We start from the raw sequence: 69,480 nt of genomic DNA on the forward strand, positions 1-69,480 counted from the left end.
CTTTGAAATGGGGGCACGTGTAGTGGTGAGATCTATTTAGTGAAAAATGCATGTGTTGGCTTTATTGGTGACATGCAATGGTAGCATGACACGCGATAGGCAACAATATTGTTATTTGATGGCACAGACGTGCAACATTGTTTGATTAAGCAGTGCCAGCGGATCAGAGAATGTTGCCTTTGACATATTTGGTTAAGGACCTCTCGGCTTGCAGGATGGCTTTCCACGCATAGCGGTTGGATGCACGAGAGTGTGTGTAGGTTAGGGTTAATTCTTCCAAGAATCATATTAGGTGATTCCAAACGAGTATGGTGACTCGGGGCTAGACGAGTGAATGCCTAGGTGTTGGCAAATGAGTCTGCATGGTGCTCTTCGCTATGGTGTCCAATCATCAACTAGTCTTCGGACTGAGAGTCGTAAGGTCTTGTTTATTTAGTAGTGAAGTTTTGTTGTGGCATGTGCATGGAGTCACAATACGCTCCATGGCACGCAAGGCTAAGGCAAGTTTGTGTCCTTTTTTAAAGTAATAGCTAGTATGAGACGGCTATGAAGTAAGTGGCATGGACTACATAGAATACACATTTGAAAATGCGCTTGATTAACTTCCGCTAAGCAGTTGCGCACGAGGTAGTGCGCAGAGCCAATGAAAATGATTCGGTACATGAAAAAGTGTTGGTACATGGCCTTTGGCCGTTAGGCTGACAAGATTGAGCAGTTTGGCACATCATGAATTTGTGAAACATTCTATGACCCGTGACGAATCAGTTGCAAGTGAGCAACTGAAAGGCTTGCGGCGGTAAGGAAGGACCATCGCGCCACACTAACTTATTGAAGAAGTAGGCCCGTGACAAAGGCAGTCTTTTGTCTTTTTTGGCTATGGTGTGTGTATGTGTGTGTTTTATTATTATTTTTTATGGGGCTGCCTGAGAGCCCGTTCAACCAAAGCTTGTAAACAAGTCAAATGAACCGAATAGGGTAGTATGTTCGAGCTCAACTCATTTATTAATGGATTAAGCTCGTCACTCGGCTTCCCTTCATGTTTAGCTAAGTCAAGATCGAGCTCAATTCAGTCATCCCTGAATGAAACAAGTCAAACAAGAGCTCGCTCGTGTAAAAACATTCAATGCAATATATATAGAGAGAGTAGATCATAGGTGCTTGAACATTAGGTGCTTGTGATACATATACATGCTTGATGGATTTTTTTGCTCTTTTTATATTTTTTTTTTGCAGTTTCAACCCCATAAATGTGTTGGGCATGATTGATTTAGTAGGAATCTACACCTGAATCATGTGTTTTTTATGAAAAAAATGATATTTGGAGCCCCAAAAATTTACAAAGATTTTGAACCGTTGATTTTTAACCTTATAAAAACCTACCTATATGTCAAAATTGAACGCTTCAACAGTTGATTCCTATAAAATCAAGTACATAGATCACATGGTCAGAATTTAAAAATAAAACAAAAATACTTAAAAAACTCATCAAGCATGTATCACAAGAGTGAATGGGCTTCTCATAGAACAGGAGTCGGACGTGCCTTGAATGTTCGATTTGGTGAGATTTGGGGCCCTGGGTAAAAAAAAGGTAATTAGCACAGTTACAATTGTCGTGACTTATCTCACGTGAATCAGCGGCGGAGAAACATCCACTAACACGCTTTTAGTGTCCACTGTTACGAGCTTTTATATATATATATATATATATATATATATATATATATATATATATATATATATATATATATATATATATTACTTAATAGTTCATATTTTATATGCATCCTTCTTCTTGTATATAGTTATATATTCTTTTTTTTATATATTGTACATAATATATATAATCTAAATGAGCTCTCTCAAGCCTAGCCGAGACGAACACGGGTCAGTTTGAGACATGATGTGAGGTTTTGAAACTCGAAACTGGTAGACTTTGTGTTGTAGTTGTGCCTGTTTGCATGCACACACATTATATATATATATATATATATATATATATATATATATATATATATATATATATATATATATATATATTGACTACTAATGAAGGTAAGAAACTAATTATCTAGAAATTATAAGTACAAGTTGTATTGACTCAATCTAACTGCATAGATGTTCAGCATGTTTGCAGAGGATCAAGCCTTGGATCTGATGTAAAAATGTAATCTTTTGAGTTATAAAATTTTGACATGTTGTAAGTTGTTGATTTTTTAACTCCTTAAAAAAACCTAATTATTTATTATAATCACACGATTCAAAACAAGTTTTCTACTAAACAAACCATGTAAATCACATCCGTAACATTTGATCAACAAAAAAAAAAATTGAAAAATTATAAAGAAAACAGTGGTTTCTGCTCATTAGTTTCTTAATACACGCTCATTTAAGCAAAACGAACAACTCGTGGCTCAACTCACCAATTATACAAATCGATCATAAATGAATTTGTGACGAACTAAACCGACCCGAATCACGAGCCTACTTCGTTTGTTTACCGGCCCAGGAGCCCACCCTCCCCCTCGTAGCTGCCACACGTCCTGGTGCTTAGGCAGTTAGGCTCACCCTCCTAACAGATTGGCTATGGCGATAACTATAAAATCTCGATATTATCAAAATATCGACAATGTTTGTTACATGAGACTGGATCCAGACCCGAACCCACCAGGCTCCTTCCTGCCCTACTGACCGAACCGAGTACCTTGTCCAAGATATACCATCATACCCGCCCCCTGTCCCTTGTCATCCTTCCCACTGTTCCCTCCATCCATCCTCTGAACTCTGAAGCGTGGCGGCCTCATCACTCATGGGCTTACTGGTAAAAGAGAAAACCCCTAATCTCTTCCTCCCCCCCCGAACCCCTTCTCCCATTATTCCCCCACTCTAAAACCCTAACCCCAATTCTTCTTCTCCTTCTCCCTTTTTCTTGCTTTGAGCGATGTGGCTTTCCAGTGAGAACAGATTTTTGATATCCCTTCGTTGGCTTTGCAGGACAATCTGAAGCCGCGGAAGAAGTATCCGGATGATCCTGTGCCGGATTTCTGGACGGAAACCTGGGACTCCGTCGCCCGACTCTGTCGGTTCGATGATTCCAGCAATCTCTCTGTTCGTATTCCTCCTCTCTGGTTTTCGACTCTGTTTGATTTTCTGTTTCTCTTCGATTTCGTTGTTCGTCTCTCTCTCTCTCTCTCTCTCTCTCTCTCTCTCTCTCTCTCTCTCTCTCTCTCTCTCTCTCTCTCTCTCTCTCTCTCTTTATGGGGGTTGTTTGCTTGAAGGTGGAGAGTTTCTGAATTGGGGAATTATTTAAGAGTTGGGTATGAACGATTCAATGTAGTACATATGTGGGAATAGAGTCGACAACGATGCTTTTGGAGTTCGATTGTGAGCGAATAGTACGGATTCTTTGCTTTTGTCACCCTTTGTGGTAGTTCTCCCTGTGATGTAGGTGATTCAATTGTATCTGTTTCTCAATCATAACTCTTTCACCACACGCTTCGTGCATTGTATTCATAGCGTTTGCAGTTTTTTTTGTTAGCATTTTCTCTTTGTCTTAGCGAAACATAGTTGGTTTGTGATAGGCCTAATCTGCTTATGTACATTTATACTTTCATCACTGGTTTCACACATGTCACTTACGAACTCATCTACTGGTGGGTGCCAAACTTACTGTGTATTCTCAACATTGAAGTCAATTGAAGAGTGTATTGATGCATAGAATTTGCAATTCTATGTCTAATAATTTTACTAGTAATAATCTTACTGTATCTCTTTGTAACATCTACACTTTTATTGTTTAGATATTCTCAACCATAATGCTGCCTTGTTTTCAAAGTTGCGCTTCAAGTTCTCAGCAAATTGTTGAAAGTAAATCGACTAAGAGTTATGTTTTAACATTCACTTGTTTCCAAGTTTCCAAGAAGATCTCCTTTTTCATACTTTTTGTTATTCCCTCATGGAAAATTGAACATTTGGTAATAGTCTTCATAAGATCTGTTTAATCATGTGGATGAGTTATGGAAATTTTGAAGCAGCATATGCACATTTCATTTGTTTGGGATTTTGCCTGAAACGTATGAGCCTTGTGTAGGTGACGGTCATTGATGATTCCAGGCCAATGGTTCATCGGATGGTCGAGTCATTCGTAAATAAGTTTTTTCCCTCTGGATACCCATACAGGTCTCTTCAATTATTAATATCATTGTTTGCTAAGCATGAATTGGTTGAACCTATGGGATTTATCTGGAAACAAGGAATATTTTCTACTGGCTTTCACTATTTAATTTGTATGTGCAGTGTGAGTGAGGGGTATTTGACATACACTAAATTTCGAGCACTGCAACATTTTTCTAGTGCAACACTCTCTGTTCTGTCAACTCAGGTGTGACTGTCACTTTCAATTTTCACATATTTATTTATTTTCTTCATGCCCCTTTATGCAACATCAAGGATAGGTTCGTTTAATTTCCCCATAAATCTCTATTATTTGAGAAATTCTATGTAATGGTCATAAGGGGTTTCCCTTTCTTCTGCTCAAAAGAGAACATGTTTCTTCTCATGGGAAAGTATTTATTTGTTTGTCCTACCATTGTGGATTCAATGTGGAGCTTTTTTGCGGTTCAATGTTCTTATAGCTATGCAGTCACTATTGTTTGCTGCAGGATTGCGACCTACTCCAGCACAGGCTACAGCAGTTAGCTGGGTAAGAACTGAAACTCAATTCAGTTCACGATGTCTACCTGCATGCACACTCATGCATTGTGGTGATGGTACTTCTGCAAGTGTCTTTATTTGGTCTGCTTAATGTTTTCCCAGGTTTTGAAGGATGGAATGCAACATATTGGGAAACTCATATGTAGCAACATGGGTGCAAGAATGGATTCTGAACCAAAACGGTGGAGGATACTTGGTTTGTGTCTGTCTGTTCATTGGAAAATATGCAATTATTTTCACAGCAAGGGGTTCAGTCTTTTCACTAATGTAAAGTGGATGCCTTTTCTGATTCTCCTTGCAGCTGATGTCCTCTACGATCTTGGGACTGGATTGGAAGTTATTTCTCCCTTATTCCCACATCTTTTTCTTGAAATGGCTGGACTTGGAAATTTTGCAAAGGCACGCGTGCATGCATCCATTATTTCAGTTTCTTTATTGATTACTTCTGAAATAAGTCTCTTGTATTCCCTTATTGGTCTTGTTATTTTATTCTTTTGTATGAATAATTTCTCTTGCATTGCCAATTGAACCTAACAGGGGATGGCAGTTGTTGCAGCAAGAGCCACAAGGCTACCAATATATTCTTCCTTTGCTAAAGAAAACAATCTTAGTGACCTCTTCGCTAAAGGAGAGGCCATCTCCACGCTGTTTAATGTAGTGGGGCTGGGCGTTGGCATTCAATTATCATCTACAGTTTGTGCATCAACACAAGGGAAGGTAAGTTTTTTGTAAAACCAAATGACTTCTTTTCTGCAATGATTACTTCATGAAATGTCTATTATCTGTCAGATTGAAGTTAGTAATATTCGATTTACCGATGTGAATAGACCCTGAAAAGCATTTTATGACTTTGTCTTTTGTTTTATCTGGGTAATGGAGAACCTGGCCCAAGGGATATTGGGTAGCTATAATTTGGGTTGTCAAGCTTGAGGTAACGGGGTTACCCTCAACTGGAAAAATGCAAAATTGACAAATTGATGGTTCCAACAATGATTAAAAGTTGCACAAAATTAGAAATGTAGTTGAACTACTCAAAAAGGTGCAAAAAATCCGTACTCTGTAACGGAAGAGGGTGTTGACCATATAGAGTAGGATAAGGATGTCATGGTTGTTAAACTCATTAGAGGCTTGGCACTGTATGCATGAGTGATGCTCCACTGGTGTGAGGTTGGACATGGGTTGAAAATTGGGGACTTAGGTAGAGTTATTGATTTGTGCATTGTTAGCCTTTGATGAGCCATGATAAGGCTTCAATCTAGGTTGGTGGTTGGGTGTCATGGCTGTTGCAATGGATTGAAGCAGGTTCTTTTTTAATAAGATTTACATATATGCTATGTAACCGGGACACTCGTGTCAACACTGTTATTGATTTGTGCATTGTTAGCCTTTGATGAGCCATGATAAGGCTTCAATCTAGGTTGGTGGTTGGGTGGCATGGCTGTTGCAATGGATTAAAGCAGGTTCTTTTTTAATAAGATTTACATATATGCTATGTAACCGGGACATGACACTTAGGGTGCCGTACCCGTGTCGACATGCACGGGTACTGGTACTTGGACACGGCTGTGTCCTATATTATATTATATTATATATTTTCAATATATAATATATATTTTAGATATATAATATATATTCAGTATATATTTTAGATATATACTATATATTTTTAGTATATATTTAGTTGTGTCCCCGTACCCACATTTTTTGGAATTGCTATGTTGTACCCTCCATACCCGCACACCTGCACCCGTACCCGTGCTCAGGTGACATAGCATATATATGTATGCATTTATCTATTTGTCTATTTATTACTGGGTTGGTCTGGCTTGCTGCCTATACATTTTCATGCAGATGCAGGCCATTTGTTGCACAAGTTGGGTTGCTATCAACCGTATTTTTCAAAGTCTGGCATAGAGTGTAATGAAAATAGCGGAAGCACCAATAATCCAAAGATCTCTGTAAAAGAGTCAAACAAAGAGCCAAGAACACAAGCACGTAAAGTGCACAAATAACCCACTAAGGGGTGAAGTGCCTAAAAGGTATTATTGAAGAGAGAGACAAAGTGGGCTGCAAAGCCTTATTCTTACAAGATCAAGAGCTCCTCTATTTATAGAGGAGGCAACATATTAGAGAGGGACCACAAAGGGGCACCCTTCTAGTCGTTGGGAGCCCCAACGGTCATAAATGTGACCGTTGGGCGCCCAACGACTAGATGGGTGGGGCCCCTTAGTGGTCTAATTACAATAAAACAAAAAAGGAAAAAAGGAAAAATAAAAAGATAAAAAAGAAAGAAAACCTAAAAACAAAAAGTACAAGGTAATTTACCAAAATACCCCTAACGGGTATTTGGATGAACATGAAAAATGATATATATATATATATATTAACATAGAGTAACCAAACAAGGGTGCATGTAACAGTACATGCTGATCTTGCAACATATATCCTTTCCTTATATTGTGAGCTTGGTCTGTGATTGCCAAGGTGCAAATATGTATCAACGACAGCACTATAGCACGGTCATCTATCATGGGGAGTGAATGTCTGGCCCAAGATTGCCAGAGAGGGAGGTAAAATCAAGTAGTAGTGCACTAAGTGCAGGAAGTTGAAGCAAGAGCCAAGGGGTTTTAACCTATTTTAAGTAGGAAGTGAGATGTGATTAGTGAGCATTTAAGAAATAAATAAAGAAGATTTTTAGAATTCATAAGTACAAAAGAGTTAGCGTCATCATGCTAGATGATACTACTATTACATTTAAGATTTAGTAGCTAAACTTTTTGTAATTAACATAAGGTAATTGTTAAATAATATTCATGGGATCTGAAAATAATCTTCTTAGTTTCGTGACTATATGATTATAAAAGTAGTCTATTATAAAACAATCTGGCGCGAATGTCTTAAATCCAAGTAAGAAACATTGTTTATTAATAACCCTCTTAAACCCTGTGTAAATGTTCTTATAACAAAAAAAAATGAACTCTTTTGTATTTTTTAAATGAATAACCAAAAAAACTTTGATTTTAATTAAAATGAAAAATATTTTGTATCTGAAAAGAATTATAGGAGAATGTATTATAATTTATAATGTATTCCTCAATTCAACGAAAATATGTCAACTATGGTTCCCCTCTTATAGAAATCACATTTCTTTAATTTGGGCATAAGTGTTGTTTCCTAATGGGTGTGTAAGTATCGGTTAAAAAATCTGATTTTAATGTAAGTGTGCTTCATGACATGGAAACCAAGTTTTGGGTGTACCAAACTTTCTACTTCCGAAATAGCTTCCCAATAAGTGATCTTTTGAAAATAGATAAGAATTTTGAATAAACATGATCTAGCCTAAAGCAACTGTAGTTGAGCTGGCTGTGGCATGATCCTTGGCCTTAAAAAGCTATGAAGTACTTGCAGGTATTAAAATGTCCTCACTTGTGAGGTGCTATATTGGAAGCATGGTGTGTAGCAGCTGTGGGCATACAGGTGGGTGCTGCAACAGAACCAAGAACCAACTTGGGATCAATATTGGCACAGCCTGAGTGAATCTACTTGCCAACCACATGAATCATAAAGGTTCCTTGCCTTCGTAGAAGTTGATTAGTTTGGAGTTCAGTTATTGTCGGAACAGTTTGATTTGTGGACAAATCTTAGAAAATGCATACGTGAATGTCAACAACATTTGGAACCTCACTTGTCCAGGACAGAAAAGATTTTAAGATGCCAATCGTCTTGGCATGCCTACTGTTGGATGATTAAAAGAGCTGCTAATATTTTTATATATGTGAGCTATTTCAGAAATATTTTAGAACTCTATTATTCTGGTTTCATCTAAAGCCAACTCTTATTGTCTCTTTTCTCTTGCTGGCCTGCAGCTGGTAGTTGCTCCTTTGCTTTCCATTGTGCATATTTATAGTGTTGCTGAAGAAATGCGTGCTGCTCCAGTTAACACACTCAATCCACAGAGGACAGCTATGATCGTGGCTGAATTTGTAAAGGTATTCAACCTAAACATGAATATACTATGGTTAGAGACTTGGGCCCCTGATTCAGCCCAAGTTTAGGTCAGCCTTTAAGGTTTGGACAGGCTCAGGCAATCCAATCTTCCCACTTTAGCAAATGACATCCTTGAGTCCACTGACCTGAACATTATGCAGGTCAGTATGGATCAATTATTTTAGCACTCAGTTTAACGAGAAACTAATCCATCAATGTTCTCCAATTCAATTGCTACAGATTGGACACATATCAAGCCCTGCGGACTTAAGGTACAAAGAAGACCTCATCTTTCCTGAACGAGTCATCAAAGAAGCGGGGAATGTGAAAGTGGGACGGCGGTTACGGGAGGTTGTCAAGAAGCCTTCAAGACTTTGTGAGTTCAGAGAAAGATTTCCCACGGAAAAGTTCTTGATAGATTGTGGAAACAAGTGGACAGACATGATTTTAGAGCACAGTGCCACTGGTGAAGATGCACTGAGAGGGTGGTTGGTAGCTGCTTACGCTGCTGGAGGGAGAGAGAACCCTGAAGGTAGAGCCAGCAAGGAGACCTTATCCGAAGCCTATGTGAAAATGAACGAAGTCTTCCCTTCCTTCATAAATGCACTGCAGGAAAAAGGTTGGCACACTGATCGATTCCTGGACGGAACAGGGAGCCGGTTTGCTTGGAAATCTCCTGCTGTTTCTGTAGCCGTTGCTACACCTAGTGGCTAAGCCTAAAGATCACTTTTCTTTATGCTTGCTTGTCTAGGCATGCTGGAGGTTTGCTGGGAAAGCTTGTAAGGCTATGCATCTCCGGTTGATGAACTTTGCCAATAGGGCATAAGGCTTAGAGCCTCCTTTAAGCACATTCATCATGCTGCCCTGCTACTTGTATCTTGCTGTATGTTATCACTCTTGGGCTGTACTGTGAGATATACTTTGGGAGTGATGTGTATCTTTCAGACCATTTATCTCTCAACCCGTCCCAGACCCTTTTAGAGAACATATTTGTATGTGTTTTTTTGTTTAACCTAAACCCATAGATCTCTGCGCTTTATTTAGTAGAAATCATGTATTAGTTTAAGCAATTTTGGTGTTTAGATGTGTTTTTAAGCTCAATTAAAAAATCAACAGTATATGTTGCACTAAAAACTTGATTAGCTAAAACTAGAAATAAAAAATTTGTTAAATTGATTTTATCCAAAGCATGGTTTTTAGTAAATAAGGAATGATAAACATTGTGCCCACTAAATCAGGTCCCGTTTGCCGTGCCATAACAAGAGCCCACTTATGTTGACGAGTTGGCCTTGACCTTGGCTCATCCCAATGCCATTATGCCTCTGAATAGATGGAGTGGAGGAGCATGTGACAGGGATACTTCAATTCACTCTCCTGTCGTATCCCTTTATTCTAAAAAAGAACTTTAAAAGAAAAATAAACATATCTCGTGTCCATGAGACATAAGATGGGTGCCGTGACCCTTAAGTTCAAACGGTGCCCACCCTCATCACCTAAACGGTGGTGGCCACTTATAGACCAGGTGGGACTTTCGCGTGATTTTAAAAGCTAACCATGAAACTTTCAGTGGGTGCCCTTGTTCTCGTCTTTATCTCATGACAATTCGCGACAAATACAATATTCCACAATTCCATAATCGCTTGTGCAAATTTTTCATGACCCACCTTCGAGGATTCCACTGAAGTGCACATTTATCGTAGGTTTTCAACAGTCACAATTGATCTCTCTCTCTCTCTCTCTCTCTCTCTCTCTCTCTCTCTTGGTACGGTTCTTTGATCCACAACCATTCAATGATTTCAAGCCGAAAATGAAAATGCAAGGACAGCCTTTTCTTTTGGGTGGGATGATATGTGGGGAAGAAACGTAGTGCCAAAAGAAGCATTGGTTGGCAATGAAAAATCGATCCAACTACAAACAATTCTATTTTGGTGGCTGCCACAAATTTACAAGTCATGGCATGTGCAGCAAGAAAGGGCAGCAACAGTTTGCCCCTTTGTCAGCCCCAAGGGCTTTGGCATAGTGGGAGGGGTGGTCAGGGTTTCCATTTCCATGGAGGTCAGCCCCTTACATATAAGAAGTGGCAGGGGCATTATGTCCCTTTCTCGTTCTAAAGCAAGGCGACTCCTTAGGGGCAGGGGGTGCACCATGGGTTTACACTGCCGGGAAAGTGAACGTAAGTGCGGCAGACTTAGCCTGCATGACTAGGTCTCTAATTCCAAGGGTGGTTTCTCTGTTCCTCATGAAAAAAAATAGTTTGATGCCTTTTGTGAGTGTTCCCTTGTGACCTACTTTGTACAGTTGTGTCTAAAGTTTGTTTTGCTTTGGTTGAATCATGATGTAAGTGTTGAGTCACTTGTAACTTTCTTCGGGCTACCCTTGCACTTTGGTTCAGGTTGATCAATACCCTGAAGAGTTAGCTCGTAAATCTGAACTGTAATGAACCTGCACGCAAAATTGTGAATGAATGCAAATGCGTTGAGTTTTTTTTTTGTTCACCCTCATTGTGATTACTTTCAAGTGATTGCAATTTCTCTTCCTCTCTCTTTTTTCGCTCACTTGCACTATGAGTTATCTAAGCTTCTGCAAGCGGCAAGCGAGTGACCTTAAGGCTTGTGACGGTAAGGAAGGATCGCTGCGCTACATTGGCCTATTGAAGAAATAGGTCAGTAACAAGTGGTACTAGAGTCCGTTCTCGAGCTGGAGAAAAAATTTGAAGTCGGCGTCGAGAGACTTGCCGACAGACCGTGATTTGTGAGCAAGACTTTGTGGCACCCCAATACAACTTATGTAGCATCAAAGGTAAGGCAGTTGTCGAAGTCGAGGAGATAGGTTCAACTCGAGGCCATGAGCAGATGGCTGAGACTGTCAATAGACTGGTGACTGATGTGACTTCACATGAGAAAGCAATTTCATGCACATTTGAGTCGTTTAGAGGACTGGACGACAAGGTGATGAGCCTGTGAGAGTAGGTGAACTTGCTGATGGGACAGGTTACTTCGCTGAATACGACAGTGACCGCCCTGCAGACTGAAGTAGGGGAGCTTCAGTTGAATAATCGCACTTTACATCGAACAATGACCCTAAATGGCAAAAATTGTGATAGATCATCAAAAATAGATGTGATGAGGCCAACGAAGTTCAATGGTTTAAGAGATAGCAAGGTTATAGAGAACTTTCTGTTTCAGGTGGAAGACTGCTTGGATATTCATAACGTATTGACCGAGGACCTCAAGATGAAGGCTGCATCAGCTCTGCTCGACGGAGATGGTATAGCCTAGTGGAGAAGGAAACACAGCGACATGAGAAGAGAGCATTACATAATTGATACTTTTAAAGCCTTCAAAACTAAGCTACAAAACTACTTTATGTCGAGGAATGTACAACGTCAAGCTTATCGGATGGTGTCAGAATTAAAGCACATTGGAACCTTGATAGACTACATCAGGACATTTCAGAAGCTCATGCTGGACGTATCCAATATTTCAGATGAAGACAAACTCAATTGGTTTATTATGGGACTACAATCGTGGGTGGTATAAGTTTTTGAAATAGATTTTTAAAAGATATTTTTTATTAAAACGGTTTATGCAAGCCAGACACCACTTACTAAAAATTGTCTCGCACGAGTGGTGGAGTCTGGGTCGATCTCAAAGAATGAGAGAAACACTTGTCTGGGTCGATCTCAAAGAATAAGAGAAACACTTTGTATTCCACAAAAAACTAATTTACTCTTTATTACCTTAAAAATAAAAAAAATAATTAACTAAGAGTGTGTCCCTCTGTGGAGGGATTAAACAAATAACAATAATAAAGTGGCCTTATTACAAACCCAATGAATTAAATAAATAAAATAAATCCTAAGTTAAAAAGAAAAGAAGGGTCTTCAATGATTGAGCTTCTAATCCCTTTTTATCTTCATTGCTTCCCTCTTTGCTTCAAGACCACTAATACTTTATTCTAAGATAAATGTTTTGGGCTTTTTTTTTTTTTGAGGGCTCCCTAAAGGGCTCAAAGAGACCTTTTGAGGGTTTACCCCATGATTAACCGCTTCTTTGCAAAACAGAATCATAAAACATGACAAAACAAAGAAAAACTAGATAGAAAATCAATGTTAATTCAAAGAAAAAATCATAAAAATAAGAATCTAACTATTAAAAACAAACTAACTACATGTAACAAATATGAACTAATATGTAACAAACTAAATCACTAAATAATAAAATAGCAAAACAAAATAACAAACAATCAAGAAACTAATTTATGCAACTAATAACAATCTAACTAAGAAATCAAGAAAATAAGCTAGCCGAAAATCAAGAAGGGAATTAAAACTAATATGAATGACTAACTAATTAACTAATTTAACATTAATAAATAACAAGACTAACAAGAACTAACTAACAAGGATGTTAACTAACAAATGATGATAACTAAATTGCAAGAATCACTAAAAAAACTAGCTATTAAACGAAATATAAGATTAATAACTAACTAACAAACAAATGTCAAATAACAAAACATGTTGTACGAAATTCAAAATTGAACTAATCTAATTAACAAACTTGGAAATAATATAATAACTAACCTAAGCTATTTAATCTAATTAATAACAATGAATAAAAGGGCAAAAAACAAGAATCGACTATTATTATTTAATGACTAACCTAATTCTAAATTGCAGATTGAAATAAAAACTAAAGAAACTTAACATGAATTAAACAAAATTGTGGCTGACTAAATAAATTACAAACTGAATTTAACCTACAACTTGATCATTAACATCAACTACACTAATTAAATAAAACTCGATAATTGAAAGAAAGCATAACTTGACTAAAAAAAATATTTTAATCTAATCTAAGCAATGAATTAAAACCTTTTAAGCTTAAACAAAATAATTATCTAATTGATAAAAGATGATATAAATTAAATCTAATTTATTCAGCTAAATGAAAATAAGCAAAAAAGAATGAAAATACTCATCTATTTTCTATCAATTTTTCCTAATCTAACAAATAATCTAACAAAAACTAATTTATCACTAATAAAGGATCAAGTTCATGCATGGAACGGTCAATAACTAACCTAATACTGAATTTAGATAAATAAAAATCAGATCTACTTGACACAAATAAGAAAAAGACTATGAAAAAATGCGAAAACCCTAATCAACTAATTGATTGATCTAGTTAATACTGAATATTAAAAACATGATATGGACTAAATCTAACCTAGATCTAACATAAACTAAATTAAAACTCACGGAGATATCAGAAAACGTTATGCTAAATCTACCAATTCAAATAAAGTAATATTATTCTATGCGAAAATCAAGAAAATCAGCTAAACTAAATTAAGCTTTTTTATTTTTTTATTTTTTAATTTTTAATTTTTAATTTTTAATTTTTTTAATTTTTATTTTTTTTTTATTTTTTATTTTTTTTATTTTAGATGATAAAACTAAAACTAATCTAATCTAGATGAAATGAATATACAATGATATGATGAACTACATGCAGAAACTAAAACTCTGAAACTATGGAGAGAAGAAATGTACCTTCCGATCCACTTTTTATGGAGGGTTGAGAATAAGAAAGTGGTCTTACCTTCGAGTTGCACGTATCTCCTTCAAGAGGGGGTAAGAATAACTTGTGCCAGAGAAAGGTTAGAAGCGAGACAAAAATGGGGGAGAAAGAAAGAAATCGAGGGAGAACCGATTGGGAACGAGAAGGTGGGGGAAGAGAAGAGAAGAGAAGAGGGAGAAGAAACTTGTGTTTTCTAAAGAGGCAAAAACATGGGTTGCAGTTGAAATAATATTGGTGTCCTTGGACGATTTTTGAATAATTTTGGGTCTGGAGTTTCTTCACGACCAAAATAGAGTTTAATTCATTGATGATCATGGGGTCAAACTCTTCGCACACAGTGCAGTGCCTTACTCTTAAAGGCAAGACTTCAATGCTATCTACTATGCAACTGAAGAAGGGTGCCAAGCAAGGAGAGCAGTCATTTCTAGTTATCATGTGCACCAAAGAAGGGAAGGTGGAAGTAGCAGTGATGCCAACCCTTGTCTCACTGTTGGCGGAGTTTCAAGGAGTGATGCCCCCAGAACTGCCAAAGCATCTGTCACCGAGATGCGAGGTCGACCACAAGATAAAGTTGACCCCGGGAGTAAAACCCTCTGCCATGGTTCCTTATCGCATGGGACCGACTGAATTGAAAGAGTTGTGCAAGCAGCTGAACGAGATGTTAGAAGTAGGCATCGTTCATCCTTCGAAAGCACCCTTTAGCGCCTCTATGCTCTTTCAGGTAAAACATGATGGTTTCAAAAGGCTATGTGTGGATTACCATGCATTTAACAAGGTCACAATGAAAAATAAGTATATGTTGCTATTGATAGCAGACTTGTTCAATCAGCTAGATAGTGCCTTTATCTTTTCAAAGCTAGATCTGCGATTGAGTTACTATCAAGTGAGGATTGCTGATGGTGATGATCCCAAGACAACTTGTCTCACTCGCTATGGTGCCTACAAATTCTTGGTAATGCCATTAAGGTTGACTAATGCTCCGGCCACGTTCACGACATTGATGAACAAGATCTTCTACCCCTACTGTTATCATCGCAAAATTGTTCCCCTCCCTTGCGAGAGAGAAACGAATTTGCGAGTCAAACTCGACCAAAGTTTTGAAAATGATTTTGAAAATTTACTCGCCTCCGTTTTGAAAATTTGCGGGAAAATTCCGTAGAATGGGATCCGCCTGTCGGTACGAGGTTCAACCGTTCCTGGCGCCTTTACCAGGGGTAATTAAACCAAGGACCAATTATGTGCTTTAACTCGACTCAAATATCTAAATTATGCTCTATTTTTCCTAGAATGCACAAAGAATCAGGCTTGTGCTATGGAATTTTAAAAAATGCAAGTTTGAAAAAAATATGATGTTTGCTTTGGAAAATTGAAATATGCTGGAAAAATGATTGGAAGAGTACTTGAAATTGGGATTCCTGGGAAAATCATTGAAGTTCATTGAAAATCAGAAATTTGCATTGGAAAGTGATTTCTCAGGAAAACTTGAACTTTGGAAAATCGATTTTGAAATTTGGAATTGCTTTTCTGAGAAAATGGATTTGAGAATTCTGAGAAAATCAAGAAATTCATTGGAAAATGACTTTTGAAATGGAAAATGAATTCTCAAGAAAACTGGAAAATATGAGAAAATAAATTTCTAAAAACTTGGGATTTTGAAATTTGAGAATTTGAAATCATAGGAAAATCTTGATTTGAACTTGGGAAATGCTTTGAAATGTCATTTGAAAACTTAGGATTTTGAGAAAATCAGATCCTGAGAAAGACTTGGAAATTCTTGAGAAAATTGAATTTTCTGAAATTGAAATTGGAAAATGAGTTTGAAATAATGCAATTTGAATGATATGAATGAATGAATATGAATTTGAAAGGGGAATTTCATTGAGAAATTGGGAAATCCTTTTGAAACTTTGAAAAATGCAGTGCATTTTTGAAGTTAGCCTAAGAGTGTAGGCTGAATGTGGCTGATATAAAGATCATAAATCTTGGTTTTCTTCGTATTCTGACTATGGCCATAAATACGAATCCCACCGAGTTTATAAACTCCATAAGAGCTTGTGCACATGCCATTCGTGTAAACCATAGTGAATTTGAAATAATGTGCATGAATCATACATCACATATTAAAATTTTGCAGAAATTAAACTATATGCAATGCAGCCCTATTCTAAGCAGAAATGTAACTCTTATTCCAAATTATTACATTTGATGTTACATTGAATTGAAATAAAAAGAAAAATAAAATCTAAGTCTTCTTCTTGAATGTTCCTGCAAAACTAGAAAACAAGGTTAGCACAAAAATGTGGGTTTTTCTGAATTTATCCGAAAATATGGGAAATTATCGGATATTATTCAGATATAAACCCCAAATCATACCCCATTTGATATAAACATGATAAATAATGAATAAATTTTGAAAATAAACTTGAAAATTCGAGATTGGGGTCAAAATGACCAAAATACCCCTGATGACCTTGAAATCAGGGTTTTCTGAAAGAATTTTTATAAATTTTGGAATTTTGAAAATCAAATGAAATAAATCAAACATAATATGATAAAACATGATGATATGCATGAAAATTTATGAAATTAGAAATTGAAATTTCGAAATTATGGTCAAAATGACCAAAATACCCCCGATAACAAGACTATGGCCTTGAAACCAGGGTTTTCTGAAATAAATTTTGCAAAATTGAAAAATATGAAATGCAAAGGAGATTGAAATTAACCCTAATACGATTCTACATGCTTATGTACATGATAAAAACCCTAAAATGGCGAAAATATAACAAAATATTGAATTTAACCTGATTTTCGCTTGATTTTCGCTTCTGAATTTAAAGATAAACTAACACATGGAGCAAATGAACTTGGAATTAAACCAAATTTGGCATGGACACCCAAAATAACCCTAAAAACAGAATGGAGCTCGAAAATCTAATTTTTTTGTATTTTTAGACATAGAAATTTAAGTAAAAACCCTAAATTTTATGATTTTTGCCTAAAATATTGATTCTAAAGGGGATTTAGGATATCAAACTTCCATAAAAATTTCCCAAATTTTATGCGGTGACAGAGGACAGTAAGGCAAGGATTTTTGCCTTTTACACTTTCTGTTTTTGACCTATGGTCGGAGCTGTACCACTCCGACAAGTCGGATCGGAATCCGGCGACTCGAGTAAATGAAGGAAACAGACAGGTTTTGGTAGAAAATATGGGGAAAATAGCATACAAATGGGAAAATGGCTGAAATTGTGGGAACATGTCCCTGACAAACTGAGGAAAATTTTCTATTTTTACAGAATTGGGATTTGGATTACAGTTTGGAAAAGGGAATGCTGTTATCAGAGATCTAAATCTCTGGAGTTTCTGGACATTGGAATCTGTTAGACAGAAAGAGAAAATCCGGGAAAATTAATGAAACAGATTCAAAAATTCTCAAATTTTGGGAAATGTCAGTAAATTATGTTAGGAACAACTTTCATGTTGAAAGTTTTTGCAGACGAGCTACAGATTTGGCGGACTTGATGCATTAGGGTCTGTCTATACCCTGACAAAGGAAAATCGAGATTTTCCCAGGGGTCTGAGAAATCCGATTTTTTTACAGAGGTCAAAACTAATTGGAAAAATCTCAAAATTTCCAGATCATTAGTAGATTCAATCATGAATCTACTGTGATTTTTAGAAGACGATCCGGATCTCCCACAAGGGTGGTGCCGGAGGTTCTTTTTTTGCTACATGAGAAATTGAAAATTTAGAGAAGCAGAAAACCCGGTTTAGAATTTGATTAGTTTAGAAAGGTTCCGGAACCTGAACAGACCTAAGTTTTTGACAGGACATCGCAGACACCACAATATAACTACCACAAAATTTTTAGAATTTTTGAACGAAAATATATATATGCGGTAACAACTGAATTCTGCATGTGAATCTAAAACCTATGAACTAATCATTAACTATTAATAGAACTAAGCTAAATGACTAGTAAATCAAGGAACAAAACTAAATGCAACATTAAATGTGAAGGAAACATAAGATCTGCATGATGATGATAAGGCATAAAAAAAAAACAAAAAAAAAAAAATTAATAAAATATTAGGGAGGCATGAAGCACTTCATTGATTTTGGCCATTTGAAAAGGGGGACCTAATCCATCGAATTGGATTGATCATCTCGTTCATATGGCCTACACAAGAGCATCCCTATCTTCTATGATTTTAAACTCAAAAACATCTTTCAAATTTGAGTTTTGAATGAACCTTATGTTAGCTTGCTACACGGTTGGAGGTCTCGAAGTAGCTGGAAGCAATGATTGAAGAAGATGGCGGGGAGAGGTGCTCGGTTGAAGGTGATTGCAGCAGGTAGCTGGAGCAATGGCTGCACTGTTGGAAGAGGAGGCTTGCTACCTTGGTGTAGGAGACTGCAAATAGCTGGGTGTCTTGGAGATGGTGGTGCTGCTACTGTGCTGAACCGGTGGTGGAGCGCCGGCTATGGCCGGAGATGATGTTGAACCTGTTGCTACGGTACACCAATGGAGGGAGCTGCAGCTGTGGCAATGACTGCCAATGATTGTGGCTGGAGGTTCAGGAGGGAGCTTGGAAGTGCCGGCTGGTTCTTGAAGGGGCTGTGAGGGTTGCTGTGGCTGTCACAGCCAAGGAGAGAAGAAGAGAGAGAGAGAGAGAGAGAGAGAGAGAGACGTGAGATGGGAGAGAGGCCACCGTTCTTTTTTTGTGCTTCCTTTTTTTTTGGTTTTAAACTTAGGTTTTAATTGCCTTCTAACCTAGGTCTTAATGACCTAATGAAAAAGGAAATCTCCCCTTTACGTGAATGGGTTGGAGGTTGGGGAAAAAGAGAGAAAGAAAGAAGGGAAGAAGGAAAAGGGAAAGAAGAGGAAGAAGAAAAGGAAGAAAGGAAGAAGAAAGGGAAAGAGAGGGAAAAAGAAAAAGGAAAGAAAGAAAGAAATAGGGCTGGAGGTTTGGGCAACCACCTTGTGGGTCCCACCTCTCTAAAAAAAATAAAAATAAAATAAAAAAATAAATAAAAATCAATAAAAACAAAAATAAACAAATAAAAAGAAGCATCTTTTTTTTTTTTAATAAAATAGAAATGCAAATGAATGGGCCATCTCAGAGCGGGTCCAAATTTTGATTTTGAAATTCATTTTGACGATTAGAGGGGCAAAATAGTCTTTTTAGAAAAATTTTTTAGACGAAACGAGCTATTTTTGGCAGTTTTTGAAACGAGCTCGGATCTTGAAGTTCAATACCCCGTTGCGAAGCAAATTCAATATAGAATTTAAAAATATAATTTTGAAAGAAATCCAGATTATTTTTCTCGAGAAAATGCTTCCAAATCTATTTTTAGACAAAACGAGCTATTTTTGGTAGTTTTTGAAATGAGCTCGAATTTTGAAGTTCAATAGCTCATTGCAAAGCAAATCCAGTGTAGAATTTGAAAATTTGATTTTAAAAGAAATCCAGATTGTTTTTCTCGAGAAAATATTTCCAAACGAAACGAGCTATTTTTGGCAGTTTTTGAAACGAGCTCAGATTTTGAAGTTTAATAGCTCATTGCGAAGCAAATCCAGTATAGAATTTAAAAATTTGATTTTGGAAGAAATCCAGATTGTTTTTCTCAAGAAAATATTTCCAAATTTAGAATCTCGGGGTGAAAATGCCAATTTTGGAAACCCGAGGTTTGAAATTGATTTCTGAAAACTTTTAAAACTCAATCTGGATTGAAATTTATAAAACTGGAGTTCTGGACTTCGAAAATGAAATGAAATGTGATGAAATGTTATGAAATGCTGAGAAATGATATGAAATGATGAGAAATGACATGAAATGCTATGCGAAATGCTAACCCTGAATGAAGAATTTTGGATGTCAGACCCCGATCGACACTTGTATCAGTTTAGAAAGCATTAAAATTGATAAAATTTTCAAAATAGCTCAAGAAATGGTTTTCGGGACTCTACTGGGTCAGAGTGACACTGAAAATTGAGGTTCGAGCTGGATTGAACTGAGATGAGCCAGATTGAGCTAGGTTTTAGAGTTTCAGAACTCCAATGAGCTGACAATGATACTGACTCAATTGACCTTTCCGACTGAATTTTCAAGAAAACTTGCCATTTTTAGAGAAATGGTACGGAATGATCACTGGAGCGAATTGAATTACGAACTTGAGCTGGCTTTGAGCTAAAAAAAAAAAGGTCAATAATACTGACATGAACTAAAATCGAAGCTCAAACACTACCTCAATTGACTAAACTCAACTCAATTTCAGCTGAAAGAGCTAAAATGGACTAAGATGGGCTCCTAGACACTTGGAAATGGTTTTGAACTGAAACTGGAGTGCTTGAACTTCTGGTGAGCTCAAGTTAGACTCTGGGGAATATGACTGACTAGGAATGACTAACTCGGAGACAATTGGTTTGGATTTGAGTTAGAAATGAGCTCATTTCTAAAGAAATGATCCCATTTTGGCAGGAATGGTCAGAAATGAAAATGGTCTGTTCATTGTGAGCTCAGATGAGCTTGAAATGACTGATATTCTAACTATTCTGAACTGACCAACAAGTTTGGTTGACTCTGACTGACTGGGGTCCGGGATGACCTAGGGGTAAAATGGTAATTTTCCTAGTGAAAAAGGGTAAAATGGTGATTTTCTGAAACTGACTCGGGGTTTGACTCCTACACTGACCTGACAGGGTTGGCACTGAACAAGGAGGATTGTTTGAGAATGAGTGAGGAAAATTTGGGGTGTTTACACCTACTTAAACAAATTTGTGGTAGTTTATTTTGAAGACATCGTGATTTACAGCAACAACATAGAGACATATATCGAGCACTTGCGAATAGTGTTTCAGGTGCTGAAGGAGAATGACCTTTGTGTCAAGCGAGAGAAGTGTATCTTCATCTAGAAATAGATCAACTTCTTTGGTCACGTCGTTGAGCATGATTTGCTATGCATGGACGAGCAAAAAATAAGAGCCATCTAGAGTAGAATTCGCTGACCAAGATGTTAGAGTTGTGGTCATTCTTTAGCTTGGCAAACTACTATTGACGATTCATTGAATGCTACTTTCTCATTGTTGCACCCCTCACAAATTTGTTGAAGAAGAATCAAGTATAGCTCTAGACAAGCGCTGCCAAGATGCCTTTGATGGCTTGAAGAAGACCCTAGTAAGAAAACCAATGTTGCGGTTGTCAGACCAAACAAGACCCCGTTGAAGTCCACACATATGCTTCAGACTTTGCCATCGGTGGAGTTATCATGCAGGAGGGTCATCTCTGATTGCTTACGAGAGTCAGAAGATAAAGGATGTGAAGAGGCACTGCATTGTGCACAAGTGTGAGATGACGACCATCGTGCACTGCTTCAGCATTTGGTGGCACTATCTTATGGGTGCCTAGTTCATCGTCAAGATAGACAACATCGCCACGAGCTATTTTCAGACATAGAAGAAGCCGACACCCAAGCAAACTCGATGGCAAATATTCCTAGCTGAGTTCGACTTCGCTTTAAAGTATAAGGTGGGGAAGATCAATGTTGTTGTTGATGCCTTGAGTCGCAAGGCAGAACTGACGGTTGCACAGGTGGAGCCTTTCAAAGTTTACTTAGAGGGTACGTTATTGGATCGCATCCGCAAAGGAATGTAGCAGGACATAATGGCGCAACACCTTATCTCTCTAATGCAAGCAGAAAAGACTCAGAGATTCTGGCTACGACACGACCTCCTTATGACTAAAGGAGGATGTGTCTTCATGCTACGGTGGAGAAGCCTTCATCGCAAATTGCTTAAGAAGTGCCATGATACTTTATGGGTCCATCATCTAGAACAGGAGTAGACCTTAGCACTCCTTAAGTGTGGTTATTATTAGCTACAGATAAGAGACGATATGGAGAGGTATGTGTAAACATGCCTCATCTGCCAGCAAGACAAGGGGACCAACCAGAAGATTGTCGGCTTCCTTGAGCCTCTACCTATCTCAGAATGTCCTTGGGAAAGCATTTTCATGGACTTCATTGTTAGTCTGCTAAAAATAGATGGCTTCAACTCTATCTTGGTGGTGGTGGATTGTTTCTCTAAGTACACCACCTTCATCCTAACTTTCAAGGAGTGCCCCGCAAAGAAGACTGTGGAGCTATTCGTAAAGCATGTTGTGAAGCACTGGGGTGTACCAAGAAGCATTGTGAGCTATCGCAATGCTTGCTTCATGGGCAAATTTTGGCATAAAGTGTTTCAACTACTCAGATCTAATTTACTATTTTTAACAAGTTTTCACCCACACACATTAACGGACTGTTGAAGCAATACCTCAAGCACTTTGTTAGTGTCAATCAAAAAGATTGGGTGAAGCTCCTAGACATGGCCTAATTCTGCTATAATCTTCAGAAGAGAGAATCTTCATGCCATAGCCCGTTCAAAATAGCTACAGGGCAGCAACCGCTGACCCTGCATACTCTAGTTGTACAAGAAAAGAGAAGTTCATCCTTTGCCTATCAGTTTGTTCAAGACTCACACGAGCAGTCCAAGTTGGCGAAGGCATTTCTGCATAAGGTGTAAAGAGGATGAAGAAGTGAATGGACAAGCGTCATCGGCCTACTGAGTTTCGTGTTGGAGATCAGGTGTTGGTGAAACTTTACTTGAATCGCGCGTGCATCTTTCGTGGATGACACCGCGGACTGTTCAGAAAGTATGATGGATCATTCACCATCATCAAGAAAGTGGGCAAACTAGCGTACAAGTTGGATTTGGCCCCAGATTTTAAGGTGCACACGGTATTTCACGTGTGCAACCTGAAATTGTTCTATGCGGACGAGGGAGATTCAGAATGTAGCGTACCACAACACGCTTGTATCCTGTAGAGAGCCCCACAAACACAACGGGCTGAAAAGCATCTCAGCAAGATCTTTCGCCATAAGGTCAACTACTTGGGCGAAGCGAAGTATTTTGTGTAGTGGGAGGAGATGACAGAACCGATGTGGGAGACAACATTCCAGATAAAAAGTTGTTATCCAGATGAAGTCAGGGCCTACCATGAAATAGATGGCGACGGTGGTGGCACATGATTTGAAGGGGAGAGCCTGTTCTCCTGTGACCTACTTTCTATAGTTGTGTCTAGAGTTTGTTTTGCTTTGGTTGAGTTAGGATGTAAGTGTTGAGTCACTTGTAACTTTCTTCGGGCCACCCTTACACTTTGGTTCATGTTGATCAATATCATGAAGGGTTAGCCCATGGATCTAAACTGTAATGAGCTTGCAGGCAAAATTGTAAATGAATGCAAATGCGTTGAGCTTTCTTTTGTTCACCTTCGTTGTGATTACTTTCAAGTGATTGCAATTTCTCTCTCTCTTCTTTTGCTCTTTTGCACTCTAAGTTATCTAAGCTTTCGCAAGCGGCAAGCGAGCGATCGAAAGGCATGCGGCGGTAAGGAAGGATTGTCGCGCCGCACTGGCTTATTGAAAAAATAGGCATGTGACAACCACAATTCAATAAACAATAAAAAAAGAAAAATTAGAGTATGAGCTACAGATGACAATGGGTTTGATCTCTGATTCTGAGCCAAATAAATAATGGATCCACGATGAGGGACCCGAGTCCGATATTATAGTGTGGGATGGCGGAAAATCAGCCGCAACCTGGTCTAGATATGAAAACCAGACCAAGTTATGAACTACTGAATCGAAGCTGGTAAAATGTCTACAGTGTTTTGATTTGGTACACAGATCCAATTTATTTACAGCCCTTTGATGAGTTTCTAAACTTTTGATTTCAAACCTCATAAAAGGTCTGACCATGCTGATACAATTCCAATTGGTTTACAGCACTTTCATTGGTTGTTTGACGTTGTGTTTGTGTGCGCGCTCTCTCCTGTGTGCTGCCGAAACTTATGGCTGACAACATCCAAGCATCAATCAAAGGAAACCTATAATTCCAATTAGTGTACCTTAAGCCTCTTTTTTAATTAGGTCTCGTTAGGCCCCTTCAAAAATCATAGTTTTAAATATTTTTTCTCACATCTAACACTTATAGGTTTTGTTTAATGGGAACCAGCTTTTGGATCACTTGGATCGCCCGAATCTGACTTGTATACAGGTTTTTCTGGTGATCCAAAATGAATGGCTAAGAAGGTGCCAATTTTTTCCAGCTCAGAAAAATATATTTTTTTATCAAAAAAACATGATTCAAGAAACAATTCTCACTAAACCGACCATCATCTAACTGTTCAGATCTATCATAAAACACTTTAAAACCTATGGGGTGGAACCAGAAATTGGGCCTAATATATTCAGTACTATATATATATATATATAGAGAGAGAGAGAGAGAGATTTTCAGTGTTTTATGTTAGATCTGAACCGTTAGATGTGTTTAGCATGTTCGATTTAATGAGAATAGACTCTTGGATTAAGGTTTTTAGATGAAAAAACGTGTTTTTTGGGGCTAAAAAAAACTGCTACCTTCATAACCATTTATTTTGGATCACCGAAAAAACCTGTATAAAGGTCAGATTTCAGCTATCCAAAAGCCGGTTCCCACTAAACAAAACTTATAGATCACATCTATGGTGTTAGATGTGAGAAAAAGTATTTAAAACTATGATTTTTGAAGGGGCTTAACCAGACCTAACTAAAAAAGAAGCCTAAGAAACTCATATATATATATATATATATATATATATATATATATATATATATATATATATATAAAGTTTGTGACGTAAATTAGCTACATTGGTTTAAGAATCAACGTGATGAAAGCGTGACTTGTAAAACTGGTTTGATGTGATGGTGACCGAAAAGTATTAAGGTGGAGATGAAGCGTATTGCTACCTAAAATATTTGTGGTATCGATTATGACATTGTATCTTCTTAATAATGTATAGAAAGGAGACAAATGATCGACCAAACGCAGTTAAACATCAAATTTGCAGAAATTTGGGAGCTGCCCAATGCCGTTTGAATTATTTGATGATTAAGAAGTTAAGAATGTTACAGCCTAAAAAAAATGAAAATGTAACCTCACAATTTGCCAAGTTTTTTATATTACGCCCAAATCATTGTTGGGCATGTGTTCAAAATGTGCAAACCTTATTTTTACTTAAAAAAAATCACATAAGGGCCACAATTAGGACCTTGCAAATGTGTGACGACATTTACATACGAAGTTTGAGACATTTGCAAATATGAGAGTATTTAGTAAAAGAACTTTCAGACATTTTGAGAGCATTTACAAACATGACTTGCGAAAGTTGTACTATATTTGTGAACCTATTTTAACTAAATACTCTTATATTTGCGAATGTTTTGACCTTTGCATGTGAATATCTTCGTACATTTGTAAATGTTGCTTTTACTTCTTATGTAATTTTAGTAAAAAGTGATTTGCACATTTTGAAGACATTTGCCAACATAATTTGTTAAGATCATATTATATTTGTCAACTTCTTTTAACGAAATACTTTTGTATTTATTAATGGGGCTCTACTTGTCTGGCAAAAGCAATTGGTGCATGTTACTGTGCTGAGACATTGCAAGTTCGAACCCCAAATGGTGTGGTTGTATAACTGGTAGGGGTATGCCTAACTTTAACTTTCTTTGTAAAAAAAAAACTCCTACATTTGTGAATACCTTACATTCGCATGTAAATGTCCTCACACATTTGCTAAAGTCTTCTTGCCTACAAACTTTTATGCTATTTTAGTTATACATTTTGAGGACATTAGCAAACATGATTTTTGAAGGTTATATTATATTTATGGACCTCCTTTGACTAAATATTGTGAATGTCTTTGTGCTTTTTATGTAATTTTTTTTTTAGTAAAAAGAGGTTTACACATTTGGGGAATATTTGCAAACTTTGTGTTATATTTGCTAAAGAGTAAAAATGTTCTTAAAAAGTTGAGAATCGAAATTTTAAAGATAAAAAAGATTTTGAAAAATTATGAGGTTTTTCTGAAAATGCGCTATTTTACAAAGTTAGTGCAGTCATTTTTTCAAAAAAAAAAAGAAAAAAAGCATGAACGATTTTCTTGAAATTAAAAGCAACGTACTGTTGCAGCAGAAGGCCCATAGTTTATAGGTTTTTCAAGAAAGTGTTTCCTCCAAACTTTCTTTACGTGAAAGGAGCCCCAGGTTTCACCATTTTGCAGAAAAGGTCGTATGAGGGTCTGATTGATAATAGAGCGGTTTTCTGCAACCGTTATCAGTACAAAAAACTAAAACGCTTATTGTAAAAGAAGAAAATCATTGGTATCGGGCTATTAAATTCAAATATAATTTTCTGCAAAATTCCAAAACCTGGACCCTAAACGGACTTCTTCCTGCAAAAAATGCTAATTATAGGCCTTAAGCTGCAAAGATTTCTCTCTTTTTATATAAGTAATAACCACTCTAACATCATTCGTGCATTTGTACATGTTGTATTTGTTGATAATGGCCCGACTAGAGAAATGCTCCTTGACCACCTGCATATGCATGCATCACTTGGAAAATCATTCACTACGATCCATAAGTTGATACAAAACATGATTATGGTTCATTAGCTAAGCTTTGACTCTATGCGACATGATTGGGTCAGGTTTTTCACTTGCAACTGGGCTAAAATACAACCCAAGTGTGTGCAATTCTATCGCTGTTTGGAAAACAGGAAATCAAAAGTTTTCATGCTTATCGCATTTTGGAAAAAAAAAAAAAAAAAGGCATCAAGAACACAAGCTCGACGCCAAACGGATAAGAAATGAAAGAGATGGTGCGGTGGGGGCTAAGCATCTATATACTGTAGTCATCACCACCTACCTTTAATCATTAAATTAAGTTTTTACGAAGAACGACCTGTACTTTTTGTTATTGCAATATTTCACGATGGGTGACCTTGATCACTCTGACATATCCCACCTTAGCAGTCCAACCAATGGTTACGCATCCTCTGATCCTAATCCTCAAGATGCATATATGAGTTAGATACCAGCTAGTTGTGTTGGGAGGTTGCAAGTTCAAATCCCAAAGGTATCATTGTATAACTGGTAGGGGTCGGCCTAAGCCTTCACATAAAATAAAAAAAGATGCATGAGCTAGACAGCCAGGATAACATGAATGATCCTTTTCCCTTCCTCAGCCGGAGCATCACCGACTCAAACCTGACCATCTCAATTGCATTTTAATCCTAACCCAAACTCTGAGGCCCAGCCCACCAGCTTATGTCAGTGACACGCTTATATACAATACTAGAGTTTTGTAACGGATAATTAATGAAGGAGGTGACATGTTGGGGACTAGGAAATTTATTACTAGCACCCACCTTGTATCATTAGTTTTTACGTTGGGATATCAATGGGTCGGATGTAACCCGAATCTGAATCCAGTTAAATCCGATTCAGCATTGAGTTTTGCATCCTAGTTCGAATCTGAACCCAACTAAGTTTCAAAACAACAAAATCCAAATCCAATTATGTGTAAATATGGGATTTTAAGTTAGTCGGATCCTGATTCAGTTTTGCCTTGAAGACTCGAACTTGACCGGGTTAAAGAACACGTCAAGAAGGAGATAGGACACGTCAATTTTCTAAGTTTTTTTTTTTCATTTGTAAAAAAAGATACGACACGAGGGAGAATTGGGGAATCCCTATGACGTAAACCATGAGACAAAAATTAAATGGAAAATAATTCCGAAGAAAAGGGAAAAGAAGAGATCAAAAGGGAGCTGCTGCGGCCGACCGTTGCCGCCACTTTGATAAGGTCTCATCTCATCCCATCCCTCCCTTTTCAAGAGTTTTGAAACGTCACTCTCAGTGGGAGAGATGCTGACCGTCCATCAGCATAGGACAAGACCCGATGCGGGCCCCGAAACGCTTCGCGTTGAAATTCCGCAACCGCTCTTTAGCAAAAAAGCATACCATTTTCAGCACCGAAAAAGAAAAAAAAAAAACAAGAAAAAAAGGAGAATCTTCCACTTTTCTTTTGTTTTTTTATCTTTTTTTCGTAAAAGAGGAATATTTATTAACTTTTCTCTTTTCTCTTCCGCTCCGCTCATCTCATTTTCTTTGCTTTTTATTATTTAGACCATCTCCTGCATTCCTCTCTCTCTCTCTCTCTCTCTCTCTCTCTGCTGATCGGCCTCCAATATGTCTTTCAGGATGGTAATTTTCGCTGTTTATTTAGGTTAATTTGATGAGTAAATGATCTTGCGTTTGTTTGATAAGTGATTTTCAGTTTCATCGTTTTCTTTCAAATGGAAGGAAAGAAAAAGTTAGGGTTCATGATATGCAAATTTGCTTGGTTTCGGTTGAGAGTTCTATTTTTTTTCGGTTATTTGAATATTCTTTCATGCTATGGTTTAGTGTTTTGGTAGTCGTTCTTCTGTGATTATTATTTGTTTTTTAGCTTGTTAAGTCGGTTGGTGAAGTCGGCGAAATTTGATCGGGATCGATATCTCGATTTTTTAATACTTCCTGAAAAAACTTATACTATCTGAGCCTATTCTAACACCTCTAGCCTTGTTTGATCTCAATCGGTCTATCGGAGGGTTTTTTTTTTACGTATTATTTTTTGGTATTGTTTTTAGTTCCATGTTGTTTCTTCGAAGTTACTTCTTCTACTGTCCCGGAGTATATCTATAAGGAAATTTTTTATCGGTGTTTTTTTGTCATTATTATTGTAGGAGTGCTTGGTTTTCAGATAAAAACCTGATGGTATTGTTCATTGAAAAATAAGAAATGTTTTGATCTAGAAGTCGGTCTCATTCTTGCTGAAATTGTTAGTGGTTTTAACATTTCTTTGCTAATCAATCCGGTTAAGGTGATAGGATTTCGTGGACTTACGTGCTGTAAGTTTTGTTGATATTTTTGTGTGATTTGAGTTCTCTTTGTTTAGAATTCTTCAGTTCTGTTTTGTGAGTCAGGAATTTCTATTTCCGGTTTATATTCTACATCCTATGTATTTGTTAAATTTTATCTTTTATTTTTCCCGCTTTTTGGTAATCATTATTTGTTACATTTGGCTGGTTATCTATACATGGAGATCACTGTTATTTGGTTGGGACTTGAGTGTTTCTTTCTCTTTTTTAATTACTTCCCTAATTGGAAGGCATTTAGATGGAGTGCCTGGTACATACTTTCTTAAATTCATGGGTTTTATCTCTAGTCAAGTGCTTCTTCTGGGATGGGAGTGGCCGATCATTGCAAGACCACCTTCCTGGAGCTGAAGAGGAAGAAGGTCCATCGCTATATAATCTTCAAGATTGATGAGAAGAAAAAAGAGGTTGTGGTTGAGAAGACCGGTGGTCCTGCAGAGAGCTATGCCGATTTTGCGGCCTCACTTCCTGAGAATGATTGTCGATATGCAGTGTACGACTTTGATTTCGTGACTGCAGAGAACTGTCAGAAAAGCAAAATCTTCTTCATTGCTTGGTCAGTGTATTTTTAGCTTTCTTTGTCTATTTACTTTCTATATTCCATTGTTGTCATGGAAGAGTAGTTAATTGGAAAAACTTGCATTCACTTACATGGTGTTGGTGGGACTCAATCAGACTTCGTTGGACCTCTTGAAGAATCTGGAATCTTGGCTATTGCTTTAGGACATCAGTTTAATTGTGTAGCATTTTGATGATGCTCTCTGTGATTCCATAAATTGCATAGCTTTGAATTAAGTATTTTTGTTAAAAAAATAATAGACTGCCTTCCATGATTGAAACATGCATTCGTCCTACAAAAATTCAGGAAAAGGTTGGTAGTTTCTGATCACTATACTAGTCCAACTGCTGGGGGTTTCTGACACAATATTTGTGGGGTCATTTTTCTATTTATTTATGAGCTCTGGATTTGTTTTTTGACAGACCAAGTTCTGAATAATTAGTTTCTTATATGGTGCATTTAATATGGTTGTTTCCTTTCTTCGGCTATCTGTATATCTGTGTAAGTGATATTTATGGAATCTTTAGAATTTAAACACTTTAAATGCGGTTCTCATGAAAGTTACCATCTTATGTAATGTCTTAGCCACTTTGTGCATTATTGTAGTGCCTACACTCTTCTAGCTTGATATTTGGTTGGCCATGATACATTGATAATGATCTTTTTTCTGCTTGCCAGAGTAAGTGTTTAAACATCTAACTGCAAAGGAAGAGTGTAAAGCATATATGAACTTTGAGCTACAAAGCAAGGGTGTCGAATTAGTAGTGCAATGTGTAGAGGTCAAAGTGGGTTGGTTCTGGTCATGTTTCAAGAGATATGCTTTTAATTGGGTTTGAACCTAAACCTGAAGTGATATAAATGAGGTTTACGTCTGGTTATACTATTTATTTAAGATCTTTATGGTCATTGGTTCAGGTATAATGGGCCATGTAGATATCAGGTCAATCCTTCAACAGACGAGATTGGGTTTAGTATGGATGAAGATTGGTGGGATTTACTATAGTTTGGGTTAGAATTGGCACAGGCATAAATCATTTAGAGATATAACAGTTTAAGTTTTTTGTTTAGTTTCAGACTTTCAGTACAAATCATTAGGGTCCCAATCAGCTTTGACTCAACGGAGTTAAGAGTGTTTTACTTAATTAGGAAACTTCATAAATTTGGGGATGAGTAGTTTTGATTAAAAATATCAGAAAAGGTTTTGAATAGGTAATTTCATAAAGTTAGGTATAAAGTGTTTATTAATATGGGGTTTAAATTGGTTTTGGTTTATGCTATGCAGACTTTATCATATTAGAAAATGGTATTTTAAGGATGCGGAAGAGAGATCTGCTATAGCTCCAATAATTTGAATCCAGTTGATACAATTGGCCATGGCCATGCAAGGCTTCGACGCTATGTTATTTGGATAGTAGTAGGGCAGGCCATACCAAAACGATATGCTTTCCTAAAATGTCTAACACAAATCATTTTAATAGATTTTTAATTGATAGCATACACAATTTTTTGTTTTCTACATTGAAAAACCTCCTTATAAAAATGTTATCTTAATTGTTATAGAATCATAAACATATGATAAACTAAATGAGATGGTTTATTAGTTTAAATTTAAAATATTATCTTATTTTTTAGTGTCACTTTCTTCCCATGCATATCTTATTTAGGCAGCAATGCATGAACCATCCAAAAGAGAACGGAAGGAAATCAACATTGGTACATTAGGAGAGACGACACATTTGAAACTTGTAAGAGCTGCTCTTAAAGGGTCCTTTTATGGAATATTTCAGAGATTTTTTTGTTTTGGTGTGGCATACTATTACCACTACATATCGCACCACCAAGTGGCTTGCCAACATCCCGAATCTTCGTCTGCCGCCAGCTGTGTACTTGAACTGTCACTTTTCCTTTGTTGATCATGGTAGAGAGAGAGAAAGAGAGAGAGAGAGAGATGCATATGGATAATTTATAGTGTGTAATATGGTGCAACCTGTAGATAAGGGCTGCTCGACATGAATATCTTGACCAGATTACAGACATTCTGGACTACATGGAAATGGTTTAGTGGACTTAACTGCTATTAAAATACGACATATGGATATTAAGCATTGGTATTGGAATGGCATTTTCAGTAGGGAGTAAACCCCAAGCTGGGATAAGCAAATGCACCTGCACTGCTATTTGCTGCATGATCAATTCAAGTAGTTGATACATGCCATATGTTGATATGGAAATAGATATTTATCAGTTGATAGAAAGGTCGAAGACAAAACATAAAATAGATTTCATTATATAAAGCTCATATGATAGTAATTAAAATAATATAGCTGATTATGTTGAGTTACTATTCTGTTAGTTTAATTGGTGCATTTCTGAGCCTGATTGACTGTGGATGTGCATAGATGGTTTATACAGAATGTTGTCCATGTTTACATAAAATTTCAATGATATTGGTCATTTTGATGTTAGAGGGGTTAGAGGCTGAAATTTATATTTATCATGTTTTATTTAAACTTAAGCACCCTAAGAATCATACAGGCTTCAGATTTGATTTTGACTTGGTGAGAACCAATTCATTTACTTGTGGGCATGCTTACACCAACACTGTGGTATACAGGAGGCAGTGGTATAAAATATTCCCTTCATTAAAGGATTGTGCTTATTTTCACATTGATTTCACGACTTTTAGTCATTTTGATGCTATGAAAGGTGAGATGATGAAGTTTGAATAGTATCTAAAGGTTGACTTATTAGCAGAAGCTTTAGGACATGCCTTTTCGTTACCAGTCTGTTTACTTACCAGTATGTTTATCTAAGTTCAATGTTTTCTGGGAAAAAAGTTAAGCCTCTTTAGATGGGACATTTTCCATGGGAAAGTGACCAATTAAATCAGACAAAATTTACCTCTGGCTTGTATAGAAGAAAGTGCAGTGTCCACTATGTAGTAAAAGTTGGCGCCTAGTCGCCCTAGGCACAGGCGCAATGCCTAGTCCAGGGCATTTCAGCTCCTAGACCTAAAAGGGCCCAAAAATGCCAACTAAGTCCCCGCCTAGGCCAATGAGGTGGCAACTGGTCCATGCCTAGGCAGGGACGGACATATTCCTTTCTTTTTATATTATAATATATATATGTATATATAGGCTTTTTTCATTTGTATATGTGAATATTATTATATTTTTAGATTCTACTGAATCTTTGATTCTCTGGATATATATATATATATATATAGTGTGTGTGTGTGTGTGTGTGTAGGGAAATGGAAACCTACAAGATGTGCACGGTGCTAAATGAAACATGCTAATGGATTTCTGGTATTTTTTTTAAATTCCAACCCGATAGATGTGTTCAGCATGATTGATTTACTAGAAATCAACACTTGGATCATGTATTTTGGATGGAAAAAATGGTATTTGGAGCCTCAAAAAATTATAAAAATTGTAGGCCGTTGATTTTTGAAACCTTATGAAAACCTATCCATGCATTGGAGTAAAATGCTCCAAGAAGTGATTCCTATAAAACAAGCATATAGATCACATCTGTACGGTTAGACTTTAAAAAAAAAACACTGGAAATCTAATGACATGTTTCATTTAGCATCTGCCCATTTTTGTAGGTTTCCATTTCCATATATATAGTCACAGATATTGCCGATATTATGAAAATATCACTAGAATCTAAAATATCATGATTTTATCACAATAAATTTTTTTTTTTTGGGGGGGGGGGGTGTTTTTTCCATTGTAATATCCAAAAAAAAAATGAAAGAAATTCCTTCATGAAGGGGAATCATATACCTAGAGCTAAATTTCGCTCACGGCCAACACTTAATCCACCCAAATGTATGCAGTGGTTCGGTTTGTGTATACATGTTCTTTGTTAATTAGATATGCCCTGTAGAGGGGATACTCAGATACAGTGCGATGAAAATTCAGGTACATATATGCATGACAGTGCTCAGGTGCATGGAACACCATTATCCGCGTAGAAACATCTTTCTTCTTGTCTGGAATATCTACATTAGAATGCTTGAAAGATCAAAATTTGAGAAAATTCATAAGGGCAGAGCTACCATCATCCACTGAGAAACTATGGCATCTTTGTTCTCTGGAATCTTTACCATTAGAATGTTTGAAAGATCAATTTTTGAGAAAATTCGTATGGAAATCTCAGCGATGACTTCTTTATAGCTTCCGAAGTTCTATTCCTAAATTTCCGAATTATTGGTAAACTTAAAGACTAGCATCCTGAATTATAAGAAATACAATAATGGTGTGATTCTTCATATAAATTTTATAGGTACCACAGCAATTTCACTTATTTTTTTTAGTAAAAGAAAGGTAAAAACAAACCTAAAATTATGACAGCTCTTTCTCCCTTGCATAATCGAGACCATATTTCAAGCTGTTGGATAAAAATTGATCCAATATCTGATAAATGGGAGAAGGAGTAGAGTGTGTGTGTATATATATAGGAAAAGTGGTAGTTGCATGACCACTTTCGAGAATGACCAAATCGAAATCGCTACACTCAGCACAAGTTTGCACCAAAATGGACCTTTAGCGGCACTTCAAAGCGCAGGTCTAGGCGGGAAAATCAATTCTAGATATGTTTTTTGCAAATCTGAGGGTGCGGATGTGATCTACATGGTCAAAAACCTAAGAACCAGCACTTGGATCATGCGGATGTGATCTACATGGTCAAAAACCTAAGAACCAGCACTTGGATCAAGGTTTTTTTGTTGCATAAATTGGATTTTTATAGTCCAAAAAATTTAAAAAAATTCAAACTGTTGATTTTTAGCACATTAGAAGGTCCTATTTACATGTCAAAAAACTTGATCCAAGTGCTGGTTCTTAGGTTTTGGACCATGTAGATCACATCCGCACCCTCAGATTTGCAAAAAACATATCTAGAATTGATTTTTGATGGTTTGGACCTTCCTTTGCTTGGACGGTCCTCTCTCCCTGTCTATATATATATCATGTTCAAGTGTGAAAGCAAATTTTACTGGATCTTAGTTATAGTTGGATTTAAAAGGTCCCTTTAATAGGTTGCTATAGAAAACAATGGTGTTGATGATGTTTAGGTCATTTCTAAATTAGGCCGACATTTTCATCCTAGAGAAAGAGGGGAGGAGGAGGAGGTTTATCTTTGTAAAGTATGAATACTTGCTTTCCTAAATTTAACAAGGTGACATGGGATATATCCTTTTAGATACTATGGATGGGAAGGTAGAATCCAATTTTGAGGACACAAGTACTTTTATTGTGCAAGTTGTGGCTCTGGACAAGGATTGACATCTGTTGGACTACGACATACATGTCGGTTAGAGTTTGTTTATTTCACTTCTTGTATGGTGTATTTGTATCTACTACAATTTGGTTGCATGAAAAGTGCTACTATGATTGCATCTGTTTGGAGTACCACGAGCATGTCGTTTAGGGTTTGTTTATCTCACATATTGTATGGTGTATTTAGCTCACATTCCAAGCTTGTTAATTCTAGTAAATTTAATTTCAAGCATAGTCACACAAATCTATAATATTTTACTAATGTCATGATATTCATTCTGATAATGATATATTTGGAAAATGATAAAATAATGATACTTTCATTATATTGCTTATTTTTAAGGTGTCATGGTTTTATTGTAATTATTGATACCATTTTCAATTTTAAATTTTATATTTGTATATTTCCTTTTTAATTTTATATATGCTGATATTTTCTAAAAAAACAATTTTCAATTTATCTTGAGATTTTTCATTGTCTAGAAAATCCTGATACCTAGATTTTGTGGCCTTGGTTTCAAGCACAAAAACTACTGGTATTGAGGCCCTCTTTTCCGGTAGATTGTAAAGCTATGTCACAAGGACGCTATCTGGGGGGGGTCCCCATGACACGAGCGGACATGCTTGGACGGGTGGACATGAACATTGACATGTCCGACTAATATTTTAAGATTTTAAGTATTATTTCAATAAAAAACCTATTTTTATTAAAATATCAAAAATTATTTTTAAATTGATTAAAAATTTTATAAATTTCCATGTCCTTGTGTCCTATTCTTCAAAAAAAAAAAAAACTTCTTTGTGTCCGCGTGATTGTAAGATGTAAAATGCAAGATTCCTTTTTGCTCTGAAATAAGTCAAGAACATGCTTATGAGGGAACATTGAATGAGGATTGCAATTTTTTACCATAGAAACTATGGAGGCCTAAATGGATGGGCAGTATTCATCGCAGACCTTGAGAGGAAAAGCAATTTGATCCCTTCTAATGCAACTGATTGATCTGTAAACATGGGGGGCCAATCAAACCGGCATCAGGCACATCCAGCAGGATTCTAATGCTTTGGAACGAAAATCTCTGCTTGGATTGACCTTTATCGTTGAAGGGGAACTTCTCTTTTTAGTGTTGTCCATCATGTCACCTGTTAGCAACCATGGAAGCTGGGCATTGATGTTTACAGCCCTTGTCAAGGAAGGCTAGAACTTTTGGGCAAAGTGGAACTCCACGTTGTGGATACTCCGTTAATTGAAAAAAGGGGAAACGGTGCCACAAGGTGGTGCAAGATCACTTTTTGTTTGTGATTTCATCTCCACCCACAGCTTCATTACTTCAGGTGAATCATTCATGTTGACAACAACCAAAATCTCTTATTTCCCTTCTCTCTCTCTCAGGAATTTTCTAGATTTGGATTTTTTTTCAATTGTATGATGTCACTGCTGGTGTTTATAAAGTTTAGCTGCGTCTGTCTGAAGTTTGGAAGAAATTATGTCGGTAGTTGTTAGATGCCTCTATGTCCCCCCCTTTCCAGATATTCTGTGCTCGTCTTCCACATAACAACTAACTTGTTGATTTGAAATTAGGGAAAGGAAAAAGGAAATACTGCATTGCTCTGCTAATATGGCATTCACAACTATTTAAGTGACTATACCCTTTGTTTATGTTTGCTGATTTTTGTTAGGTCTCCTTCAGAATCGCGTATTCGAGCCAAGATGCTCTATGCAACTTCCAAGGATAGGTTCCGCAGGGAGCTGGACGGTATTCACTATGAGCTCCAGGCGACAGACGCCACTGAGATGGATCTTGAAGTGATTCGAGACCGAGCAAATTAACATCTACTATGGCAAGTTAGTATTTAAAACTGATTGCCAGGTATGATCAGAATGATATTGGGAGGCGACCATCTGAGGAACTTCTCTGCTCAGTTACTAGCTATAGACATGATTTTGTTGAGATCCATACCGTTAAAGAAGGCAAAAAGAAAAAAAAATGTTGAAAATATTTGCTTGGTGTTTGCATTGTCTAGGTGTTTCTGCTTTAGGCGGGTGGGCTCGACTTAAATAACTCCTTTTACACAAAAAAACATCAGACTTGGATACGTGTCTTTATGATACTTTGTTCTGTTGTTTGCTTAATTCCTCTTTCTCCATATATTTTGGCAAAAGATAAATTAAGAAAGGTCGTGTGGAAAATGAGAATATCACCAAGCTGTGAGTTAGCATTCTGTGGAAAGTGGTGTATCTTTCCACCGAAAGTATCAGTTTTTGCAAGCCCCACTGCGGCACTGCTAGAAGTGCAAACTCAATGCAAGAATGGGATTCTTTCCGTAACTCTTACTCCAACAACTAGCTCCCAAAGTGAGCTTCAAAGTTTTCTGTTTACTATCCTTTTATTCTTGGCATCAAGTTAAACATTACACGACCAACCTGCACGGAAAGAGTTGCTAGATGGCCCAAGTAGCGTCATGAAGCAATGGGTGATTAGCAGGTTTTTGGGTGAGACAAACAAATTCTAAAAGCCGTCATTGGGGTTAGGATCGTCAAGGGAAAACTTAACCCCTTCGGTTTCCTGAACTCTAGCATTTTCTGGAAAGTGTCCGTGAGACTTGATCATGTTTCGAGCTCAGGGTGGTGGGCATAAAATGCAATAATTGGATGGTAGGGTTGCTTCATCTTGGCTCAGGGGTCTTGAGTTGGAGAGCCTTGCAATATGTCCTAATCTTGGATGGCTTTGCCTTGTGTGGATGAGAATGTCCGTGTCTGGTGTTATTTGTTGCAAAAGTCGGTGTTTAGCTTGAATTCGTAACAAGTTAATAACGCAACGTTGTGTGTTTTAAAGGCATCAAATGGCCATGTTTTTAGCACCTTCCATGGGTAAGCCTCACGAATGGGTGACGATATATATGCTTATTGATTTCAAAGTAGTCATGGCAAAATGTTGAAAATTACTTGCTTCGTTCAAGTATTTGCTGCATGGGTTCTCTTATGATCTCTCTTTTACTTTTGTTCGTTTGAATACACATACATATCGAATTATCACTTGGTTGGAAAAACTGAGGTGAAGTGTTCGCTTTCTTCATTCTTAGATGTTGAGCTTATGCTTATTGCGCAGCGTTTTAGAATGTTTAGTGTCCAACTATTGTAATGAGTGTATCTGGATGTTTGGGCACCTGTTGACATGCAAATGAGTGTATCAATAGCCTCGCCCCGGTGAGATGCATTTGAGATGGAGATGGGATTCACTGCATCCCTTACCTTCTGTTGTTTAGTAGCCTGGATTTGAGATGGGAGTGAGAATGAGAGTGGAGATGGGCTTCAATATCCTCATTTCAACTGCATCCTGTAAAAGATATGAATGAAAAACCACCCATTTTCCTCTCCTCTCATCACCTCTCTTATCTCCGTTCCAACACCCGCTCCCAAACAAAGAATTAAGTGGAGTTGGTTGGGTGCTTAAATCTCATTGAAATTCTGCTTTCGATTTTAGAAATAACACTAAATTTTATGAAGCTATAATGCTTGGTGGATTCATTAGTTTATTTTTTAGATAACTTATTAATTATTTTAATGATTTCATAAGAATTAAATTTACATAACTAATTATACCATTGGGAATGCATGAGAGGCAAGTCCATTTTCCGTGTTGGCTAAAGTTCCACTGTTTCGGAGGCTTTTATACCTCGTGGCTTGGCATTGTTCGACTTTAGGCTGTGTTTGCGTCCTCAAGAAGAGCTCTATGGCAACTCAACTGATTTGGAGTCGGACAACCCCCCTTCCCCCCACACACACACAGAGGAAAGGATTCCACCAAAAGGAGATGGTCCCCATTGAAAACAGGGCTCCCTTTTGGCGAGGAAAGGGAAGCCCTTGTTTGCATTGCCATAGTGGGGCTAGCAGAAATGCATGGGTTCCCGAGCATCTTAGAGAAAACCACCAGGTTTCTGCAGCATGCAAACCCACCCTCAGTGAGCCCATTCGGCTTGGTAGAATAGGCTCGATAAGCATAATTCAAGGCAGTTTGTTTGAATGTCACATTTGTAGCTTGGCTCTCAGCGTATGTGTGTGTGTGCCCGAGTGTAATAATGGGCCCGCCTTCCTTTATTATAAAATAAATTCTTCAAAAGCATATAATATAAAATAATGGACTATGGTTGTCATCGGTTCGGAATAGTAGGTATATATGGGGGGAGGGGTTGGGATGTGGGGAAGAGAGGATTGTTTTTCTCTTTGTTTTTGTTCGACCTAATTTAGACAAAGACCTATTGGCTTTTAAGATAGCAGGTGAGACATGATCTTGACAGAATTCACGATGCATACTTAGTTGTAATAAAAAATAATAATAATGCGAGTGCTCACATCATCAGTTCAAGCATCCATGGCATTGGAAACATATGGGAAAAAAATAACTCTAACAAATCTCCATAACTTTTTATGCAAGGGTATCCAAATGAGTTTTGGAAACGTAGATGGGATCATGGAAGTTCCACGATGAAGATATATTGGGGCTATTTGAACTGGCAAGTAAATAGGATTTAGGTAGACAAAAACAGGAGTTATTGGAGAAGGGACTCTGCACCGATCCTTAATCAAGGAGGTATGTTATTAAAAGGAAGTGAACTTAGAGATAAAGTCTAGGAGCAGTCTGCACTCTGCAGTACTGCGTGGAAGAAATGACAATCAAGTACGTATGCTTTCTGTGTGTACACGTTAGAATATGTGAAGTGTGGGGAGTAGAGGTTTGGGTGTGGGGAGTGTGACCGTGTTTATAGTCTCTCTGGCCTTGAATTCAACAAGAATATTCTTGCATTTGTGGCCCAAATTCTGGTTTACAAGCCTATATGGTCTACTCCACTGAGTCCAAAAGTATATGTAATCGTTTGTGTGATACATAGTGTGTGGTTATAGAGTAAACGAGTGATGAGACAAACCAATGAAACCATGAGAAGGCTTGACAGTTGAGACTCCAGTGACTGAAAGCAGCCAGAGCATCTCAAGATAGAGTCTAGAATACGCCAATCTTTCCTCTCCATGTTCATTGTTAACTACTGTGAGGTTACAGTTACCAGTCTTCCTCTCCATGTCCATTGTTAACAATGTGAGACCCTCTAATGCCAACTCCCCAAATTCCATCACTTTAGACACTACTGTGAGGTTACAGACTTACAGTTACCAGTCTTTCTCAACATGTTCATTGTTAACTAATGTGAGGCCCTCTAATGCCAACTCCCTAAATTCCATCACTTTAGACACCTAAACTGTACAGAACTTGTGTACTTAGATTTCATAACCAACCAGCATCATAAGACTCACAAAGCGAGAAATAGCATGCTATCAGTCAGAAAAGATATCATGTCTCTTAGATTCTATGAAGCACTAGAGTAGCAAGTATAAGGACACCATCTGTTAACCTACACATGAAACTTAACTGCAAAGTACTCGTCAAATTTCAAACTCAGAACAAGAATGATTAGTCTGTCCCTGGGTATGAGACCAATGGAATAATTTATATTAACTCTAAAGAATGGTTCCTCCCAACATTCAGGTCATCACTATTAAAGAGATTTCAGAATTTCTACATACACCGCGAGACGACCTAGAAAGACACCAACTCTTGACTCATAATAGAATTGATATCACATTAGGTGTTTTCATGGAGAAAGATCAACACCATTTTCCTAGGGAAGAAATGAGTTTGCTCCATTTAACATCATGTTTTTTGCCTCCAGCATTTAATTAATGAAACAACCCTGTGCATCAAATACCAATCTCCATACAGCAAAGATGGGAATCACCCCCAGAAATATTCATGCAAGCATCACCAGAGACAGTTTGAATTTTTAAGATGAGCACCCAACGATCCTAGGAGAAGCCACCCTACAGTCCTAGCATCAACACATAAATCCCTAGTCACCTCCCCATCAAGGTCACCCAGCTAACAACACTTCTTTGAGGGCATTTGATGACTTTCGGTTTTTGTGTGGACACACGCTATCAAACAGGGAAGAAAGACCTCCTCTCTTTTTGAGTTGGCGGGAGGTTTTTCTTCCCAAGGACTTTTCCCCTTGGATAAAGTTATCTCCAGTGATAACTTTAGCCCCACAATCAAGCACGCCCTTAATGTCTACAGGATATTTTGCTCAATTTGAAAGTGAGACACCTAGTTAATAAAGAAAAGGGTATTTCTTTTGAAACTATGTCACCTGGGTATAGGTGCGGGTACGGCAATTCCAAAAAATGTGAGTAAAGGGACACGGCTATATATATATATATATATATATATATATATATATATATATATATATATATATATATATATATATATATATATAAAATATATATTATATATTGAAAATATAAAGTTATAACTTATAAACTGAAAATATAATTAGAAATTATAAATTGAATACAAACTTGCATGTCCAGAGTGTAAAATGGTTTGTCCAGGTGTCAACGCTACGGAGGGAAAAATGGAGTGTCCGTGTGATCTAGTGCCGAACCCTATATGGTAATTTGGGATCATGTACACGTGTATACTGCAATTAAAACTAATGTTGGAATTGTATGGAGCAGTAAGCATCTTTCAGCAGAGGGACACAAGTTATTTGATACCATCCCATACTTCATGTAATAATTATATAAAAAATTATATTATCTGTACAAGATGAGATCACCTGTTTCACATCATTTCAGATAATATGACACTTACTAGCTAACCTAGAGAAGATGCAAACAAGAAATTGAGAGCATGGAAGAAAATGGAGTGTAAAACAAAAACTCCAGCGAAATGCACAGATAATATGGTACTTACTAGCTAACCTAGAGAAGATGCAAACAAGAAATTGAGAGCATGGAAGAAAATGGAGTGTATAACAAAAACTCCAGTGAAATGCACGTTTAATAAGAAGGCACTGAGAAAGTTATGGTTCAGACTGAAGATATTAGAGTGGAATGCAATAAGTCTCAATAGTATGGCCTTTCTACCACAAAGAGCTTTGATTAGCACATCAATAGCAGGGATGGCATTAGATGGATGAAAAATAGACAAACAAATGAAACATGATGTGATAAGGGGCTACCTTCTTGATAAATGTCCCTATTTTGCATTTCTGTAAGACTGTGAAGCAAGATATGTGTAGTGTAAGTGACGGTGCAGTGCGTTAGGAGACAAAGAAGCAAGAGGATAGGAAAGTGCATTACTAAAATGCATACTTTGATTGGATGCCTGAAGTTAGGACTATGAAATCTGAAAGAAGTGCATTAGAGGCAGGTTGATGGCAATGCCATAGATGATGAAATTCAAATATAGTCAAATGGTATGGGCATGTCGTAAACAAATTTAAAACACCACCAACATAAAGGAGCAAAATGATACAAGTCAATATCAAGGGGGAGAAAAAGAAAGGGGGGGGGAGCATAATTGGAGGGAATATTAAGTGGATGAGAGATTGTGAGGAGACAGCTTTAAATAGTAACAAATAGGAAAATCAAACTCATATAGCAAGCCCTCACTTAGATGTAAAAAGGCATGATAAGGATTACAAAGACACCTGCAACTTTGTAAATTACTAACAGAAACATAATGTAGCAATGGGAAAAGAATAGCTCAAAAAAATAAATAGAAGGAAAGCAAATTACAAGAGAACTAAAAGAGCAAAGCCTTTACAAAGTCATGGAAACAGCGATGGACATCATGCAGGAAACCCAATCAGCTTCCATGCATCTAACCAAGAAGTTATTGGGCTTGGGACCAAAATTTAGACCCAAGCCCATGCCCAACCAGCATGAAAACGAGCTCAGACTCAGGTCAGGCAAAGAAGTCCTCAGGGCCCAGCTCAACATTACATATGACTCGGACAAGTTTTTCTATACTTGGCCACAAATATCCAGGCCAAGTCTTCTCAAGATTGTTTTTCCCTAGATCAATCAGGCCCTTGGTTGTCCACCCCTGGTGCTACCCAAGCCTGACTAGAATCTACTGTAAAAATGGAAACCTTGTAGAAAATTCATCATGATGAAGCAATACAAATCACCAAGTAAATCTTCAACCAAAGGCATGACTAAATTGAATTTAGTCTAGTATACCCGTGTTGCATCAGCTATAGATACATACATGGCACCATTAGAAATAATAAATAATGTTAAATGGATTATACCCCTAGTTATACAATTAAAAATGGGTAATGCTTCTGCCAGAGGATGCCAATTTCACAACTCAAACACACTGTAATTGGTCTCATTACAACCAAATTAGTATCCCTTTGCTCTTCTCCTTCCAAAAAAGATTAATGGAATGAAAACAAAAAAAAATTGTCACATGCATTAAAAAAGTGAAAATTAGTCATGGTTATTCAACAAAAAATCTCTCTTTTCCTTGTTCATACACTACAAATGCTAAATTATTGACAAAAACTTGAGATCGATCCAACACTTCTACGGAACGAAGATTTACATGACTGACATGTAAAACCTAAAAACACCTCAGCATGCAACGTTTCTGACATTAGAGTAGCAATACAATACAACATCGTGCTCTAATAATTCAACACGAAAACTTCACATATGTACAAAGAGCTGCAAACAACAATACTTATCATGACCTGGACGCATCCAGAAGATTTAGAAAACCTCTTCAATGTACTGACACTTCCATGTGGAAATAGTTACCTCTTTGTCGTCTTAAATGCATCCAGAGTTGCAAAGCATCACTAATTGTGTCCACCTTTTCCCTCTGGTCCAAACAACTACTTATTGCGACGATCCATGATTCATCCACAAAGAATGTCACTGGTTCAATGAAGGACTTCAAGACAATCTTCCAATTCCCTATATCCCCACTGCTGACCGTCAATCGCAGAACCAGCTTTAGACCTTGCTACGAAGTAGAAAACCAACCAAACCACAAGAAAATAGGTCTGTGCCACCGATTGCAAGAACATCGCAAAAAGATCGCCACCGAATCTTGCAAGTACCAATCTCGCACCAAGCCCACAAATTACTAATTCCAACATCTTTATGCATATCGCTCTGCTCCACATTACAGAGGTCAAGCGACAACCCTTTATAACAGCATTCAAAACGCTGGTCCTCGCTTCCGTAAGTGCAACCCAACAATCCAAATTTTGTGCAAAAGAAATGAGTGCCTCGATCAGGAACCAAACAAAGAGAAACCCCCAAATTCTCAACGAAAGATCGCCACCCTTGGACATTTCTTTCGTCAAGGGAATTGCAACAGAAAATGGCATCAACTTCAATATCATGACCAGTCTAACCAACGTGTACTCGTTGCTCACGCTGGAGAAGAAAAACAGAGAGAGAAACTGCGTGAGAACCTCACGGAACGCCCATCGGAGAAGTATGAACACAGTGAGCCTATGAATTCCCGATCGGCAACCGACTCTAAACGATGTCACGATGGAATTATGTTTGTCCAAATGATCGCTAACAACGGTGAAGAAGACCACCCCATAAGAACACGAGTGCAGAAACAGATACCCTAAAAGCAACCATCCGAAAGCCGCAGACATACCAACAATGAGGAAAATCACGACGGCTGCGTCTGCCTGGTCCAAGAGCAGCCCCTGCTGGTCGTAGAACCTGATACTACCCGGCCGGCTCCTCTCCGAAAACGCCGATCTCGACCCGTTGCTTCCATCATCTTCCCCGTTAAACAAGTTCCCGATCACCATAACCGAACCGGAATCCACGACCCCCACAACATCGTCTTCCAAGGCAGTCCGATCCATTAACCCCTCGCCGGCATCTTCAGGAAACCCTAATTTCGTCTTCCCCAGCAGCAACGGCCGGTTGAGGAAACGACTGACGTTCGCCGAACCATCTTCCACCAGGAAGCCCAAGACGGACGCCCCGTTGCTCTCGTCAAAAAGCTCGTCGGCGAAGAAATCGTCGTCTAGAGTTCCGCCCCTCGTGAAGATGACGAAGGAGCGACGGGCGGCCCCGGGCCTCCTCTCCGGAAGTTCTCCGGAATAAGGGTGGGCGGAGTCGGAATTGGAAGGGAAGAGGGAATGGAAGGAGGTCTGCTGCTCGAGGAAGGAGGAGAGGAGGAGGGTGCCGTGCTCGAGGGCGACCCTGAAGGAGAAGAAGAAGAGGGAGACGACCAGGAAGACGAAGAAGTTAGAGAGGAATGATCGAGATGACAGATTCAGCACCGATCCCGCAGAGAAGAGATCGAGTCGACGCCGAGTCATGGCTTCCCTTCCCTTCCCTTCCCTTCCCTTCTTTCTTCCTTCTTCCTCACTCGCTTCTCGAATCCGACGCGCTTCGCTGGAAACTTGCAAAGCTCTAGCGATGAATTACCCAATTGCCCTTGCTCCGCTTTGTCGATTTTATTCTCGAAAGACTTCGTCGCCAAGTTTGACGACTTTTGAAAATTAAGCCGCACAAGTGCTGGTTCCAAACGTGGACACGTATGCCGTTCGTTGGACAAAAAACTGTGTTACTTGACCCTAAATTTCACTACAAAGGCTGCTGATTGATGCCTCTAAAATACAAAACATGGTGGTCAGCGACCAAATGATCGGTGACAACAAAATCTCAAAATTACAGCAGCCACTTTTTCTTCTCGCTCCTTTTCAAACAAGGACACACTTAATCAGGTATCTATTTTCCATAAATTTGATGCTTCTTAGTTCTTTCTTGTCAAGCATCTCTATATTTTTTTTTTTTTGAGATCTTGTCAATTCTCTATAGGAGGCGCCTTGTGTATTTAGGGGCGCACTTGTATCAAGACAAACATAACTCATGAATGGCGGCCATTGTGAATTGAATTCCAAGCATTGTATCCCGATTTTATTGTGATCTTAGCAATGTTTCATTTTTGTGATATTTTATTTTTATTTTAAAAATAAGATAATATTTGCTATTGATTTTAAAAACGATTTTTCCATTTATCGCTGGATTTTCTCTTGTAAACAGAATTCCGATGCCAAGATTCCTGTCTGTCTGTAGTGAACGCATTCAAATTTATGTGTTCACTGGTGCATTGCATCTCACAACATCCACCAAATTTTACAGCCAAATCACTCATGAACCCTACCTTCTGATGATATTAGGTGGCAATGTGAGGGTTTTCCTTCGTCATAAAAAAAAATAATAATAATAATATTAGGTGGCAATACGATTTATAGGAAATGTCCAAAGCGACAAATGTGCTGGCAATAGTTACAGCAAAACCCCATTAAGCCAATTGATGGTGAGCTTTTGGATCATTTGGCTTAAGTGGTTAATTAGTGAGAGTGTGTTTGGATGTACTACGTGAAAATTCTTACGAGTGAGAAACCTGATGAGCCCCACATTTTTACTAGGTTAGGTGAAACATGAAAAAAAGGCGTGGAATGGAGTCAAAGTTTCATTAACTTCTCAAAAGGGAAAAAGGTTTAAACTTCTCAGTGATATTGAATAAGCCCGTAAAGTGGTAAGTTGAATTTCTGAAAACTGCATGGCCCACAGTACTTCGTGGAAACCTCACTAATCAAAATTTCCATTTTACTGCCAATTGGTCCCTGACTGATGGGCCAGAGAGGAATTCAACCCTATCTTATGGATATTTTCAAAACAATCCTCATCCCTTTGTTAATAATGGCAGAATCATCTTTGGGGTTAACTTTCCATCATATTGGCTGACAGAAACCGCCTCCCCTCCATGAAATCACGTAGACATCTCAAATGTCTCAAAATGCAAAAATCCAAATGAACAAATTCCAAGGGAAAAACAGAGAAAACTTTACATGCTGCGATTTCAATTTCTTTTTAATAATGATTTGGACCTGTTTTTAGTGAAATAGTTATCAAAGCACCTTACTAGACCAAGACATGTATGAATCAACAACGTAGCGTGCCATAGGAACCACCGAACTGGTTCGAGGCCTCATGAGCATATATCCTGCATCACGAATGGCTCAGGATCAGGCAATCCAGAGAAACTGAGAGGATTATGAAACGTGTTCCAGGATGAAACACCAATCACTTTGATTATAACTAAGAAGTCCTAGACAGGTATTCTCTTACACGTAATAGTATTCTTCTTCTCATTAAATTCTGTTGTTTTTTTATATAAAGAAGTTTCTTGAATTTACTAATCATCTTCATTCCTTCTATTGTTAGTTATATAGTCTTTCCTGGTGCCAAGCAATGATCTGCTTTCTCTGGGATGATGTCTTCAGGTTATGTCATCAGTGTTAAATGGATGGAGCAATATGCATACAAAAATCAAATTCACTGCATTAATTTCAGGATCTGTGCTTCCTGTTTAACCGTAAAACAGAGTCCCTCTCTGATGATCTGCTCAATTCCCAGTGTTCCTTCCTCATGTTCTTAATGAGGCTAATGGTGATAATCCATTCCCTATAATGAGAGAGAAGACACTGCAATTGCACCAATTGCCAAGCATCCCAGCACTAGCACAATAACGAGCATCAGTCACAATTCATGACCAGGTTGATTTCATGTAACAAACTACATGGAAACCATCAATCAGATTCTAACAATGAGGTGCAGATCCATTGGGTTGTGAACCATCAATCAGGAATCATGTATAACACATGCATGTTTATGAATACCATTTTGTATGCATCTCAGGTATGATAATGCTGAGACTTATTAAAAACAACAAAAATGATGTATTAATCAGTATACATCCCAAATAGTGTGTAAAGCAATAAAGGCCAGCACCATGAGTCTGGTGGGTAGTGATTGATAATAACACAAAAATAGAGCAGCTCTTATGAGCGCAAACTGCAAAATGAGAGAGAGAGAGGGGAGGGGGAAGGGCTCTTAACTAAAAATCAGGCTTCGGCAAGTAAACTATTTAAAGTCAGGCTTTGGGGGGAAGGTGCAGCCAGACCTTTGAATGATAACATTGGCGGTATAGCATGCCGCCCTTACGCAGTCCACAATTGGCTTCTCTTGAACTAACTGAGATAAAAATCCTCCAACAAATGCATCTCCTGCAAAATAGTGCTATGTACATAAGAAAAGAAAAATGTATATAAAATCTTTATCATCACCTGCATGGCACGTCACTTTACCTGCTCCATTGGTGTCAACCAGCTTCTCCTTGGGTAACAGTATCACAGGAAACAATTTTACCTGTTACAATATCACCAAAAAACCACTTATCCATCTTTTAAGACAACTTTCAAAGGCCAAGCATGAAATGAACTCATTCAAGGCTTGGGTAGAGAGAGAAACTGATTCTGGAATCATTCTCAGTAAATTAGGAGGCAAAACCAATCATAAATCTAGGTCCACCCAAATTCCCAATCTAATCTTTAATTGGGTAAAAAAAAATGTTTAGATGAAATGAACCTGTAAACGGGATTGCCTATGTATTTAGCTTACCCCACAGCCATCACTGAGTCTTATTGCGGCCAATTGATCCCTCAAAAAATTATTCCATGCAAGGGCTAGCATTTACCTTTCCATCTTCAGCGACAACCACTGGATCAGCACCTTGAGTGATAACCACCACCCTTTTGTGGGTTCCTGATGCCTTGGGCAAGGCTGCAATCTTCAGAGCTATCTCTTCAACATTGTCAGTCTATACCACGAAACAAAAAGGAAAGAACATCAGAATTTTACATGAAAAATAATCTAAACATCAAAATGTCATACCTCCCAACCATGGACACGAGAAAAGGTTCTTGATTCTGTCTCATTGCCAAATACATAATCCATGTACCTAAAAATTGCATTAAACATTCAATAGTCATATTGCATTATCTGCAACACACACACACACACACACACACACACACACACACACACACACACACACAGAGAAAGAGATACTCACGGAAGAAATTTATCCTGGACATCCTTGAAAAACTCACAAATAAAAGGAGCAGAGAGGTTCATCATGAATGTCTGCAAATGATACATATCAAGATCCATTACTTAAGAGGTAACAGAAATACAGAACACATGAATAAAAAAGGCTACAAAGAGATGCCTTTCTGTTAGCAGCTGCATGTTCGGTTACAAGCTGAATAGACTCTGGTGATACAGTTAGAAAGAAACCAGCAATATAGATGTACTTCGCCTTCTCAACTGTCCAATGTACCATATGCACATGTAAGTACCAAATTTTTACCAAAGTTTTTCAGAATAAACCAAAAAAAGAAACACAGTGAGTAGTTCACCTAGCGCCCAATTTTCTGCCCTCTTTAGATGCTGGGACTTGTAGCAATTTGCTGCAGACAAGTTGGCAACCAGTGACCTGTGTATTGGAAAAAGAAAGACATTAGATTTTAGTAATTAGCATGTATAGCTCTAGCTACTTCATTGCTGATTGTACATGATGCATGTGTAGAAAAGCACATAAGAGGAAAAAGCTGTTTCTGAATCGCACAAAAGAAATGCTATCATTGCAAGCCACGATGACAAATTATGTACTGATGTTCCATGCTTTCATCCTCTTCATTGCTGATTGTACATGATGCATGTGTAGAAAAAAGTCTTTGGTGTGGATGTGTGCACCAGAAATTTGGTATCAAGGAGTAAAATCTAACTACTCACATACTTTTGAGTAAATCTGACTGCACAAATGTATTTATCATGATTCACTTAATAGTCACAAATATCAGTGATATTTTGAAAATATCGTGAACAAAACTGATAAAATTTTGAAAATTCTGCAATATTTGCAAAATATAACCTCCCTTCAGAAAATATCAAAATTTTATCAATGACACAAAGTGATCTATTTTGAATTTTGTACCTTTTCTATTTTTTATATATTTTACATCCATTTTAGATTTTAGATATGTTGATATTTTCTTGAAATTTTCTTAAAGGCAATTTTCAATTCATCACAAAATTTTCACTCATTGACAAAATCCTGCTAAGGCTGAAAGAGGACGTGGTTGTAGAGATGGGCATTGAGCTCCTCACTTATCCACCATGAAAGCTTGAGACATTCATAAGGTAACAAATTTTACATTTGGTAAGATACCTAGTCACCTATTCAGTAGAATTACAAGTTTCCTTAGAGATACATATCACAACATTAGATAACTAGTTAGAAATCCAAATCTTGCAAGGTAAGGAGTAAGGTTGGGATGACCATCCTAGATAAGGATCATGATAATAATCTTTCATCTTATATTCACACCAACAGCCCTTTTAGAGTCTTCATGTTCATCAGCTCCTAGATCAATAGGATCATGATTTGGATCATTATGGTCAACTTTAACACACCCCATAAGCTAATCTTGATATCAACAAGATTGAGCTTGGAACAAAAGGAAACAAAAGTGTGGTGCAAGCAAAGATTTTGTAAGAATATCAGCTAATTAATCCTTGAAATAAAGTAAACATGAATTTCCAGATGGCCAACTTTGTCCTGAACAAAGTGGAAATTAATCTTTAATATGTTTGGTTGAAGCATGAAAAAACAGATTTGCAACAAGGTAGGTGGTTCTGATATCATCACACCACAAAATAGGTGGACGATTGTGAGAAATACCAAGGCTTTTTAACAAATAAATAAGCCTCACGAGTTCAGGCTTAAGATACCGCACAAGCAAGAGCCCTGTATCCAGCCTTGGTGCTAGACCAAGCCAGTGTATTGCTTGACGGAGGTCCAGAAAAGTAAATTAGGTCACAAGTATGTGAGATAACCATGGGTGGACTTTTGATCATCTGGTACTCAGCCCCAAAAGCATCTAATCTGGATTAACATATGCAAAAACCAAAAGTAATGGCATGTTTTGAGATATTGAAAGATCCGTTTGATGTGTGCCCCAATGTTCCTGCACTGGTTGGTACATAAGCTGACATTCCGCATTCACTTGTGTAACTGTGTGTCATCCTACCCACAAATGCAAGAATGGAACACAATGGAGATATGCTTGGTATGCACGATAACTATCAAAAATTAGGACATGGGGACACGGCCATACACACAGATGTGTGTATAAAATTCTTAAGCTAAAGCAATAAAACATGAATATAATCTCAAATAGGATTTTAACTCACTATAATTAAAACATCAAATAATAAAACTAAGTTGAAATCAATTTGCTTCTACTTCTTCCCTTATATGTCCTTATGCTTTTACAAAGGAAACCGTAGATTCCTTTCAAAATTTGCTCTGAATTCCATCACCTACAGTCCTATCCATTCACACTGCTTATTTTCTATTTTTATGTTTTTCATGATTCAAACATGAATTTATTATTTTTTAGCCAAAATACACAAATTGTAAACATTGTTTGGTATTTGGATACTAAATCCATAACTTTTTGACATTCTTTCATAATTACCCAAATTTTAAACATTTTTTAGTATTTGGATTCAATCCGAGATCCATATACAGGTTTAAAATCCAATCCATACTTTTTCAAACACTGATTTGGTGGGGCGGATCACATACAATCCGAAACGAAGCTATTCGACCCATTTTATATGTGTCCAAGCTGTCTGCTCTGTGAAGGGACACACTGTCCTTGTCCAGTCGAAGCAAAGGCTGGACAAGGACAGTTTGTTCTGTTCTGGACAGGATATGTGTTCTGTCCATGCTTGGACAAGCAGTCAAAAACACCCTTAGGTAACTGGCTTATGAGGTGTATTGTTGTTCTGAAGGCATCAACCCAGAACTACTTGACAATGTTTGAATAGGTGAGATTCCAAACACAGATACACACACACATCGTACGATTCTCCTCTATAAGGGAGAAGCATGGACCCATTCTTTCCCAATGAACTGTCCCATTTTTCATTAAAATCAGATGCCCTCTAAATATTGATGAGACTAAGTGCATATTTGCTTTGGTCACAGGTTATGTCACATAGGTGCGGGTGCGGATGCAGATGAACTTGGTTGCGGGGGTGCGGGGAGGGTATAATATATAATTTTTAACAGTTTTAAGTTAACACTTTGTGTATGTGTGCATTTATATATATATATATATATATATATATATATATAATATAGATAAAAACGGACTTCATTGGGGTTAACTGAATCTACTTTTGGATAGAAATGGACCTCAATGTGGTTGACTTCACCTAACACAAAGGAGATTGTGTCCAAGTGTCGCACCCGACTGGGTGCGGGTGCGACGTGGGTGCGGTGCCCTGTTAGAAGAGTCTGTGTTACATAGGTCACAGGTAGGGGTGGCAAAACCTGACACGACCCGCCAACCCGCCTCTTAGGTGGGTTCGGGTTGGGCTTAAACTAACCCGTTTAATAAACGGGTCGGGTTCGTGTTAGGGGTATGCCAACCCGGCTGACCCGTTTAATAAACGGGTTAGGCGGGTGGGTCGACCCGTCAACCCGTTTACCCGACCCAACCCGTTTATTAAACGGGTTGGTGGGTCGTGTCGGGTTACCCGTTTAATAAACGGGTCGGGTTCATGTTTGCCACAGCCGACCCGTTTAATAAACGGGTCGGGTTGAGGTATGCTGACCCGCCAACCCGCCGGGTCGACCCGCCAACCCGACCCGATTGCCACCCCTAGTCACAGGTAGAATGAGCAATTACAACTATGAATCCAAAAGTTGTGATTGTTGGTCGCAAGGTTAGTCTTGTGACCATCTCCCACAGGATTCAAGGGAGAAGCATTCTCAAGTGAGAATCACAATCACAACTAGCACTTTCTCATGTTTCACTAAACTAAGAAAGTGTTGTGACTGTGATTTGCAATCACAAGAAGCTAAGAAAACCTAAGAATCACAAGGGATTGCAAACGTGCCCTAAAAGACAAAAGAGAAAGGGTAGGAGCAGAAGTGAAGGTTGGACGGCAAAGTTGGCCCATCTTAGCCAAGGAGCATCCCAGTTCAAATACTACAGAGGACCATCTGCTTGATGATCCACAAGCAACAGGGTTGAAGAACAAGATGTTATATTTTCACTTACGAATAAACATATATAAAGCTTGTAACTTATGCAACTCATTCTGACTAGGGGTGGCAAAACCTGACACGACCTGCCAACCCGCCTCTTAGGCGGGTTTGGGTTGGGCTTAAGTCAACCCGTTTAATAAATGGGTCGACCCGCCTAACCCGTTTATTAAACAGGTCGGGTTCGGGTTGGGGGTATGCCAACCCGGCTGACCCGTTTAATAAACGGGTTAGGCGGGCGGGTCAACCCGCCAAACCGTCTGCCAACCCGCCAACCTGACCCGCAAACCTGAGAACCCGTTTACCCGACCCAACCCATTTATTAAATGGGCTGGCGGGTCGTGTCGGGTTACCCGTTTATTAAACGGGCCGGGTTCGTGTTTGCCACAGCCGACCCGTTTAATAAACAGGTCGGGTTCGGGTTGAGGTTTGCTGACCCGCCAACCCGACACGATTGCCACCCCTAATTCTGACAAATAAAGAAAAGTTCAAAAAGAGTATATTTTTCATTTACCATATGCAATGTAGAGTTGATAGCGAATTTGTATTTTTCATTTACCATATGCACATGCTGAGTTGATAGTGAATTTCAATTTTCATGACCTATCCAATTGTTTTAATGAAAGAAAACCATACGCATAGAGTACATCTTCACCAAACACATTGATACCATTCAATCTGACTATAACATATGAATTCCTACAACCCAGAACCATGAATTGTTCAGCTACTGCTTGAAAATCTACACGCTTCCATGTAGATCAACATACCTTGAAAGAAAGTTACAAGATTCAGTAAAGTCCAGGGGAACAGAAAGGAAAACAACAGGATAACATCCATCATTCAGGTAATTATTTGTCGCTGCAACAAAATTGTGTCCAACACTTAGACGTCTGCATTAGTGCCTTGTGCGGTCAGATCCATTAACACAAAGCTGCTCGCATCCAAATATCATTTTAGGATTTCCATGATAAAACAAACTATAACCACATCTATCCATAGATCAGGTCGCGTTGAGTTTGGGCTGGGGTTCATAATAACCAACTTTGAATCAGATCTGAAAATTGACCTGAACACAAATGGATGTGAATTGGATTTGAGTTTGGGTCCAATTATATAGTTCCTGAACAACAATTTGTGTGGTTGTGCCTTTAATGAACAAGATTGAGTGTTTGAGTCCTTATGTTTTCCTACTTTACCCTCAACCTTAAAATATTATAGATATTAAAGATAATAAGAAATACTAAACTTTTAACTAAAACGAGACAGCTTGGACTCATAAAAATATGGAAGAAAATGGTTGACATCAGATATGATGGCTGAATGGTAAGTCAGTCTATCTTGGCCAACAGGCATCCAGCTCAAATACCACAGAGGATTAACTATTTAACAAGTCTAGTCAACAATTCAAACGGAAAAAGCTTGATCAAGATGCAATACTCTCACTCATATTAATGCACATATAGAGCTTGTAACTCGTTTTAATTGCAATGATGATTTTATGCAATTTACTTTAACCAAAAAAAAAAAAGAATGTGCAACAAGATTAAATACTTTTTCATTTTTTTCAGTATGTCCACATGGAGCTGATGACACATTTTGATTTTACCATGATTTTTATTCAAGTTCTTTTGATAAAAGGACATACACTCACAATGAATGCCTAAGAGTACAGACACTTTGTTACCTTCCAATGTTTGAGTTCCAGCACTTGAAGCCTTGAATTGTTCATATGCTGCATGAAAATCCATCTTCTTTTATATAAATAAATAAACTAATAACTATGACATTCACTTATGAATGTTCCTGACTAAATAATTTCCCCATAACCCTGGTGAAGGTGAAAAGAAAAGGTTATCTATCAAGCAGATTATTGATCATAAGTGCAATAAATCTGTGTTTAACAAGCACTTGGGCATCTAATACTGAAGGTTATCCATTTAAGCATCATATTATTCAAACCATGATAAAAGAACTGCAACCATCATAATCAACCCATGATCAGGTCCTGCCTCTTCATTATAGTTGAGCAAACACAAAATGTACACATCATGGTTAAAGTTCATAAAGAATCCACAAACACTGAAGAAGCCAACTTAGCCCCAAAAGAGAATTTAAGATTTAAGTGTTTCCACAATGTGAAATGTTCAAAAGAAAATTCACACATATAGGCTATTTCAATTTTCAAGAGCTCAAGATCTTAGGAAAAATAAAGCAGACATGCTATATCAATTTACATCTTGATAAGCAGTCCAATAAATGCCCATCAATAATGTGAATTTTTGAATAAGAAGGTTCTTATGTCGAAAAGATGCAGCTATAGGATACAGGATATAACTAGCTTTGCAGAAATCTCCAAGAAGATTAGTATACGAGGAGGCAGGCATGGAAAGACAAATGGAAAACAAATAAAGAACATGATTTATCAGAAAACCATGAAGAGATAAACAGATAGAGGTGGAATTTAAGCAGATTTTAGAGAAAGAATGAACAGACCTTTCACCGCCCACAACACAGACGGCACAAGTACCAGTTGGAGCTACCTCATCTTCATAATAGTGAACCTGCTAAAGAACATCCATGAAATATTTGCTCTAGTTTCTCATGTTAGACTGACATAATGAGTGATTAGAGTAGCTCATACATTGACCCCTGCAAGCTTTGAGTTCTTCTTCATCTCCTCCCCAAAATTATCTTTGCCAATGCAACCCATGTAACTGGTTGCACCAGGAATTTGGAGCATCCACTGCACACAGTTGCCAGCACAACCAAAACCAGTATAAGCATGGAATACATACAGCACTCAATTTGCATCATAAAAATGTAAAAGAAGAAAACGCTACAAAAAAAAATCGCTGACAGAAAAGGCAATCAAGAACCATCATTGTACCTGAGCAACCCTGATCGTATTCTGGGTCGCACCTAAAATAGCAAAACAACATGACGTCAAGCATTTGGCCATAAGATCTAGGCTACATATAACGTTTTCATATCAACATCAGAACAATAATAAATACAGATCACTACCTCCAGCGATGTACTCAACATTGCCCTTTGAAGCCAGCTCTTCGTACCTATAAAGCCATCAAGACAGTCATATTTCCAACTGAATCCATCAAATATCAACCAACTCGAGCAACTGTACCGTAGATCTACGCTTAAAGAACACCATGACAAACAGACTAAGCACAGATCTAACACATTTAAGCAACAATTAAGTACAGATCTAACGCACTTAAGCGATAAAACCAACAAACACACAGCCAATGAGCTGTTCACCATTGAAATACTTAATGATCCAAACAGCTAAAGTGCTAAAAGCTCATACTATCCAACTACATCCGCAGCACTAGCACATCCAAAAGATAGACCACCAAATCTCGAATTTCTCTCTGGTCTCCACCATAACACGTTTCCGAAACTTGATCTCCAACAAAACCAATACTTTCAATGACCCATGTAGCTAAACGTTCACATAACACATTTCGTACCACAGATCTATCGAATCGCATGCATAAAACGCCAGATCTCGCGTGTTTAAGCAATTTACTTACATGGGGCGGTGCTTTTCCTCGGCAAGAATGGCATTGTTCAGCTTTATATCATACCTGAAAGTTGAAACAAAAAGCATCAGAATATTCACTTCGTAGCCACTTTAAGAGAAAAAGAAAGAGAACCATCAGATGTTAACTATCAAAACGAGCACAAAAGATGAAGCAAATAAGAGGTGTTTTTGCTCCTACTTTTGGAGGAAATCCTCGTCGACAACGGCAGATATGTCGAGGAGGGGATTGCCCATTCCCAAGAGGACGCCATCGTACGCCATTTCTTCTCTCTTCTTCTTAGGGACGAAGGAGGTGCTCGGCGGAAGGACGGGCGAGATAGTTCCCTTGGCGCTACCTGGAGAGAGGGCTCCGTCTCTCTGGTATAAGTATTGGTGCAACTTATATAGAGATGGTGGTGGGAGTGCCACACCACCAACACCAACCCTACTCCGCTAGAACGTCAAAAGTTAGTAGTCTTTTCCGGCTTCAACTTGCCTCGTTTTCAGACTTACCCACCCACCATTTACCCATGGAAAATGATTTCTTGACACATGAGGTGACTTCAAAGGATAAGCCTACATGCCAACACAGTGCCACTTGCATGATTTAAATTTATATAAAAAAAAAAACTCTTGGGTAGGGATGGTCGTGGACCGGGGCAGGGGCGGAGGACAAGGTCTCCACCCCCGCCCCGTCTCAAAAAGCTAACCTCCATCCCCGGTCCATCCCCGTGGCAGGGAGGGGGACTTTGGACCTCCACCCCACCCCCCGTCTCAAACAAATTATCTTTGTCCCCGTCCCCGTCCTGTCCCGTCTGTATTTTTTTTTCTAATATTAAAAGAAAAATAGTGATTACCCTTTTTTAGTTTCCCTTTTACCGGGTGCCGGTGGGTAGGATTTATCAAGAGGTGCCATCATAGATGTCGTCGGGGCAAGATGATTTTCACTGGAGCTCGCATCACCGGGCTACAATCAAAACGCCCAAGAACGAGTCTCTAGAATGGTGGTGCCTGTTTCAGGACATGGTGATTGGTGGCCATTGCCATCGTCGACGGATGGGGTGGAAGTCGGCAACTCCTCGCAGTCGTGATCGGCCTCTATCCTCAAAAGCAAAGCCTTCTTGCTACCGTTCGACATCGCTTCCCCCGTCCCTCGATGGACTTCGACAATGATGGTCGACGATGGTGGAGAGAGAGAGAAAGGGTAGAGGGCAGATGAAAGTGCTGCTGCACACGATTTAGGGTTAGTAACTTAGTAAGTTAGTAATTTTTTTAATCGGGATGGGGTGGGGATCGGGCAGGATTGAGGCGAGGCGGGGTGGGGGAAAGTGTAAGTCCATCCCCGCCTCCATCCCCGTTTCATACCCTTCATCCCCAGTCCAAACGGGGCGAGGCGGGGCGGGGCCCCGCTTTCCCCCGGTCCACTGCCATCCCATACTCTTAGGCGACTGGGAGAGTGGTACAAAGGGTATGTATTTGGAAGTAGGAGTGGAATTTCCAATGGATCCTTTGGCCATCCTCCAGCCACGGAGAGATTTTAGTCCAATTGGACTCGAAATCCATTTGATTCTCCAAGAGGGCGTTTGTTACACTCCCACTCCTGAATAGTTTAACTTTGTTTCATGCCCCACTTTCATGTGAACCCCCCTTTATTTGGGGGAAAATGTGCAGGCCCCACTCCCTCTTTCCTGGTTGGAATTTTCGGGTTTCTGTTAGTGGTATAAGTAGGCTCGAATTGACCCATTTTACATCATCAACATGTACACACAGTGGTGAGTAAGATCCAGACCAACGTGTTGGAACTTGTGAGTTAGATACGGTTTGGATCTTATGAGCAAGATCCAGACCAGTTCTTTACTTGGCTAGCATTAGCCCATGGGAATATATTATTTGCATTCTGTCTTCTACCGATCATCCGATTAAACTTAAACAGGCTATATGTGAATAGATAAAAAAGGCGCCCCTCCAGGATGGGTAACCGTGTTCTTTTTTCTTTCTTTCTTTTTTGAAATGCAAGCTGGGGTTAAGCAGACCCTTACCAGTTATACAATGATACTATTGGGATTTGAACTTGCACGGTCCACTAGATGCTCTTACCAGACAGGCGGGAGAGGCTTCGTTGGTAACCGTGCCCATTTTTAGTATATATATATATATATATGTGGGACCAAGATATTGTTGTTTTAGCTACTTGATCAGAGACAGTTCAGGCTGGTTCCACCAGTTAGGGTGATTGGTTAGCCAGCCCCCCCTCGACTATCACTTGTGAATGGCTCTAATGGGTAAGAATCCTCAATACCCTTTCACAAGTCTTTTAGGGCAATTGTTGAATCTTCAAGATGAGACTTAGGCTTTGTGTTGTAGGTATCTTTAATTCTGAACCTGTTCTAATCTATGACCTGATACTAAAATATTTTGGTGACCGTAAAATGGGAATTTCCAATGGAGTTTGTGGTGATGGCACCTGTTTAGTTTGGTAATTTTTTCTTTTGTACTTGCTATGATTTTATACCATAGTCACAAATCATGTTCTTAGAATATTCTTGACAAAGGAATACCTTGGGATATTTAAAAAAAAAAAAGGGATTTTTTGAAGAAAAAAATGGCAAAATCAAGACAAATTGAAAAATAACAACATAAATATGTATATGTACATATTTTGAGAGAGAGAGAGATGTTGGTTTGGACAATGAAATGCAACGTGTGGTAGGCGACAGAAAATATTGTGAAATTGGCACTTCTCTGTTGAGCTATTTAGTAGTCCCGTATCGAAAGCAGCAAGAGAGGGAGGGCCCTCAGTCGCAGGGTTTCTCCTAAGGGGTGCCTGACAATGCTAGCTAGCAAAGCAGCATTGAAATGCTGTCTATCAACACTAGCAAGGGATACTTAAGGCTGTTACGAGAAGAATCATGCCATCAGTTTATGCGTGTTTTCTCGTGTTGTTTTTTAAATCACGATAAATTTGTGCGATAATTAATCTAAGCGTTATATTGAATATATTGCATTTTAATTGTTAATAATTCATTTAATGACAATTGCATATTTATTGCAAGAAATTCAATAATTCAGTGATATTTGTGACTGTTTTATACTTTAATCGTATATATAGCGGCCACTTTTGAGAGTTTGTAATGATAGTTTCAGGTGTTGGGGATTAGGATCTTGTTAGCTCTATAAGTCGCCTCTAGACATCTTGATAGTAAATTTTTTTCACTTCTTTCTGCCCATGTACATAGGTTTGAGTGTCGAACCTAGTAAATCTTGCCTTCTCTTTTTTCTCTTTTATTTTGCCATCTTGTTTTAGATGGCATAACACTCTGTTTGGGAGCTGGAGATGGGAGGGAAAATGAGAAATTGATAAATGCTACCTACTCCATTTACCCTCATTGATATCTAGAAGCTAAGTTTTGGGAGATGGGAAGGGTGATGAAAGTGAAGATAAAGCATCCTCACAAGGATGTAGTCGTAAACTCCACTTTTATCACTCGTTTCATTCTCTACTCCCATCATCCCTCCCGTCTCTTCTCCAACACCTGCTCTCAACCATAGCCTTAATTCACACCATATCTAGGGGTGGCAAAACCTGACACGACCCGCCAACCCCACCGGCCAACCCGCCTCTTATGCGGGTTCGGGTTTGGAAAAAATGAATCCGTTTAATAAACGGGTCGACTCGCCTAACCCGTTTATTAAACGGGTCGGGTTCGTGTTAGGGGTATGCCAACCCGCCAACCCGCTTGACCCGTTTAATAAACAGGTTAGACGGGTGGGTTGACCCGCCAACCCGACCCGTCAACCCGCCAACCTGCCTACCTGCCAACCCGATCCGTCAACCCGCCAACCTGAAAACCCGTTTACGGCGGGTCGTGTCAGGTTACCCGTTTATTAAACGGGTCGGGTTCGTGTTTGCCACAGCCGACCCGTTTAATAAACAGGTCAGGTTCGGGTTGAGGTACGCTGACAGGCCAACCCGACCCGATTGCCACCCCTAACCATATCCACAACCATGAAGGGTCACTCTCATCGTCTAAGTACTCGATAGCATAATTCAGTGCTTTCACTGTTTGGATAGATTCTTCTGTGTATATATCGTTAAAAAGTGTAACCATGTTGCTAGACGTTTGGGGCGTGTATGAACGTGAACGCGTGGGACGTGCCTGCAATCAAACAACGGATGGGATGGACGCGTGTTGCATACGTCTGCGCATCCCTGGATACACAAAAAATACCATAACACCCCTTGCCCCTTGGGAACTGTGGAGACAGGATTAGTATTCCCAAGTAAAAAAAAACAACAAAGTCAGGAATGGGGATATATATACCTCCGACTCTCCCTTATTCATCATCCCGATCTTCCCCTTCTTGGTTTTTCTTTATCTTCTTCATCATCATCTCTCTCTTTTTCTTTTGTTCATCTGTTTCTTTTTTCTTCTTTTATCTTTCTCTCATTGTAAGCCGTTGGGTTTCTTTGGTTGATTAGGGATTTTGTAATAGGGCTTTTGAATCAGGATTTGATTGATTATGGCTTGTAAATTAGTGTTTGATTGATTAAGGCTTTTCAATTAAGATTTGATTTGATTAGGGTTTTTTATATTTAAAAAATTTCAAGATTTTGTTGATAAATTTTTTATTTTTATTTTTCCAAAATTTTGCAGATAAGAACCTAAGACTGATAAAAAAAGTTGAAAATATCACGAGAAATCATTTTATGTGTTTGAACCAAGAATGTGATTTTGAATACACGTGTTCTCAATATACATTTTATGTAAAATTACTCATTTTGGATCCAACAGATACACATATTCGAGGTTAAAATACACAATTTTTTTTTACATATTTTCATAATTGGATTCAAAATGATGCCCATTAAAGTACTTGTTATTTTCTAATCTAATTTCCTTTAAATTGCATAAATCTTATACTTTTTAGGTATTTGGATTCAATTAGAGATCCATATTCATGCCTAAATCCAATCCTAACATGTTCTAACACTGAGATGATGGGGCAAATTGGGTTGTATAATATGAAACAAAGTTATCCTTCTCATTTTTCATGTGTCCAAACTATCTGCACAATGCAAATCAAATGCAGGACACGAGGAACATATGTCCTTGTCCAAACAAAGAAAACGCTAGACAAGTACAATTGTTTATGTTAAGGAGGCATTTGAATAGTAGACAACGGAGAACATGAAATGACGCACCCTTCCGCCCTATCCACGTGCCAAAAAAAAAAATATTTATTGTTAGTGTCTATCCTCCGTTGTTCAAGGGGGTCATGGAACATCGGCAAATGTTGCGAGATGTACCAAATAGGTGTTCGTGCGTTATGTGTTTGCATGGATGCACGGACTTGCATGGGGCGGCACACTAGGCATCCCCGTGAATGTGCGCAAACAACGCATCACAATGCCCCTTAGCAGGTGTTTGATCAATTGCCTAAGATTGGACAGAACATAACGGACACAACATATGTTCTATCTTTTCAGTAACAATTATACTACTACCAACGTTTGTTTCGACAAGACATGAAGTTGTGTTTATTGTGTCCGACGTTCATTTTTTACTATGTGCAAACAAGTTAGGGACATATAAATATTGGGTCAGATAACTTTGTTTTAGATTGTACGACTCGATCTGCCCCACCATAGTATTTTAACATGTTTATTAGATATGGATCTTTGATTGGATCTAAATACCAAAAAATACATAAAATTTGAGTAATTTGAGACAAAATAAAATTTATATTTATATATATATGCTTTAATCAATATTTTATTGGATTTAATTATGAAAGTTTATGTATTTTAGCCCTGAATATGGATCTCAAACTGGATCTAAACACCAAAAATGTTAAAAAATTTAGTAATTTGAGAAAAAATAAGATTTCATAATTTTTATATACAAATGCAAAAATCATAAATAAATCACAAAACCCTAAAATACAAAAAAAAAACATAAAACCTTAAAATGCAAGAAAAATAAACCATAAAATCAAAGAAATCATGATAAAAAAATATGAAAACCTTAATAAAAAAACCCCTAATCAAATACAAGAAAAACCTTAATCAAATTAACTGTAAAATTCTCTAATTAAAAAAAATTGATTCAAATCTCTAATCAAATAAAAAACTCTAATCAAGTCAAAGAAAAGCCTTAATCAAACTAACTATAAAAAGCTCTAATTTAAAATTTTTGATTTAAAGCCCTAATCAAAGAAAAAAACATAAAAAAAAAATCAAAGAAAAACTCTAATCAAATTAAATATCAAAAAACCTAATGAAAAAATCAAAGAAAACCCCCAATCAAACTAAATATAAAAAGCTCTAATTAAAATTTTTGATTCAAAGCCCAAATCAAATTTTTTTTTATTTAAATCCCTAATCAGGGAGAAGTTGAGAGAGACTTGGGTAGCGCCATCGGTAACCTTGCCATATGGCCGCTGCACAGGGGTGAGAGAGAGGGCAGAGAATCTTTATTTTTAACTTTTTTTTTGTTTGGATTTATAACCCGAAGAAACCTTACCCAGCACAAATATCAGGTCACGTTGGTTCAGCCAGCCATACCTACGATCGTTCGTGCTGGCAGCATAAAACTCCAAGGCTAGGACCCCTGTCCCACGGCCTATGCTAAGCGATGGCTTGAGCAGAGGGGGGGGACGCCCACCCTACTACCCTAACCCTCCTTGGGGCTCGTTATTTTTAACTTGTATTCAATGTGTGTGGTCTTTAAAGTGCCTATTTATTTGAAGGTCTATATTTTTGTCTTATACGTACATGTAGCAGCAGTCATATTTGATGCAACCAACCATGGAGCAGATCCAGATGGTGGTTTTTGGGCAACAAAAAAAAAAAAATTGAAAAAAAAAAGATCAATAAAAATTGTTGTGTTCACGATTACTAAAGCAAAAACAAGGCTTTTATTTGTTAACAAGTTTCGAGTTTTAGATGAGCAAGTCAGGAGATGTGGGCCACGTAAGGCAGGGTGGTTGTGGGGCCCCACCCGGGGGCGAGGAGGGTTCCTCGTCATAAAAAATAAAAAAAAGATACGAGCAAATCAGGAGATGGATGAGTCTGAAAGTCATAATTAAATGAACATTAATTGTTTTGATAATTGTGACGCTGATACACAATGGTATTTACTCAAGGGGAATCCTCCAAGTAATCAAAAGCTCTTCTATTTGCCGGTGTGACTATATTCTCCAGCTTCTTTATCAATACGAGGAATGTGCAACAGTGCAAGAGAACTTTGATTAATGTACTCATTATAATTAACCGCTTCACAGTCATACATACCGAGCTATATTTCCTTTTTTGAATTTCATGTTTTTTTAATTATCCAATTTATGAACTTGAATATAAGTCATGTATCATTACGCCTCCAACAAACATGCTTATAATTCGTATCAGCCAAAAGCGATGATGGTCTGGTCTGGTCCGGTCCATATGATTCGCCTACACGTGTAAACCTTTCTCAACGGAAATTTCTATTTTTGAACCTAAAATATGGTGGGAAAGAAAACTGGTCAGATCATGCTTGACCAGACCCCTGCATCCAACTTTTTAAAGGTCGGACTGGTTCGGGATCTAGATCCCACTCAAAATTTTATTTATAATGTTGAACCCCAAGAAAGGTTGAAAACAATGGGTTTACCTGTAAAATGTGCAGATAGATTGGATCTATTTCTGATTAGGTAGCTTTTAGCCCCAAGGGGGGGGTGGCGTAGATTTTTTTTTTCAATCTCTAGACAAGATTGGTCGCTATGGGGCTACAGAAAGCCACCCAAATAATATGCCCCTTTTCATTTATCCTTTATAAGAAGTGCAGTAGGTATAAAAAACGTCGTCTCTCGTGTCAAATTAGGGAGCGTTTGAAATAGCAGACAGCGCCAGACAGGACAACGTAATACTTGGGGGAGTCCCTTCCCCTCCCCTCCCCACGTTGAGAGGAGGATGGGGAGAGGAAAGGGTCCCCATTAATGGGGGACATTCCCTCTCTCCCACGAATGGATTAGTGGGGAAGAGGGAAGGACCCATCATTAACGAGTAGAGGTAATGGGGGTGAAACCCCCATTACCCATGTCCCTTAGAGAGAGAGAGAGAGAGAGAGAGAGCTGAAAAAAAATCAACATTACCACCACTCACGAAGATCAACAAAATATTGAACCCATGAAATGAACAAGACCAAAAGCCAAAACAAATAAAGGAAAGCAGAAGAAAAAAAGAACATCCAAACTCACACAGGAGCCGCTGCAAAAGAGGGGAGCGTTAGCAGAAGGGAGCAGAAGATCACTAAGATGAATACGCAGGATCACATAAACATCTACCAAGATTTTATGCACCAAGTTATGAATGTTAACCAGAATTTGACAAAAATGAGCATCATTTTGCGTCATCCAAACAAACCACCAAGAGGTAAGCAACCATGTTCATCAGATCAACCTCCATGTCATGCTACGCCTAATATAAACTGAGCGCAAAGGACCCCTCCTTAACAGACACTTTTGGATGCCTCCAGGTCCTGTTAAAGAGTTCCGCAAATATTGGGCAAGACCATAACAAGTAAAACCTACGGATTAACTAAGTCAGGACTTGAGAACGGGGAGAAAGCCCTTCGCCCATAACACATTCTCGGGCAACCAATCATCCCCTGGAGGGAGCAACGATCTATAGACTTTGGAGGTGAAGAACTCCCCACTTGGCATCAGCGCCTACTGCAACCACTGACCAAAATTTCTGGAATCCTCAAAATGGTCTTTAAAGAAGGCTAAAGCCCTCAACCACAATTTACACAAGTGCGAGAATATCAAACCCGAGGTTTTCAAACAAACCGAGATAAGAGCAGGAGCCCCATATTTAGGAAGAAGCAAACGAGCACAAGGGTTATCCGGTTGGTGGGCCAACCAACATTGCTTGGCGACAAGAACAATGCTCTGCAGTTTGGGCACAAGAATGCTTAAACCAACCATACGCCGAGGTAAGACCACCGAATGCCAACCAATCAAGTGACGCTTAGCCTTGAGTTGACACCCAAACCCAAAAAAAAACTGCCAGCAAGCACGTCAGTTGTTTCTCTACTCTCATAGGCATTACAAATACAGACATGAAAAATTATAGAATAGTGGAAAGAACATGTCTGACTAATGTCAGACGGCCAACGATGAAGAGATAAGACGACTGCAACGATAGTAATTTGCGCTTCACTTTTTGAAGCGTCGGAGCCCCATGCAGCAGAAGATAGGTGCTTCACTTGCAACGGCAAGTCCATGTACATTATAGGCATGTCAAAAATATTGCAATTAAAAATCCTCCTCCCAACTGTAAGCATATTAGACTGAACATTGAACATGGTAAGAAAGAGAGAGAATAGTTTATGTTTTTAATCAGAGAAGGAGGCAAGAAAGAGGGTGGGTCCTCTGACTCAGTCTCCTTCAACAGCAACTGGCAACCACCATGGTTGCGGGCAGACTACAAAAAAATGGGGGGAGAGACCGAACTGACTCGGTTCGGAAAGTGAACCAGACTGAGTCGGACAACCCGCCTGGTCTGGGTGCAACCCAGGCTGAGATGGGTCAGTTTATACAATTAATTAAATAAATAAAATTATATATATATAGAGAGAGAGAGAGAGAGAAATGAGACAAGGATTGTCTTGATTTTTCATTATGAACCGAATTTGGGTTAAGATCCATTTGGACCAAACCCAAAAAAACTCAGATTCAGTGGACCAAATAGGTCTGATTCGGATCCGATAGACCCAACCAAAACAGATTGGGTTTGGATCCAATAAAACCAAATCCTATCAGAATAGGTTTGGATCTAGTAGGATCAAACTGAAGTGAATCCAATTTGGGTCCAGTTTAGACCTAAACCCAAACTGGATTGAGTATGGGTTTCACTTTGTACCAAACCTAGAATGAACCGAGTTCGAATATGTCATACCATATTTGGATCCAATATGAGAATCAGGGACTGGATCTTTGTCCAGTGAGAGATCCAAACTATAAAATATTTGCATATGAATCTAGTGTAAGAAATCAAAGTCTGGATCTCTACTTAAGTTTGTGATTCACATCAGAATGAAATTTGATCTGGATATAAAACTGAACCAAGAAGATCCAGTTTGGATTAAACCTATACTAGATTGAGTATGTGTTAGGTTTTATGTGAAGATATGACTAAACTCAGCCCAATATGAGGCTAGGTTAGGTTCAGTCTTAGGTGGGTTCAAACAGAGCCGAGGGCAAGCTAGGTTTGAGCTAAGTTCAATGAATCTAGAATATGTCAAAAAGGATAAAAGTTATGAAAAAAAGGTTGAGATTTGAATCCCCAACCTCTCATATATAAGAAACTATTTCTTATAACCTAGCTTGGTTAAACAAAGAGTGCAAACAAAATTTATATATACTTGTTTTGGGTTGGATACTTAGGGTTGAGATCCAGGTAAGAACTGATCATGAATTTGAAAATGAGATCAAAAGGGTCATCAAGATCTCTCAAGAATATTGTTACTTGGATTTCGATCCATTTGAAATATAAAAAAATCATTTTGCCCTTGTTATGCCCAATCAGTAAATCGAACATAACTCTTCACTTCGATATCATATTCAGGTGATTTTTGGACCTCTGAACTTCTCTATTTGAGAAGAATCCACTGACATAGAAAAAAATATCAAACTTTAAAAATTTAGATCAGAATTAGCAAGGAGGATTAGGAGTATTTTCATACTCTCTCACCCCTGTGCAGGCCAGGCGACACCACCGGCGACTGGCCGCACCACTAGAGATTTGCCCATGGTTCTCTCTCTCACTCTCCCTTTTCTTCTTTCTTTTCCTTCTTCTTCTTCCTCTATCTCTCTATGTCCTCTTTGTCTTCTTCATTTATCTTATTCATGTTGATTTCTGTTATTTAGGTTTGTTTTAATTAATTAGTTTTTTAATAAATTGTTTTAAATTAAAGATTTTTATAGTTAATTTGATTAGGGTTCTTTTTATTTGATTTTTTAGGATTAGGGCTTTGAATCAAAATCTTTAAAGATTTTTAGCGTTAATTTGATTATGTTTTTTTTTCTTTGGTTAGGGTTTAAATTAGGGATTTTTATTTAATTTTATGGTTTTTTCTTATAGTTTAAGGTTTTTGTTTATTTATAATTTATTTTATTTTCTATGGTTAGGATTTGAATTAAGGGTTTTTATTTAATTTTATAGTTTTTTATATAGTTTATGGTTTTTGGTTTATTTATGATTTATTTTATTGCATTTTAATACTAGTTAATTTGATTAGGGCTTTTCTTGTATTTGATTATGGATTTTTTATTTTATTTTATTTGGTTAGGGTTTGAATTAGATATTTTTATTTAGTTTTATAGTTTTACTTATAGATTAAGTTTTTTGGTTTATTTATAATTTATTTTTTTATATTTTAAGATTTTATAATTTGATTGGTTTTTTTTTCTTTGGTTAGAGTTTGAACTAGGAGTTTTTTTTATTTAATTTTATTGACTTTTCTATAGTTTAAGGTTTTTTGGTTTATTTATGATTTATATTATTGTATTTTAAGCATTTATGTTTTAATAGGATTTGATAATTTGATTCTTTGTAGTTAATTTGCTTTTAGGGTTCGATATTTTTGTGATAAACTTTTATAATTAGATGTGATATGACATTGATTAAATTATTTATAAATGAAAAATATCATTTATTGTTTTTCTCAAATGACTCAAATTGTAAACATCTTTTAGTATTTAGATCCCATCTGAGATCTATATCTGATGATAAAATCCATAATAAGAACAAATCAAGTTGTACTATCCAAAACAAAGTTATCGGACCCATTATTCATATGTTTTCATGTTGTTCACACACAACTTAAAACAAATGTTGGAAACAAGGAGCACAACTTTTTTGTACAGTTAAAACAAACGTTGAACTTAATACAGTTGTTACAGAACAAGTTGTTCTTTCCGTTTTTTTTTTTTTCATTTTATCCAATCCTGAACAAGCCATCAAACAAGCCCTAGAGGGCACAGAACAATGACGAATGCTATTTCTGCATTTGTAGGATGCACCAAAGTAGCATTTGCTCATCTCACGTTGGCGTGGGGCTTGTGGACAAAGATTCAAGCACCCCCTTAGAGAATGCCTGCTAGGGTTAGGTTGGCAACACCAAGAGGGAGTTTGCATGTCATGAAAAGTACATTGATTCCATAAAAATGCATCGATGGGCATACAATTTTTTCGGGACTCACGTGACAACACAAACGGTGGAAAGTACTGGTTCCATGGAAAACCCTCGATGAGCGTGTCATTTTTAATGCTGAACATTGGTTTTCTGCCAAAACAGTTCCCGTAGAGTGTGGCGGAGCCAAAAGTTTTTCGTTGGGTGGGAAGACTTCGGGTCTCGGGAACAATGCTATGGTCTTGAAGGACGATCCATTTTTTTAGACCAGTGGCGGAGCCAGAATTTTTTCGCTCACCCATCGTCAGAAGAAATTTTGGTTGTGCAGGCTAGATCTGACATGCTCTTCTAGAAGCGGCCTCCCTGGCCGGAGAAGGCGATGGCCATCAAGTTGATGGTACCATCTGGTTTCATCATTTTGAGGGCCTTCATGGCATCAGCTATAACAACACACTTTCAATCCCTCTTTTCCTCCATTTAGTGAATCAAGCATAGTGTTTTGCATGGCACCCATAATCATATTTAGGTTCCAGTCATCCATATCGCCATTCCTGTCATTAGGACCTCACCGATGCAAGTTGTTTTCATCAAATTGGACCTTGTGTATGTGATCTACATCATCCATTTAGTGAAGATCGGCATTTGAATAGACAGAATCCGACTTATGTGGAGGATTTTTTGCTGATTCAAAAATCAATAATCATTAATAAAAACATGTTTTTTTTTTGTTAGAGAACACTGTCAAAATAAATTGAAAACTATGTTTTTTTTTGTTAAAGAACACTATCAAAAGATTGACTTCTATTAAATCAACCGTGCTGAACCCATCGATAGGGCCAGATTGATCAAAACAACTTACTACCAATGAGATCCCAGAGGGAGTTATGACCACAGAGGATGATATAGGGATGAGTGGAGCCGT

General features: G+C 38.0%; 4 protein-coding genes across 4 annotated transcripts; 2 read left to right on the plus strand and 2 right to left on the minus strand.

Annotated features, from left to right (window-relative positions):
- Positions 1-2,760: 2,760 nt before the first annotated feature.
- Positions 2,761-9,831, plus strand: RUS2 (root UVB sensitive protein (Protein of unknown function, DUF647)). The gene is made up of 10 exons (XM_089990867.1): positions 2,761-2,818; positions 2,992-3,105; positions 4,088-4,176; positions 4,294-4,378; positions 4,640-4,699; positions 4,813-4,906; positions 5,012-5,109; positions 5,248-5,427; positions 8,577-8,699; positions 8,938-9,831. The coding sequence occupies exons 1-10, from the start codon at positions 2,807-2,809 to the stop codon at positions 9,409-9,411; spliced, it is 1,329 nt and encodes a 442-aa protein (XP_089846993.1). The 5' UTR covers positions 2,761-2,806; the 3' UTR covers positions 9,412-9,831.
- Positions 9,832-28,284: 18,453 nt separating this feature from the next.
- Positions 28,285-37,127, plus strand: LOC149813983 (actin-depolymerizing factor-like). Its single transcript, XM_089990868.1, has 3 exons — positions 28,285-28,423; positions 29,427-29,692; positions 36,661-37,127. The coding sequence occupies exons 1-3, from the start codon at positions 28,409-28,411 to the stop codon at positions 36,809-36,811; spliced, it is 432 nt and encodes a 143-aa protein (XP_089846994.1). The 5' UTR covers positions 28,285-28,408; the 3' UTR covers positions 36,812-37,127.
- Positions 37,128-43,767: 6,640 nt separating this feature from the next.
- On the minus strand, positions 43,768-45,183 carry LOC149813984 (uncharacterized). The gene has a single exon (XM_089991240.1). The coding sequence runs from the start codon at positions 45,181-45,183 to the stop codon at positions 43,768-43,770; it is 1,416 nt and encodes a 471-aa protein (XP_089847366.1).
- Positions 45,184-47,555: 2,372 nt separating this feature from the next.
- On the minus strand, positions 47,556-56,865 carry LOC149813985 (adenosine kinase 2-like). Its single transcript, XM_089990869.1, has 13 exons — positions 56,582-56,865; positions 56,393-56,446; positions 55,866-55,912; positions 55,729-55,760; positions 55,483-55,584; positions 55,335-55,402; positions 49,135-49,211; positions 48,945-49,042; positions 48,789-48,859; positions 48,608-48,674; positions 48,411-48,533; positions 48,022-48,082; positions 47,556-47,940 (listed from the first exon to the last, which is right to left on the minus strand). The coding sequence occupies exons 1-13, from the start codon at positions 56,662-56,664 to the stop codon at positions 47,798-47,800; spliced, it is 1,026 nt and encodes a 341-aa protein (XP_089846995.1). The 5' UTR covers positions 56,665-56,865; the 3' UTR covers positions 47,556-47,797.
- Positions 56,866-69,480: the final 12,615 nt, after the last annotated feature.

This window comes from Nuphar pumila, chromosome 16 (assembly GCF_984573655.1).
Source record: "Nuphar pumila chromosome 16, dmNupPumi1.hap1.1, whole genome shotgun sequence".
Taxonomy (NCBI): Eukaryota; Viridiplantae; Streptophyta; class Magnoliopsida; order Nymphaeales; family Nymphaeaceae; genus Nuphar; species Nuphar pumila.

Bases quoted from the DNA above. Each gene is read 5' to 3' on its own strand.
- RUS2 (XM_089990867.1), top strand. The intron at 4,700-4,812 runs GTAAGAACTGAA...ATGTTTTCCCAG, and splicing joins AGGCTACAGCAGTTAGCTGG to GTTTTGAAGGATGGAATGCA. The intron at 8,700-8,937 runs GTATTCAACCTA...CAATTGCTACAG, and splicing joins TCGTGGCTGAATTTGTAAAG to ATTGGACACATATCAAGCCC.
- LOC149813983 (XM_089990868.1), top strand. The intron at 29,693-36,660 runs GTCAGTGTATTT...GATTTTTGTTAG, and splicing joins AAAATCTTCTTCATTGCTTG to GTCTCCTTCAGAATCGCGTA.
- LOC149813984 (XM_089991240.1), bottom strand. From the start codon at position 45,183: ATGACTCGGCGTCGACTCGATCTCTTCTCTGCGGGATCGGTGCTGAAT.
- LOC149813985 (XM_089990869.1), bottom strand. From the start codon at position 56,664: ATGGCGTACGATGGCGTCCTCTTGGGAATGGGCAATCCCCTCCTCGAC. The intron at 55,913-56,392 runs GTAAGTAAATTG...ATGGCTTTATAG, and splicing joins GAGGAAAAGCACCGCCCCAT to GTACGAAGAGCTGGCTTCAA. The intron at 49,043-49,134 runs GTGAACTACTCA...TACATTGGACAG, and splicing joins GGCAGAAAATTGGGCGCTAG to TTGAGAAGGCGAAGTACATC.